At 36.6% G+C, this 60,948-nt stretch overlaps 2 protein-coding genes across 2 annotated transcripts; one reads left to right on the top strand and one right to left on the bottom strand.

Annotated features, from left to right (window-relative positions):
* Positions 1–972: 972 nt before the first annotated feature.
* On the bottom strand, positions 973–30,758 carry LOC132130665 (DNA repair protein RAD50-like). Its single transcript, XM_059542442.1, has 26 exons — positions 30,408–30,758; positions 27,872–28,026; positions 27,519–27,599; positions 26,829–26,971; positions 26,107–26,292; positions 24,313–24,517; positions 22,996–23,124; positions 22,331–22,496; positions 21,751–21,944; positions 21,448–21,654; positions 21,021–21,201; positions 17,858–18,017; positions 17,020–17,195; positions 16,321–16,558; positions 13,834–14,023; positions 12,042–12,168; positions 11,433–11,626; positions 9,579–9,689; positions 9,389–9,481; positions 9,159–9,272; positions 8,740–8,867; positions 8,278–8,502; positions 2,100–2,185; positions 1,846–1,988; positions 1,356–1,489; positions 973–1,214 (listed from the first exon to the last, which is right to left on the bottom strand). Exons 2-26 carry the CDS (start codon positions 27,998–28,000, stop codon positions 1,028–1,030), a joined length of 3,927 nt encoding a protein of 1,308 aa, XP_059398425.1. The 5' UTR covers positions 28,001–28,026; positions 30,408–30,758; the 3' UTR covers positions 973–1,027.
* A 15,270-nt stretch (positions 30,759–46,028) lies between these two features.
* Positions 46,029–50,630, top strand: LOC132130766 (D(1)-like dopamine receptor). The gene has a single exon (XM_059542562.1). It carries the CDS (start codon positions 46,249–46,251, stop codon positions 47,575–47,577), a length of 1,329 nt encoding a protein of 442 aa, XP_059398545.1. The 5' UTR covers positions 46,029–46,248; the 3' UTR covers positions 47,578–50,630.
* The last annotated feature ends 10,318 nt before the right edge of the window (positions 50,631–60,948 follow it).

Below are 60,948 nucleotides of genomic sequence, written 5' to 3'. Positions count from 1 at the left end.
AGGGCCAACAAGTGCTACGCATCTCTCGGGGAACTCCTTCAAGACTGTTGGAAGACCATTTCAGGTGACTACCTCTTGAAGCTCATCAAGAGAATGCCAAGAGTGTGCAAAGCAGTAATCAAAGCAAAAGGTGGCTACTTTGAAGAACCTAGAATATGACATATTTTCATTTGTTTCACACTTTTTTGTTATGTATATAATTCCATATATAATTCCACATGTGTTAATTCATACTTTTGATGCCTTCAGTGTGAATCTACAATTTTCATAGTCATGAAAATAAAGAAAACTCTTTGAATGAGAAGGTGTGTCCAAACTTTTGGTCTGTACTGTATTTATATATATATATATATATATATATATATATATACACACACATACATACATTATATCAACTAAATTTACAAGAAGGCCAAACTACACTTTTAGTAGGTAGGTACAGAAAGGCTGATAAGCCTTTTTTTCAGATGAAAAGTCAGCGGAGACCAGGACAACTAGATGAGCCCGAGTGACAGATCCACAGTCAAGATCTTGTCTTCTAGAAGAACAAGACCACAGGAAACAGATGATTCTTCTGCACAATCTGACTTTGCTGCAGCCTGGAATTGAACTGCTGGTTTCATCTGGTCAGAGGAGAACTGGCCCCCCAACTGAGCCTGGTTTCTCCCAAGGTTTTTTCTCCATTCTGTCACCGATGGAGTTTCGGTTCCTTGCCGCTGTCGCCTCCGGCTTGCTTAGTTGGGGACACTTCATTTACAGTGATATTGTTGACTATAAATAGTATCTTTTGATTGCAAAGATACTATTTAAACTGAATGTTTAGAATTTAGTTTAGAATTTAAACTAAGCTGAATGATGACATCACTAAATTCAATGATGAACTGCCTTTTTACATTATTGACACTATTTTCCTATTTAATGCTGTTCAGTTGCTTTGCTACAATCTGTATTGTTAAAAGCGCTATATAAATAAAGGTGACTTGACTTCTAGACTAACAGTCTTTCTTCTCTCATCTGATCTGATGCATCAGTGCAGGTAGGAGCTAAGAGTGTTGATGCTACACATTGTGATCTCTGAACACTGGTCCTGGTTCTTCCGGATCCTGTAGAAATACTCCACATAGTTGGATCGTCCTAGGAGCTCCACGAAATCCTCATCGTGGGTGATAACCAGAAGCTGGAAGTTACGCTGCTGAGAACGACTCTTAATTATCCTGCAGAGATACCAAAAGTGCATCTTCAGGTTAAATAGCAAATAAAAGTTTTGTTTTTTTATGTTCCCTTGTGCTGAAAATTGACTATGTTTTCTGTTTAAATAAAGTTAAAGTGTTGTTTTTGTTTTAATAAAGACTTACTCCACCAGTGCGTGTGCCAAAGACTCTATATTCTCTCTGTCTAGGTTGGTAGTGGGCTCATCCAGTGCCAGAATCCCACAGTTTAGACAGAACGTCTCAGCCAGAGCCAACCGTATGATGAGAGAGGCCAGAACCTGCAGACATGCAGTAAAGCCAAAGATTACATACATTTAATTGGATTTAATAAAACAGGACGGTTTTGCTTTTTTTTGCAGTAAAAAATTCTGATCTATTGACTGATAAAATCATCGGCCAGGTGCGCTTTGACTAACAGAAGTGTCAGCATCCTCCAAAATCTATTGGCAGCTTGATCAACACATAATGTCCATGGCATAGATAAAAGTTTTCATTAAATTTGCAAAACAATTACACTTAATGTACATAACCAGGGGTGATTCAGTAAGTGAAAAGAACTTTCCAATGGAGTGGTAAGTAAATATACTGTGCATTTTTATAGAGAAACCCAGGATACATGTATCGGCTTAATGACCTTTTGTCCAGCACTGCAACGTCCACGCATGTCAAAAGTAGTGTCTCCTTTGACCATTACCACTCTATAGTTATAGGTCCTTCTTTTCAGGCTAGCAGAGGCGTTTTCATCCACATCACAGCATATCTCCACATACTCGATGTCTGCGAGAGATCAGGAGACATCTAAACAATGCCATTTTTACAGACAAATATTTTTATTTAAAGAAATAATCAGCATGGGATAAATCAAGTCTAGAAGCAATCATGGCAGACCTTGTCCTCTGTACGTGCTCCGCCATAAATCTCTGATGATTTTATTAATCTCCTTCATCTCCATGCTGTGAAACTTCATTATCGTTCTATAATAATAATAAAAAAATAAAAAAAACAATAATAATAAAAAAGACTAGTACATATACATATAATATTGGTATCATATTGATTACAGACTTTTTATTATTATTATTAATTGGTATCGGTCAATTCTGGATATTTAGAGTAATTGTCACTCTCATTTGCTATATTTTTGCATTTAGATTACCTTTGCCATTATCTAACACCCCAAGTAAATCTCAACATAGGATTATTTTTTCAAACTGTAAATTATAATTAATTTAAATTAATCTGACTGATTTGAGTTTGTAGTATTTTATTATTAATAATAATTAATACAACTTATTATTAAGACAAAAACAGTATTGAACTTTGGTATGAATTTAGACTTTAGTTTGTTAATATTAGTTAATGCATTAAGCATCATGAACTAAAAGATATTTAAAGTATTTATAGCAATATACAGTATTTTAGTATTAATCTTGATGTTGTGTATATGTATACTAAAATGTATTAATACTTTTGGTTAATTTGTATGTATACTAATACATGTTAAACATCTTATTGATATCAGTGGAATTTTCATTTCAGTGCATAATACATACAGTAATAAAGCATTAAAACAGCAAATTATTAACAATAATGCAGTGTCAATAAAAACAATAAAATACTTATTAGAACTATTTAGAACTACATGTAAAACACTATTTGTACAGTAAGTCTTTAAAAAAAAACATTTTATTAGAACTTATATTAGACGAAATCTTGCACCTAAGCATGGTGTGTCCTATCAGATTGCCACACTTCCTCTAGTCTTTTGCACAAACAGCAATGATGGTATCATTATGAGAAGAACGGGTCAGCTGGTTTAATGTCAGACACAATAGTTCATCAGCAGAAAACTGCTTTACCAGGCTCTAATCAATCAAAAGCCCAGAAAGCAAAATATTTTTGACAGCTGCCCATGTACAGTGTCCATTTGAAGCACAGCTGTACAGAATTTGATTAGTGATGTGCATAAATCCCAATTCTCAGCCTTGGCAAATGTGTAATCAATCTTTGAAGTGGCGATACCTGGCAGGCAGTTACAGAGACTATGGCAGTTAGTTTGGCTTTGATGTACCAGTGGTCGACCAATATGGCTTTTCAAACGGTCAGGGCAGATACCTAAAAGATATTTTGCAATGCTTTAATATTCAAGATATAAAATCAAACTATTTCAGAAGGAAAGAATGTTTTCCGTGTGCATTCCCCCTAATGCCAGGGTCGGTGCCATAAGAGGGCCTGTGAGGACCAGAACCCCCCATCAGAGTAGTTTGCTATCCCTTCTGAATTCTCTTTTAATGCGGAAAACACAATTATACTTAAACATATTTTTGATCATATTTGCACTGATAGTATATGTAATGATAAAAGCTTCGTAATCTTCGGGAAGAAGGAGGCGGGAACCGGCGGACAATTAAATGAAACTTTAATAATCACAAAATAAACAAAACAGCGCACCAGCCCCTCACGGACGACTGGTGCGCTCAAATAAAACCCAAAACACAACTAAAAGCCCAGGCCTGGTCCTCTCTCGTCCTTCACTGTCGTCGCTCCAGTTTTATATCCTTCCGTCTCCTACATGGGACTCGAGACCGGCGGTGGGCCGCAGGTGCCACTGACTTGCCCAATCACTGCCGGCCTCACTCGTGTTCCCACGTCCCTCGGCCACGCCCCACTCGCCACAGTATAATTTTTGAAAAAATAAACATTTTCTTCTCTTTGATTTAGCAATGAGCAATTACATGACAGCACATGCCTAGGTTATTTCATTGACAATTGATCAGCTAGAATTTAACTCTTTTAATGGTGAGTTTTTTTAAGCATTTTACTGTATGCTAATATCATGCCAAGCTTATTTTAATAGGCTTAGTATTGTATTTTCTATAATGTTACATAACATTATTTAATAGTGACTGTGTGACTGTGCAACATTACTGTTGTTAAACCTGTTAGCATGCTCAAATCTAAGGCTTTGCCTTTTATGGCTTGTTGCTAGTTATGTGTTGTTGATAAAGTAACTACTCAGCATCTGAATGATTATCTGAAGAGTCAATGTGCAGTGTATTTCTGCATTTAAGTTCTGCTCCTGGTTTATGCGACACAGCAATGATGCTCAATAGAGATGTGCACGGTGTAATTCGGTGTGAATTTTTGAGCCTTTTGTGTTGCATACATAGGTCCATTTGTACATTAGTGGTCTCAAACTCAATTTCTGGAGGGCCACAGAGTACAGGTGCTGGTCATATAATTAGAATATCATCAAAAAGTTGATTTCACTAATTCCATTCAAAAAGTAAAACTTCTATATTATATTAATTCATTACACACAGACTGATATATTTCAAATGTTTATTTCTTTTAATTTTGATGATTATAACTGGCAACTAAGGAAAATCACAAATTCAGTATCTCAGAAAATGTGAATATTACTTAAGACCAATACAAAGAAAAGATTTTTAGAAATCTTGGCCAACTGAAAAGTATGAACATGAAAAGTTTGAGCATGTACAGCACTCAATACTTAGTTCTTAGGCTGCTTTTGCCTGAATTACTGCAGCAATGTGGCGTGGCATGGAGTTGATCAGTCTGTGGCACTGCTCAGGTGTTATGAGAGCCCAGGTTGCTCTAATAGTGGCCTTCAGCTCTTCTGCATTGTTGGGTCTGGCATATCGCATTTTCCTCTTCACAATACCCCATAGATTTTCTATGGGGTTAAGGTCAGGCAAGTTTGCTGGCCAATTAAGAACAGGGATTCCATGGTCCTTAAACCAGGTACTTGTAGCTTTGGCACTTTTTGCAGGTGCCAAGTCCTGTTGGAAAATGAAATCTGCATCTCCATAAAGTTGGTCAGCAGCAGGAAGCATGAAGTGCTCTGAAACTTCCTGGTATACGGCTGTGTTGACCTTGGACCTCAGAAAACACAGTGGACCAACACAAGCAGATGACATGGCACCGCAAACCATCACTGACTGTGGAAACTTTACACTGAACCTCAAGCAACGTGGATTGTGGGCCTCTCCTCTCTTCCTCCAGACTCTGGGACCCCAAATGCAATAATTACTTTCATCAGAGAACATGACTTTGGACCACTCAACAGCAGTCTTTGTCTTTAGACGCTTCTGACGCTGTCTGTTGTTCAAGAGTGGCTTGACACAAGGAATGCGACAGCTGAAACACATGTCTTGCATACATCTGTGCGTAGTGGTTCTTGAAGCACTGACTCCAACTGCAGTCCACTCTTTGTGAATCGCCCCACATTTTTGAATGGGTTTTGTTTCACAATCCTCTCCAGAGTGCGGTTATCCCTATTACTTGTACACTTTTTTCTACCACATCTTTTCCTTCCCTTCGCCTCTCTATTAATGTGCTTGGACACAGAGCTCTGTGGACAGCCAGCCTCTTTTGCAATGACCTTTTGTGTCTTGCCGTCCTTGCGCAAGGTGTCAATGGTCGTCTTTTGGACAACTGCCAAGTCAGCAGTCTTCTCCATGATTGTGTAGCCTACAGAACTAGACTGAGAGACCATTTAAAGGCTTTGCAGGTGTTTTGAGTTAATTAGCTGATTAGAGTGTGGCACCAGGTGTCTTCAATATTTAACCTTTTCACAATATTCTAATTCTCTGAGATAGTGAATTAGGGATTTCCTTAGTTGTCAGTTATAATCATCAAAATTAAAAGAAAAAACATTTGAAATATATCAGTCTCTGTGTAATGAATGAATATAATATACAAGTTTCACTTTTTGAATGGAATTAGTGAAATAAATCAACTTTTTGATGATATTCTAATTATATGACCAGCACCTGTATATCTGCAACCAGCTCCAACTAACACCAGCTTGGAAGGTTCTAGTGATCCTGAAAATCTTGATAAGCTGGATCAGGTGTGTTTAATCAGGTTTGGAGCAAAAACGTTTAGAGCTCTGGCCCTCAAGGAACTGAGTTTGAGAACACTGCTGTAAAGGGTTCATGAAATAAATTCATAGATAGATAAATAAATAAATAAATAATCCTTCTGTCAATTTCCAAAGATAATCAAGTGGCGTAAAGTATTTTGAATTTATCTTACCTGGTTGTCCTCATAAAAAGCCACATTAAATGTACTGTATGGTTAACTTAAGTGGAGATAAAATCACTTATTTTATGCAATATTTACAGAAAGTTTCCTAAGACGAATCTGGAAACAGAAATTGATTTTTATACAATGATAGGTCACATCAAGGGGTTTGCTTGAAGCCATGAGACAAACCCTGAAACCTTGTAAGAACATATTGTGGTTTTTAAGAGAGTTGTGCAAGTTGGCCTTTTTCTGGTGCAAATTGAAGTCCAAAACAGTCACTATACAAGAAATGCTGTTGATTTACTAATAATTTATTTACAATGGAACAATAATGAGTCATTAATATACAACTACAGCTACTGTGTCTCCAATACTTGTTAATAAATATTTGGAGTGAAATGACTGATCTTTAGTATACTGACAAGTGTGATGTATTAATGAGTCAAGAAAAAATCATACACACAATTTAAACATGAGAAATTGAAAATAAACGAGAATAAGTAAAGATAATGCCTTTGCACTGAAGATAACGGCAGAGTGACACCCACAGACCTGCTGATGTAACTTCTGTGAATGCAAGGGATGATATCGATCTAAACCACTGATGATGACTTGAGACTTCCCCTGTATATTCCTCCATGGGAAACCAGCAACATCATTTTGACCACCTTTTTTTTATAATAATGCTAACTGCTTTATCAATATTGATTAAATTGTGTAGTAGTGCAGAAGCCAGGATGTTCATGAAGGTTGATGTGAATTTGAGATTGTCACTTATTGAACTCGTTTACAAAACTGAAAAACCTGGGCAGTTGCTGTTGATTTTTTTTTTGTAAATGTAAACACATTTATAGTTTCCCTATGTCCTCAGTGGAAAAACAGCATTATAATTTTATCAGAACCAGTATAGTTCCACAAAAAACTGAATTTAGTTTCAATACTATTTCAACAATTGCGTTGTAAAAATGTCAAGAAGAAATGAAGAAATGAAGAAATTAAGATCCATTAAGTGGTATAGGACCGTGCAACATTTGTATGTGTTGATGGAAGCAATCTATTCCATCTATGTTTTGATCATTGTTCCGAGTCTGATCCGAGTCTTTTTCAAAAATTATTATTTTTTGTTCAAAATGTTGCTTTTTACATGAAACTTACCAACATTCAGGTGTTATTAAAATGGCATGAAGCTAGAACAAAACAAGTTTTTTTTTTTTTAAGCAGTCTCTGTTCTTTGTATTGCCATATCGCATGTTCACATGATCATACAACAAAATATTCTGAGTGCCATTAAAATCTTGTGGAAATGATACAAAATGCTGGCGGTGGCTGGCAACTTAAAAAAAAAAGAAAAAACACAAAACACTCTGGCGGGGAAAGAGTAAACAAACACCTAAAGACACTACTTTAACCTACCAATCAAAATAATTTCCTACTAATAAAAAGATGGCATTTTCTGTCTTTTACTTTTTTGCATCTTTATTTCTGGTCTAGCTTATAAAAGCTTTATTAAACATTTCAGTACTATGAGTATTGTTTGTGCCTGTATGAAAAAGTTGTTTATGTTTCTCAGATGTAAATCACTTTGATAAAAGCATCTGGTTAAAGATTTTTCAGTAATTTCAGTAAAAATAAATAATTATATATATATATATATATATATATATATATATATATATATATATATACACACATAGTGTAATATATTGTTTTATATTGTAAATATATTCTTCCTTATACTGTCATCACCTAAAGATGGCAAGATGACTGATTTTGTGGTTACAAAAGTTGCAATGGTAAGTATTTTATCATGTTTTTGGGGAATCCCTGTAATGAAGCCCACTGGTTAGTGATGATTCAAATGCATCATTAGGGCTAAAAAGTCTGAGTCAGACATGGCCTGTTGCTGATTGCTGCTAACTGTCTTCTGAACCACATCAAAACCAAACCCACACACTGACAAACCGCTACCTGAAACTACCTTCCAGGAAACCCCTGATAACAAAAATCTACTTACTGGTCTAGGGCTTTATAATAGATGTCCAGGTCCTTATTGGCCAACTCTGTTGTTCTCATCACAATAATTTTGTCTCTGTAGAGATCCTCTGCTCGGCAATACTGGTCCTCACTGAGCTCTTTACGAAAACGGAGGATCTCGTCCTCGTAGCCTTTCTGACGACCGAGAGCCACATTGCGGTTCTCTTTCAGGTCCTCCAACTTTTGCTCCACATCTTGCTTCACACTTGACAACAGAAGACATACTTTTCAAGATACACATTAATTTGATGTTCACCCTCACATTTACAAAAGGTCTATGCAAAGTAGTTAACATTAAAGTAATTAGGAAATGGATTCATGTAGGTTAGTTATTGTAACTAAAAAGCATACTTGGCACATTAAGTTGACCTTCTGAAAGTGGGTCAAACAATGCCAAGACTTCCAAACTTGCACTTGGTGCCTATTTTAAGTGATCTCATACTTGCACAGTTGCAGATTTTGCATGTTGCCTTTCTCTTTAAGTAAGTCTTCATGTTTCCTGGACACTTCTTTTAGCTCCTCCACGCGCTTCCGTAAGGTCAAGTTGTCCTGTAGCCAGCGCTCTTGAACCTGTTAAAAACCATGATTTAATAATCATATAACCACAAATAAAACAGCAAGCCATATGCTTTATTTTAGGAATAAAATGTATGCTTATTGTGATAAAATACGCATTCAGACAAGTGATCTCAGATGATTAATCAGGTGTAATTACATAATTTCAAATTAGCAGCCTACAGTCGCATCCAATTAATTAAGAAGTCAGAAGATTTAAAAAATGTCAGCATTCTGATGTTACAAGTGTTCAATATGCTCACAAAAGCAAACAAAAGCAAAAACACAGGAAGCTTTGCTTGGCACCTTCTGAGTGTCAATATCTTGTCGAATGTTGCCCATGTCTTTAATGATCTTGTCTCGCTGTTTTTCAGCCTCATGTAGTTGTTTGTCTACCTCTTGTAGCTCAATTTTTTTTTGCTAAAGAAGTCAAAAAATCAAAAAATAAAATACATGAAAATAAATGGTGGTGGGGGGAAATAAACAAACTTGCATACCACGAATGACAGCTAAAAAACGACAGAATTTTGTTGTACCTCTTTGTTGCTGTCTTTGCCGTCTTCTATGTACTTGGTAATCACTTTTTCAAGAAGGGTCAGATTTTTTACTTTTTCCTTGATTGCACTGATCTAAAAGAAGATTGACATCATCCTGATTTAAAGTAAATGTCCACAACATTTCATATAGTACATTGTGGTAAAACAGACAACATAAGTCCAACATAACCTTTTTCTGTCCTTCCTCCTGTTTCTGCGTCCTGTGCTCAGCAAGGTCCTGTTTTTCGTGCTGGAGCTTCTCCAGAGCAGCAGCTAGAGGAGACGCCTGCTCCTCTGCATCCTAACAAACAAACAAATCATGATGAAACAACAGAAACAATGATTGATGACAGTACTGGTCAAAAGGTTTTTTTTTTTTTTTTTATACTCACCAAGGCTGCATTTATTTGGTCAATAAATACAGCAAAAATACAGCTGTTGTGAAATTTTATTACAATTAATTGTGCGTTTTTGTTATTTTTTTCTTTCTAATTTTAAAATATAAAAACATTTAATTTATTAATGTGATGAAAAAAATATTTCAGCAACATTACTCCAGTCTTCAATGTCACATGATCCTTCATTCTAATATGCTGATTTCAAGAAACAAGAAATAGAAAGTTCAAAATATATATATATATAAATATATATATATATATTTTTTAACAGTGTAAATGTCTTTAATGCATTCTTGATGAATAAAGTATTATTGCTGACCAAAAACGTGTGAATGCTAGTTTATATGACAATTTTCATGAATTTTGTGAATTGAGGTTTAACTTTGTACAAATTAAGTAGTGTATAGTTTTAGTGCATTTATAGGTTACTGAACCTACTCACTTCTATGAAACTGCTGATCAACACTCAAGCGGTTAAATGAAGAATCGCTTATGTATTTATGTTACACTGGTTCCCAGAGTAGAAAATGAGATTTTATGTCAGTATATAACATACACCCTCCAGGGTGGCACTGATGTTGAATGGTGACGAAGCAGTGTTGTATGTGTGAACAGCATATTTTTTTTCATGATTCTGGTATAATTCTAGGCTAAATTGAAAGAATGTGTCCATAGAGTTATACCTTCATGACTGGCACAGTCAAGATCGCTTGTACAGCCACTCATAGCCTTTGGTGAAACTGTAAGTTGCAATATTTTGTTATTTATATATAAATCAAATTTTAAATTCAATTCAATTCAAACATTCAATCTATTTTAACCCATAAAGTACTCGCGCACTGTCTGAGAGGTGGTCTTAAATGCACTCTCAGTCAAAGCCGCCTCTCAAAATGCTCGCGACTCTCGAGAATCAGAACGAGTAATTACATATTTGATTAAAATCAATTTTCTATGTAGCCTAAGTAAATGTATCCAATGACTTGTTTGCATTATTTAGCCATTATTATTATTATTTTCTTTTTACGGCAATGTTTTTTTTGGTAACACTTTACAAAGCAACATTTTTTAAAGTCTCCTTTGTTAATGCATTAATTAACATTAACTAACAGAGAGCAATTATTATTATTATTATTATTATTAAGTTAAAAGTGAATCTAGTGTTCTTCAGCATTGCTGGTGCCATTCCATGAACCATTCCCCCACAGCAAACTGAACAGAACCAAACTGAACCATGGCTCCAAAACCGTGATGTGAACCAAATCGTGGGACTGGTATATCAGCACACCCCTAGTGCGCACCATCACTCCTCAGAATTCTCTAAGAAGGAAGATATCAGCAGAACTGAGGAGTACGTCAAGCAACGCATCACCTTGTCCTTGATACTCAGGGAAGCAAGGTCACATAAATAATAGGTTACTCAATGCTGCATCAGTAGCTGACACTGTGGGAACAGTATACTGCAATGCAATACAACCAGGTAACTGCTGGGCTTCTCAGACTGACGACACGAAAGACTGACTACCTGCTCATAACTGTCACTACTGGAGGGTGTTAATGTCTTCTACTGATGCAGTGTTGAGTGAACCTATGAAACTTTTCTCTTTATTTATAAAAAGGCACATTAAAGTGGAGTGGGCGTTCCTCACTTGAATGTCTCTGTGGAGTGTTTGGATCTCAGTGGTGAACACCAAACACTGCTCCTCCAACTGTTGACGTTTCTGCATATTACTGGAGATCTGGAGCTTTTCTCCACGAATATCATTTACGCTGCTCCTCAAGGCCTGGGTCTGATCCTGTTGGTCCTGGATCAGTTTCCTATTCAGCTCCATCTTACTGCAGGCTACACAGAAGGATCATCACATGGAAACACAGTAATAAACAGGGTCATATTGGCTTTAGAACTGATTTGACCAGTATCTGGGTATGTGACATGAAACACTTTGGGAAGTCCTGTGGTGTGAATGCTATATCTAAAATAATTTTCAATGCATTTTACCAATAGATATTTATATTAATAATGCATGCAGTTTTTATGACACTTATGAACTGAGGGCCTATCATTTGATCACAAAAGCAAATAACTATTTAAAAAAAAGTAGTGAAGGCAAAGGTGATTTAAAATATTTGATCAAATATATGCAGCCTTGGAGAGCATAAAAAAAAAAAAAAACTTACAGATCATAAACTTTTGAATGGTAGTCTACATTCACATGAGATTCACGGAAGTTTTATTCTACATAAACTGCTGAACCTACTTGTGTCCAGGCGGTGTTGGGTCTCTTGTTTCTCCTGGCTGACCTGCTGCATTGTACGGCTGAGGTCAACACCCTGCAACTTGGCTGCATTGTGAGCGATCTTCCTCTCTACATCCTTAAGGTCAAGCTACACATAATTGGAAACATTCTGATTACGCACAGGTGGAGAAAAATACCGCTTGTTAAAGGTCCTATGACATGAAAATTTCACTTTCTGAGGTTTTTTAACATTATAATGAGTTCCCCTAGCCTGTATATGGTCCCCAAGTTTCTAGAAATTTTAATCGGTGTAAATCGAGATTTTGCTTTCTTTCTCTGCCTTTGAGAAAATGGAAGCTCAAACAGGCTGATCTTGAATCTCCTCTTTGTGATGTTGCAAGGAGAATTGTTACCTCCCCTTTCTCTGCTTTGCCCGCCCAAATATTTACATATAATTCAGTCGCAATGTCAGCACAGGCGTTACAAACAGACTTTTATGATATGGATTCGACAGCACCGGCACAAACAGTGAGTAACAGTGTTCATTAATGCCTGATCTGTGATCAGCGATTTCTGATGTGTAGTTAATCATTTAAGTTCACACAGACTTTCTTTCTAAATCGTTTAATACTGTTTATGCATCAGTGAATCAAGCCAGTGACTAAACGATCAACACGTTGTTTCTCCTAGTATCATGAAACAAATCTGTTAATTAAATTGTTATTTAACTACAGAGAGCGATCAAAGAATGCTCCCTTTATTTTTTTGGAGCTGTCACACATCGCGAGTATATCTACACATTTGCCTAAACTGCCGTTACAATGAATGACGCTGTTATGCTGCACAACAAAATTCTTACTGTATTCATGCGGTGTATTCATGTGTTTGCTGTTAGTTGTGGTGAAAGCATTTTGTGAGAGAAAACGTGTTGCAATAATGACGAGATGACTGCATTCACACGATAAACAGACTCTGTCTACTCAATGCTCATCACTGCAGCCTTTCATGTGATGGGAAAAGATCGAAAAAATAATTATATAATCAACAAATCCACGATTCGTTAATCTCAACAGCTGTAATAGTAAATATTTATATATATATATATATATATATATATATATATATATATATATATATATATTTGAGAGGGGTCCACATGTAATACGCATTTCGAATGCAAAGATGTCAGCCAATCACAACAGTTGTCGTTTACTCGGAGTCTCACAGCAGACACGCCCCTTCAAACAGAGCATTCAAGCCAGAGGGCAAATATCAGGATATAAAAATGCCTTTTATTTCTAAATTTTAAATGTAAAAATCATACTAACAATATAAGTACACCTAAGGAAACATTAAAAAGCATTTAAAGAAAAGCAAATAATCCATGTCATGGGACCTTTAAGTTGTATTGTATTGAATACTGTTTCCAGGTATAAGTCTCTACTCCATTTGAAGTGAGATTACTACAGTATATTAACAGCCGTTTTTCTTTTTATAGCACACCTTAAAGCTAATCTTTTTTTTTTTAATTCAGGGTGCACACTATCGTTTAAAGTCAGTCAGGCACCAATATTTTGAGGATTCCTAAAACAAATTCTTCACTAAGCTACTGTAAGATTCATGAAGTCTCAAGATTAAGAAAAAATATACATTTGCAGTGCTGTGTATATTAAATACGAATCACAATACTGCATTATTCTGTGTGTTCTAGGTGTTAAATAAGTCTTTAAAGTACATGTTGTGTTGTACTGATGTAATGTGTGTGACTGGATTGTATTTTCTGTGTTTGGACTGATTGGAAATGAGCTCAGACCTGATAGCGATCCATGAGTAATAGATCCTGCAGACAGGCCTTGGCTGTTTCTTCCTCAGACATCATTGTGCAGAGCAGTGTCTCCTGCCCCTCAGTGGCGCCTTTCAGCTTCTCAATGTCTCGATTCACACCCTGGAGTTCATTTCTGAGCTCTGGCAGATCTTTCTCCTGGAGCTTCACTATAGACTGCCTGTCAGTACAGGAGATGGACATATTAGAAAATGATTCATCTATATCTTGAGCTGTTTTGTAATGAATCTGATGAATGGATGAAAAAGGTAAAAAGATAGAAGGGTAGACGGATGGACAAAATTATAAATAGGTGAATGGATGAAGAATAGATGGATGGGTGATAATGGATAACAGGACAAAAAGGTCAATGGATGGATGAGGAGTAAACTGATAAATAGTTGAAGGTAAGGGTGGATGGATGGATAAATAGGGGAACAGATTCATGGATGAAAAAATGGTTAAATAGGCAAATGGATCAGGATAAAACAAAGGGGTAAAACGGTAGACAGTGGATGTAGGGGTAAAAAGATGGATGGATGGACGAATGCATTTAGGGGAAATTAGGTGAATGGATGAATGGACGAATGAAGGGGTAAATAATTGAATGGATGGATGAGTGGATGGATGGATCAAGAGGTAAATGGATGGATGGGTGGATGGATAAATGGATGGATGGATGGGTGGATGGATGATGTGGTAAATGGGTAAATGGATGATGGATGGATGAAGTAAATAGGTGGACGGATGGATGGATGTAGGATGAATGGATGGATGAGGGGTAAGTAGGTGAACGGATGGATGGATGGATGAAGGAGTAAATATATGGATTGACAGATAACTTAAACAAAGGAGTTAAGAGGTGGACATATGGATGGAAAATGGATAGGTGATGACAGCAGTGTTAACTCAGTGGTAGAGTAACTCTCATTATTTGCATGTGCTTTTAAATGTTTCATTCCGCGTGTTGGTCTGACAATGTCAATGTCAATGTCACCTTTATTTATATAGCGCTTTAAACAAAATACATTGCGTCAAAGCAACTGAACAACATTCATTAGGAAAACAGTGTCAATAATGCAAAAATGATAGTTAAAGGCAGTTCATCATTGGATTCAGTTATGTCATCTCTGTTCAGTTAAATAGTGTCTGTGCATTTATTTGTTAAATAGTGACATGTGCAGGTTTTTCTGAGCGCCGCATACACATGAAGCAAGAGCACGCTAAAACCTGTCAAACAGCACCTGATTATTGAACTTAGTTATAGTTTGCGCTAAAACTGTCAAAATAAACTTTATAAATTACATGTAGACTCAGTTGGATATGTATAAAATGAAAGTAAACAGTTGAGAGAAAAACGTATACGTGCCAGTATATTAGATGCGTGCAGGTCTTAAAAAGACAGTATGCCTATTAAACATGCAGCCTACTGTCATTACTGTAAAGGGATAGATCAGCCTAAAATTTCATTTCTGTCATTATCTACTAACTTCCACGTTGTCCCAAACCTGTATTAATTTCTTTCTTGTGCTGAACACAAAAGAAACCCATATTGAAGAATGTGGGTAACCAAGCAGTTGCTGGTCCATAAAAAAATACTATGGAAGTCACTGTGGACCAGCAACTGTTTTGTTTTCCTTGTTCCTCAAAATAGCATTTATGTTCAGATGAAAGAAACTCATTCAGGTTTAAAACCACTTTTGAGTGAGTCAGTGGTGTTATAAAAATAAAACACTATGAAGAAATGAAAGACAGCTGACAGAATTTTTATTTTTGGCTGAACTCTTCCTTTAATGTTAATAAAACAACAAAACAGAGAAAGATCACTCACTGCTCTTGACTGAAGAAATTTAATACAGCTGCTTTAGGAATCAGCTTATATAGTGTTTTAATTTGTATAATTGTTCATTAAATTTCTTGAATGCTCCTGCTAAATACACCTATTGTACCTAAAAATAAAGCACTGTTTGTTTTAGTTGTATATTATGAGTAGTTGTAATGTGTATTTCTTTTATCTTTGTTACTTAAAAATAAGAACAAAGATTTTTATCTTTGTCCTAAATATCTGCCATTCTTTTTTTGTTACCTTGAAAGGCTTTTTCTTTATAATAGGGAAATGAGTTTGGCTGTAATGCTCAGACAACTTGCAAAATAGTAAAACCAACATGACAAAGAATTTTGATAAAATCATGAATCGTGACATTCCTAAAAACAAATGCAATATGATATTTTTCCATATCGCCCACCCCTAGCATGAACTGGTGTAGGATGGATTGATAAATATATTAAGTAAAATGGATGGATGGTTGAATGACTTAATAGGTGGACTAACAAATAGATGGCCAAAAAGAAGTAGGCTGTCTGGATGGAAGAAGTGAGATATAGGTGGATACAAAGGTAAAGTTAAGGATGGATGAATGGAGGATATTTGAATAGACAGATGAAAGAATGGACAGAAAGAAAGACATGAATTATTGCCTGATTGGCTTCAGTGCAGCCATTTCTTCACGCCTATGCTCCTTCCTCTTCAGGTCATGCTCAGTGTTCTTTAGTTTGTCCGAGATGAGCTGCAGCTTGGACTGCATGTTATTAATGACGTCCTGGAGCCCTGCCTCTGACGGGAACTCACGCTGACATACGGGACAACAGGGCTCGCCTTCCTCCGTCAGCTGACTGATGAACTGGCTGTAGATGGCTGTCTCCCCCACCAGCATGGCTGCTCAGAAAAAAAAAAACATCCAGGCCAGAGATTAAGACACTGAGAATCACATTAAGAACAACTGAGAAAACTGGAGATGTTCTGAATTTGCATACATACAGGGTAATGCAACTGCTACAGACTACTTAATCTCAGCTGTGTGGGTAACATTAACATCTACAACATTAAAGTCCTCAGCCTGCTACCACATATCTACAGTTAATGCTATACTTGGTAAAAATGGTATATTATAAATACTAATTTACCATAAAACAGGCCCACACTGAATCTTCATCTGCAAAATCCACAAACTTGAGTGAAAATCTAAAGCCATCATTCACGAAATGAGTCCCCTGGCTCTTGTGGTTCTGTGTAAGCTTTGGTAGGAAACTTTAATTAATTTAATTCTGCTTACTTATATTAAATATTTTGAGTGGGTCTAAAAAGTTCTGTAAGAGCTGAACACAAAACCTCCGTACCTCTCTGTTTGGAACACTTCTCCAACTCATCCTTCAGTTTGTTCAAGTCCGATTCAAAGTCCTGACTCCCACACACATTAAAAAGTCTCTCTTCATAACTAGCCAACTGCTCTTCCTTTTGTTTGATTTCTGCAGTAAAGTTTGTCTTCTTCTGTTCTCCAGATGCAAGCTCCTTACTGTGAAACAAAACCAAACATTTCTGCTCAAGTTGTCAAGCAATGCTAGTTTACATTTCATTTTTCATACTTTTCAAGCTTGAAACAGTGCAATGCAATCAAAGGACAACAAGTTTAAAACCTAAAAAAGATGCTATAATTGTGAATTAATTCAACACTGTTAAAGATACTGTAAGCTGGAGAAAAACTGTACATTATTGTATATAAACATGTATTTTACTGTTCTTTTCTTTTTAAACAGTTCATGTACACTATTACAAGCGCAACTCTTTAATATAAATTAGAGATGTTTGTCTAGACAGTCCTATTATGCCTGTCTGTGTAAGCTAAACGTCACCATTTGAATACTACATTGCGTGTTCCACTGCCCTAAAGATGAACTATTCTTCAGGAACCCGGAATCGAAACTGCGTATGTCTTGAAGATATTACTTAAGAATTTGGGTGGTTGTGCAAATGCAGTATTTTCTGTTATATCAAGGTCAGTGCTGGTGCATGTGTCCTTTATCATGTAGATGTTTTGATTCTGTTTCCTGCACAAAATATATTTCATCCTCACACTAAAAATCAGTGTTTATAGCATTCCCCAGCTTATTCAAATAAACGTCTACTATTATATACAAATGTTTTTAAAAAAAAAAATAGCTGAAAAGTGTGACAGACTTCGTTTTGCTGAGCAGTTCTCTGGTGGAGCTGATCTCTTTGGTTTTGGAGTAGATCCAGTCTTGTAGCTCTTTCTTGCTTGGGAAGTGTCCCAGCAGAGACACCAGCTCTTCACTATGTGTCGACTCGATTTTCTTCACTTGCTCCTCTTTTTCCATCTGGAATCCGAAAGCAGCGATAAACTATTCATTTTTTTGTTGTATAAAATTGTCACTTTCCCAGACCCATTCTGGCAAAAGAACTCATAATAAAGCTGCAATATATATATACAGGTCCTTCTCAAAAAATTAGCATATTGTGATAAAGTTCATTATTTTCCATAATGTAATGATAAAAATTAAACTTTCATATATTTTAGATTCATTGCACACCAACTGAAATATTTCAGGCCTTTTATTGTTTTAATACTGATGATTTTGGCATACAGCTCATGAAAACCCCAAATTCCTATCTAAAAGAATTGCATATTTCATCCGACCAATGAAAGAAAAGTGTTTTTAATACAAAGAAAGTCAACCTTCAAATAATTATGTTCAGTTATGCACTCAATACTTGGTCGGGAATCCTTTTGCAGAAATGACTGCTTCAATGCGGCGAGGCATGGAGGCAATCAGCCTGTGGCACTGCTGAGGTGTTATGGAGGCCCAGGATGCTTCGATAGCGGCCTTAAGCTCATCCAGAGTGTTGGGTCTTGCGTCTCTCAACTTTCTCTTCACAATATCCCACAGATTCTCTATGGGGTTCAGGTCAGGAGAGTTGGCAGGCCAATTGAGCACAGTAATACCATGGTCAGTAAACCATTTACCAGTGGTTTTGGCACTGTGAGCAGGTGCCAGGTCGTGCTGAAAAACGAAATCTTCATCTCCATAAAGCTTTTCAGCAGATGGAAGCAAGAAGTGCTCCAAAATCTCCTGATAACTAGCTGCATTGACCCTGCCCTTGAACACATAAAACACAGTGGACCAACACCAGCAGCTGACATGGCACCCCAGACCATCACTGACTGTGGGTACTTGACACTGGACTTCAGGCATTTTGGCATTTCCTTCTCCCCAGTCTTCCTCCAGACTCTGGCACCTTGATTTCCGAATGACATGCAAAATTTGCTTTCATCCGAAAAAAGTACTTTGGACCACTGAGCAACAGTCCAGTGCTGCTTCTCTGTAGCCCATTTCCTGCACACGCCTGTGCACGGTGGCTCTGGATGTTTCTACTCCAGACTCAGTCCACTGCTTCCGCAGGTCCCCCAACGTCTGGAATCGATCCTTCTCCACAAGCTTCCTCAGGGTCTCTTCTCGTTGTGCAGTGTTTTTTGCCACACTTTTTCCTTCCCACAGGCTTCCCACTGAGGTGCCTTGATACAGCACTCTGGGAACAGCCTATTCGTTCAGAAATTTCTTTCTGTGTCTTACCCTCTCGCTTGAGGGTGTCAATGATGGCCTTCTGGACAGCAGTCTTACCCATGAATGCGGTTTTGAGTAATGAACCAGGCTGGGAGTTTTTAAAAGCCTCAGGAATCTTTTGCAGGTGTTTAGAGTTAATTAGTTGATTCAGATGATTAGGTTAATAGCTCGTTTAGAGAACCTTTTCATGATATGCTAATTTTTTGAGATAGGAATTTTGGGTTTTCATGAGCTGTATGCCAAAATCATCAGTATTAAAACAATAAAAGGCCTGAAATATTTCAGCTGGTGTACAATGAATCTAAAATATATGAAAGTTTAATTTTTATCATTACATTATGGAAAATAATGAACTTTATCACAATATGCTAATTTTTTTGAGAAGGACCTGTATATATATATATATACAGTACAGACCAAAAGTTTGGACACACCTTCTCATTCAAAGAGTTTTCTTTATTTTCATGACTATGAATATTGTAGAGTCACACTGAAGGCATCAAGGGCTATTTGACCAAGAAGGAGAGTGATGGGGTGCTGCGCCAGATGACCTGGCCTCCACAGTCACCGGACCTGAACCCAATCGAGATGGTTTAGGGGTGAGCTGGACCGCAGACGGAAGGCAAAAGGGCCAACAAGTGCTAAGCATCTCTCGGGGAACTCCTTCAAGACTGTTGGAAGACCATTTCAGGTGACTACCTCTTGAAGCTCATCAAGAGAATGCCAAGAGTGTGCAAAGCAGTAATCAAAGCAAAAGCTGGCTACTTTGAAGAACCTACAATATGACATATTTTCAGTTGTTTCACACTTTTTTGTCATGTATATAATTCCATATATAATTCCACATGTGTTAATTCATAGTTTTGATGCCTTCAGTGTGAATCTACAATTTTCATAGTCATAATCAAAATTTGGTCTGTACTGTATATATAAGCAAATGTTTAGTATTTTTCAATAAACATTTCAAATAGTGGCATGCTAGACTGTTGTCACAGTGTGTTTTTACTGAATTCTCAACATTTAATAAAATAATACAGTATACAGAATATCTGTATAATGAGTAAAGTATACATATTGATAAATTAGTAGTAGTATCGAGGTATTCCATCCTGAACATATATATATAATCTATTTGCATTTATACTACATTCAGTTTCTTTTGAGTGTTTCAATGTAAAAAATATGAAAATAGGACTGAAAAATATAAACACTCTCACTTTACATTATAAACACTAGTATAAACATTTTCTGTAGGAATTATTTCATAGATTGCACAAACTACAGAAAGGCAAAAAACAATAATTTAAAAGAAATCAATTAAATTATATAGTCAATTTATAAATCATATCTAAATAAATCATTTTGATGGGTCAAGCTAATTATTTAAAGCAGGGGTGGCCAACATCGGTCCCGGAGAGCCACAATCCTGCAGAGCTGTGCTCCAACCCAAATCAAACACACCTGAACAATCTAATCAAGGCCTAAGTGTTACTAGAAAGTGATAAGCAGGACTGTGGCTCTCCAAGACCAACGCTGGCCACCACTGATATAAAGACATGTACTGACATCTAGGTGTTACAGTTATATACTGCAAGCAATGTGCTGACATATGTATGTGCAGGTCAGGTCTAATATTGCTGTTCAGATGTGCTACTGTCCAAAGACTTTTATTTAGTTTATGTTTGTTGCATTTGTTTTTGGCATAAAAGTGAGGATTGACCACTAATTTGACAAAAGAGTGATGGTGTGTGAGCTCATCTTGGTCTTTGTGAGCATCTCCATCTGTGTGCGTGCCACAGTGTGTGTGTTGAGCAATTCCATCTCCTGGTCTAACTTGCGCTGGGCCTGATCCAGTTTAGTTTTCTCCTTCTGTAGTTTAATGACCTCTGCCTTTAGACTGTCCACTGTACAGGCCTGCACAGCATTATCAAGCTCACGCTCCTATGGACACACACACTTTAAGAGACATATCTAAAAGCAATAAAGATGCCAATGATGTTAGTTTTGTTATATGCAGATTAGTCAGACATTTCCATTTGTTTTTCTCTCTATTTTTACAAATTTAATTTTAAATTCAGCTATTTTAGTTAAAGAATCAGTTGAGGAAACCAACAGAACATTGATACAAATACATTTGCATGCTCAAAGCAAGTCATGTGTGGACTAGTGCAGTAGCGCAAGCCTAACCGCTTTCTGAAGTTCAGTGTCTAGCTCTTGTAGTCTGCTTGAAGAGCCCTCCAGTCTTTGGAGGTCAGACTTGATGTTTTCCAGTTCCTGTTGTTTCTTGGCCTGTATGTCTGTCTTCAGCTCAATGGTTCTCTCTAGACCTGTCTTCTTATCTCGGAGATCATCGATGCTTTGCTGCTTCTGTGCCTCTTTCTCCTGCATATCATGCTGAAAACAAATTAAGAAATTCTTACCAATAAATGGCAGCATGTTACAATACTAATTTTGAACTTTAGTTATTATAAAGTTTTACTCAAACCATACCATAGTTTGTTTAAGGTCCTCCGTGTCCTGATCCAGTCTCTCTTTGACTTGTCTGTGGAAGCTCTCGAGCTGTCGCTCATTAAGAGGAGTCCGGTCATAACCCTCCAAATCCAGGGAAGATGCTAAACTCTTGACCTGGATGTCCCTCTTTTCAATGTTTTGTGTGTGGCTTTTTGCCTCCGACTGCAGACAGCCTTCAAACAAACAAAACATTTATGATGAACAACTGAAAAATAATAAACTTTGTATATGCTGCTAAAATGCCATATGAGCAAATTCACTTTGGTTGTTCTTTAATAAAAGATTTGCCATATTCAAGTGCTTGTGTGTTTGATGTGTGTAAAAAGTTGTTTTGCCATTCAATCAAAGGAGTAATTAACAGATAAATATTTGTTAGTAGCAACCCTAGTGTACTCATACATGAACCTAGCAAAATAATCATGGTTTTACCAGGCTGTGTTTCAAACTAAAAGGACATAATTTTCATCTAGTGACTCTTTTAAACATTACAATCCACGTTTGAGGGTATTTAGGAAACTGATGTCCACAATCACTGATGCATAAAGGGATATTGGACCACCTTGCTCAAATAGTAGTTTAGATTTAATGGGATTCATCCTCTGGCACTCTTGGCAAGCCTCTTCAAGCTTACGCTTGCACACCGTTAGTCTATGTTCCTTCTCCTTCACAGTCTTCTGGTGGTTCTGATACATGTCCTGCAGCTGATCATCTGTGCCCTGAAACACCTAAAACAGCACAATACAGAATCAGCGTTCCTCAATGAATGGACAAATGGTGTGGCGCAAGGCTTTGTCTTGGGCCTCTTGCTTTTCTAGATATACAAGCTCCTGTTAGGTGATATTTTTTAGTAAACATGGTTTTAGTTTAACATAATAATTCAATAATAGATCAATATCTCTCTTCTTTAGTACAATTGAAAGATTTTGAAGAAATCTTCAGATGGGAAAGTGGGTGAAATGAAATCAAGACCTGACTCTGACTGAAACTGAATTGAAAGATAAGCATGCAAAAGCAAATCCCTTGTTTCAACATCAAATAAAAAATCAACATCAAATAAAAAGCATCCATTACTGAACATCCTGTACATGTTTTCTATGCAAAACACTTCCTCTGCTTTCAAACGATCATTATCTGGCTTTTATGACTAATACTTATAGTAGTGAAACTTTCACAACTGATGAAGACTGTGCTTTTTTGGTTTTGTTTTTAATAAACTTTGGTTACCTGCTCCATCTTTTCCTCTAGTTCCCGGTTATCATCCTCCATCTGTTTCTTCCTGCTGTCCAGAGCTTTGATGTCATTGTCCAACTTCATCAATTTGCTGAGGCTGCTCTCTATGTTTTTCAATTCATTCTGAAAATATGGAGATGTTTTTGTTAACTATACATATTATAACTGCATAGGTCTGTGGGCTAAAATTCAACTGATGTGCAGTCACAGATATGTATTTTGACCATTTCAGCTCTGATTGTCGATTGTTTTATAATGTGTATAGCTTCCATTTGTACACTGAAGTCATGTTCTGTTTGGTTCCAAAGTTTCAAATAAATAATAATTATATTTAATTAATAAGTTAATAAATTAATTAAATGAGCTCTCTCTAATTTTTAATTTGTAATTAGGGTTGCAAGAAGGGCACATTTCTGGAAACTTTCCCAAAATGTACAAATTATTTTAGGAAAAAACAGAAATCATTAAGTGTTACTTTAAATCCATTAATGAGTTAATTAAAAAATATATACATTTTTGTCCAGCTAAAGATACTTTGATTTATGCCTCAACTATTGGTGCAACAGTTTACAGAAGTCAGGGTTTGATATGTATCTCGGTTTTGGGGTTGAGTTCGATACAACAGGAATTATTATTATTATTATATAAAAAAAAAAAAAACAGTAATACATACATGTAGCATGAGCAGTTGATTTTAATTGATTTAAAGGGAAAACAGAATGGTCTGACTTTAGATTTGTGAAATGATGCTACATAAGACACCTGCACAAAACAAAAACAGCAGACGGACTGAAAATGCTAATTTATTCTCTGACAGCAGGTGGCGCTTATGGAACAGCAGCAATAGTTTCCTTGGTTACCGCTGTAAACAAAACAACTGTGCTTATAAGCACTACTTTAATAATATGCATTATATAGAGTTAAGTGGAAAAGAAAATGGCATCAAAACATTTCTAAAGACCTTTCATAGATACATTCATATGAACCCCCACATATTTGTCTTCCTATATTTAGAGTGTCAAGAACAGTGAGCTTGATCTGCCTGGAACAACATTTTCTCCTCTTTACAGACTTCCAATAATTCAACACAGATAACATTTTGGGAAATTATTACAATGCAGTTTGTGTGCAATTCAGGAATAGAGAAAATGGGAAAAAAATGGTTCCGATTTACATCTGGTCAAACTGTGCATTTCTAGAGTTCTGATTTAAAAACATCAAATAAATAATAAACAGGTGGTTCTTCATGCTCTTGCTAGCCATCTGAAGTCCTCGTTCTTGTTTTGTATTGGTGTGTTCTTTGTGTCTCACCTCCAGTGAGTCCATCTGACTCTTGATGCGTTGGACACTCTCTTTAGAGGAAGACAGCTGAGCCTCTTTAGTGGACAGCAGCTCTCTAAACTCTTGCGCTTTTTCTTTGTTCTGTTTCAGGTACTTGAGCTCCGTCTGGCAGGTTTGGACAATGATGGCTTGCTTCATCCTCAGCTCCCGCAGTTTGTCCAACACTTTTATGTACCTTCAAGCAAAGGTTTTGGTTATTTTCAGCCATTCATCTGTGATGATACCTAAACATGCGTAAAAGACAACATGGGACAAGCCAGTGTTAAAGGAAATTAACTGATTAACTACAAATTTAGTTTAACAGGGTTTTAACATATAATACATTTCAGTTAGGCTGGTCATCAGTATATTTGTATGAATAATTACAAAGACATTATTAGTGGGGTTTCACAAATTAATTCAAGAATGAATCGTTTCATTCACATCCACTGTTTCAATCGTAAACATATATATATATATATATATATATATATATAATTTTTTTTTTTTTTTTTTTTTTTTCAGCTAAGCAAACATTTAGTATCTCTCCAATAACACATAAATAAACACTCATTTATCGCCACCTACTGGTGTAAGCCTACAGAATTAGAGCTATAGAGTCAAAGTTTTGTTGGCATGATTGTTGATCATTTACAAAACATACTATATATTGTGTAGATATTACAAGAACTAATTTTCCTAGATAAAATATATTTCGAGATAAAATCCTGCCTAGTTAATAAAAAAATAATAATTATTATTATTGAAACTAATAATGAGAGGATGTAAAATTAAAAACTAAAATATGATGCAAATTGTGGACCTTAAAAAAAAAAAACTTACTTAAAGGCAGGGTAGGTAAAAAAAATTATAAAAAACTTTTTTTCCAAATTTGTTTAAACTTTATTTATATATCAATACATAATTAAAATGTAAGTACTCTGAAAAAGAAAGTATAAAAATCGAGTGACTGTAGACCTCTCATGACTGTTTTAAAGACAGCTCATTATTTCCATTCACTCCACCCCCTCCCTTCTGGGCTCCTTCCAAAGCCTCTACTATGGCTCGCTAAGTAATGTTATGTTAGCTATATTACGCAGCTACGTGTGCTAATGACACATGCTTCATGAAAAAAATATGTATGATCAAAATACAAAAAGAAAGATTTACCTGTCCAGCAGAAATAAAGCCATCAAGGAGTCACTTTTCAGCCCCTTGAGTTCCCTCAGTTCTCGCCATCGCTGGAAAGCCACGCCGATTTTAACTCGCGTTTTATTTCTTTGTTTATCCAAAGACTTTTTGTTCATTGCCTTTTCTTGTACTGTTACTGTCTTCCTTTTTTTGCCTGGTTTGCCTTCACTAACTGCATAGGCTGGTACTGTGAATTTTGCTTGCTGTTTCTCTGCCATTGTTTTGGTATTCCTAGGATCCGTGCCTGTTGAATCAAACGTGCTGTTTCCTCAAATCAAACGTGCACGCGCAAGTGGGCAGGTCATGTGTGGCAAAAGGGTGGTTGCCATGGTTGCGAGAGAGTGACAGTCGCCTAAGCCAATCCTATGTTTCGTCCCGAAATGGAAATAATGAGCTGTGTTTAATACAGATTAAACGGTCTAGAGTCACTCGATTTTTATACTCTTTTTATCAGAGTACTTACATTTTAATTATGCATTGATATATATAGAAAGTTTAAACAAATTTGGAAGAAAGTTGTTTATACATGTATTACCTACCCTGCCTTTAAGGAATGAAGCTTCAGTGAGAAATCTGTTGTCCAGATAAACGTACCTTGTAGCTGAGAAAATCTCATCAAACTTCTGCTTGAGGGCCTTTCCTTCACTGAGAGGCCAGTTGGACTCTTCTTGGTGGCAGAAGATGACATGGTTAATAACAGCCTTGGAGACGCCCAGTGCTGAGATCATCTCACGGTCTATTTCAGCACATTTAAGTCTCGGGCTCACTTTCTCTCCACGCCTGACAGCAAGAGAGGTCAAGGCATATTAACATCAAACGTGGTCCTTCAAATAAGGACCATAATGTACACATTTCAAAGGCCAAGTAGGAGTCAAAATTGGTGGTGGGAAAAAAAATTTTGAAAAGAAAACTTTTGAAAGTAAATTCCGCACACATTAAATCGATCAGAATTAACAGTAAAACATTTTTTGTTACAAAATATTTTTATTCCAAATAATTATTATTTTTTCTTTGTATTCATTAAAGAATCCTGAAGAAAAAAAATTAATAAATGTGGAATTCTTGTCACATGAAATCTTGAGTGGAATTCGTGTGACACTGAAGACTGAAGTAATCTCTGTTGCAAATTCAGATGATTTGCCATCGCAGGAATAAATCATATTTTAAAATATACTCAAATTTAAAACAGCTGTGATAATATCTCACATTAAAACTGTTTAACTGTATTTTTTATCTAATAAATTAAGACTTTGTGAGTGTAAGAGATCATTTAGAAATATGTACAAAATCTTACAGACCCTGCATGTTCAACCTACTCAATGACACCACCATGTGATTTAAACTCAGCGTTCTTGCCCCTCTGTATGCTTTGCATAAACCTCTCGACTGCCACAGGACCGCCATTCACGTCTCTAAAATGGAGTCTGATCTTTGCTTTTACATCTGTCTCATGAACATCCTACAACAGACCAACATAAAAGAAAAAATGAAAAAAAAAGTGACGTGACATAGAGCCAAGTATGGTGACCCATACTCAAAATTCATGCTCTGCATTTTACCCAACCAAAGTGCACACACACAGCAGTGAACACACACCTGGTGCTGTTAACACTATAAAACAGTGTGAACCCTCCCAGCTCTAGCATGGACAATATGAATTAATGTTTGCAAGTTTGCAAAAGTTGAATAAAAGTCTGTTCACACAAAGGACAATAACTAAGTTATACAAAATTGTTCTGTTAAAATAATACACACCACACCACAACTACAACAATAACGGCATAGAGGAATGATATCATTAGAATAACCTTCAAATAAAAAAATAAAAAAATTCAACTGAAAAAAAAAACATTGACAGTCAATCAGAATCCATCCTACTTTAAAGAGCTTGAGCATTTAGAGTGGCTATTTATAATAAACAGATATTTATATAGTTATGGTGGAATGGGCCTTAAGATAAGCAAATTTGCAGTTTCTTTATCGCATTACTCCTGTCAAGCACCTACTTTTGGATCATGGACAAATTTTTCTTTGCTTCCTGGTGGAAAGTCTCCTGAAGTTATGTACTTGAGACACTCGATTATGGTCTGCAAAGTCATAAAAAGAAATGGTTCATATATTTGACATATTATTATTTGTAAGAGCTTAATTACATTACTTTTGTCATGGATAATTTAAATCTAAACACTATTAAAAAAAAATAATATATATATATATATATATATATTATACTGTATATATATATATATATATATATATCTCCAATTATCAGTTTTTTTTTTGTATTGCTTATGTAATACTTCAACATAAAAGCATTTTTTTTAACATTATATCAGTGTAATGACAGGAGTTTACAAACCGTTTTTCCAGCTCCATTAGGTCCCACAAGGACCGTCAGAGGTCTGAAGAAGGTGATCACTTGTTCGTCTTTATCCTCAACTCCAAAACTCCTTACTCCCAGGATATTCATCTTTTCAAGCTTAGACATTTTGGACCAGTGCTTTGACTTGTAGCCTTGAAATGATATACAATTAAGTGCAGTGAAAATCAGTGCACATAATAATATTATTAATAATAAAAACTTTACATTTTAAATAACAGTAACTAGAAGAAGCTATTGTCTATCTCCTACCATGCTAACAAAATCCAGTGAAGTTAAATATAGCTGCAAGCAGCAACTATGGGGCCAAGCACTTCAGAAGCAAGCATCAGACAAACTGCAGGAATGGCAGCCATTTTAGGATGATTGTAGTCAAAACGGCTGAAACCCCAAAAATACAACTCTAGTAACATGATTTATTGGCTTATAACGTTTGACCAATAAGGTGGCGCTGTTAACAAATCGATGTGGTTTGTTTTGTGTAAGTTGACAATGGCACACACAAAGAAAGCATTGCAGAGATACAGCCTCAAGTATCATTTTGGCATCATGCCTCAAATTCGTTGTTGTAGTATATGGAAACGGTTTGTCTACCAACACAAAATTCATACATTTTTGTCAGCATGGTCTGAAGATGATATGGTCTGAAAATCACACCAACGGTCATGGAGGAGTTCGAAAAAAGTAGGTTTTTAAAGAAAATCAGGAAAATTGGCTGACAATGACAACATTGGTATCACTGTTCTAAGCATGACCCATTGAATCTATTAATACCAGTCTCATTACAATAGGCAAAATTCACAGAAAGCTATTAGCATTTATTAGAAATTTCATTATAACTTTTGACCATAAGGTGAAACTGTCTCAAAACTTAAAAAGTATTTTCAGGGCATTGTCTCAATGGCACATAAAAAGTTGCATAATGGTTAAATACCATTGCATTCGTAAAATATAGTATTTTATATTATAAATATCTATTGTAGTCAATGGCAATTTCATGTTTTGTTCAATTATAGCGCCATCAAGAGGCACAATTAATAGAGTGTGCTCATTCATATGTACACTCACCTAAAGGATTATTAGGAACACCTGTTCAATTTCTCATGAATGCAATTATCTAATCAGCCAATCACATGGCAGTTGCTTCAATGCATTTAGGGGTGTGGTCCTGGTCAAGACAATCTCCTGAACACCACACTGAATGTCAGAATGGGAAAGAAAGAAATTTTACTATCAAGATTTTGGCAATTGTGAATTATCATAAAGCTGGCATACTAGGATTCTGAATTCTCTATGGTGGTTTCGTGTCGATTGGAGTAACATTTTCTAAGATATTGTCAAATGTTTTATAGGCATAAAAATGCTATGTTGCACAAACCAAAATGCAAGTGAGCACGCTGGTGCCTCCATGTCCTGAAGTGTCAACTTTTGGATGTAGCGCACATTTATTGAGTCTAATGTTTAAACATTGTTATATGCTTGAACTCTTTTAAAGCTATAGATTTTATTTTAGGCAAGTCGTGATGATTTGAGAAGGCTAAATTGATCAAACATGGGCTCGCTGTCTGCCGCTGGCATCTTGGTCGTTACTTAAAAAAAAAAAACTGAAAATTATATTTAACAAAAAAAAAAAAAAGAAAAAGGCTCCAAACATTTTTCTAAATTACCTTAAAAAAATTACACGAAATATAATCACTTTGCTATTACGTACAAAACTGAATATTTTTTAAAACCGCTATTTTAATAGCTGAAACAGTAGTATAAGCTGTTTAGGGACTGTTTAGCTGTTCAAATCAGACACTAGAGCATCCCTTCATTCAGACCCAGTGGAAGATCTGATAAGAATCAATGTAGAGGGGCCAAGTCTGATTGTGCTGCTAGAGAGAGTGTGGCCAGCTGGTTTAGCCAAGGTCAAAGATCAAGAAGGCCAAACCACAGGAGTTGGTCATCCGAGGGGCATGTGACTGCAATGGAGGATAGCCATGAGATGTTCAGTTTGAAGCCCTTAAAACACTTAATTTAGATTTTCTTTTTATTTCATTTATCTTGAGATGTTTTAAGTTTACCTTTAAGCTCAGTGAAGCACTTTAAGCACCAACACTTTTTCAGTAAGTTACCTTTCTTGTAGAATTGTGCTTCAAATAAAGAACTTTATGTTGACCAGATTGTTAGTTAATCATTTAGGCTACAAGTCAATTTTACCTTTATGGACAATGAACAGATTTTGTTTTTTAAAATGAACATTTAAAACTGCAGTGTTAAATGCGATCCGGTCGAAAATTTGGGTGCACCTAACTTTTGTGCTGGTGCACCGAAGAAAAAAAAGTAAGGTGGATCACTTCGGTGCTTGGCTCCTAATTAACGTTAGATAGTACAAAATAACTACTTAGACAAGTGGCATATGCAGGTTTATAATACATTCACATAATTATGCAGTTGTTCTAGAATGCTGCAGTTCTAGTAAAGGTGTAAAAAAAACATTAATATAGAATAGCATAGCGTTAAAATAAAATACCTCACACAGGATAAATAAAGCCGTAAAATCCACGTAAACAAAAGTTCCGGTTTGTTTTGATTGCACGCACTCATATGTTTCCCCTGTCGGCGCAGTGACGTGCTTCCGCATTCAACTCACTGTCACATAAAACTACAAATACCAAAATGCACAGTGGTGGTTTTCTTTTACAACGAATACGTTAAATACAAGTAATTCTATTTATAATTACATAATATTTCAAAAGAAACGATATTCACTTATTTGCTCGGAAACCACAGCTGTGATCATACAAGTGCAATTTAATTTAATTAACTTGTCTTGATTTTACTGAAATAATACAGCTGAATAATCAAAAATGGTATTTTGTAGTACTAGTCATATTACTGCTCATATTAAAACGGGATTTGTTGAAGTACTAGCTAAGCTCATGAAAACATTTTACATTTTTGTCATAAGATGCAACTTTTGAGGAAAACGCCTTGTCAATTCAGTATATTAAACATTAATACTACCAAATTTAGGTTTGTAAATATGGCCCTGAAAAACATTAAGCACGTGTGAAGTGGTCGGACTGTTTCACTCTTCAAGGATTTCAAAGGCTTGAGGTGGACCTGCAGACTTCCTCACACAATCGCTCAGATCTGCACAACCTTCCTTCTCATGCTGATTCTTGTCTGTAAGTACTTTAAAGCTGGATCTACGTGATTTAATTTAATCCTGACAATTTGAAGCCAGTGTAAAGTTTGACGCGTGTCTTTGTTGGTCCGTGGAGTCACATTTAAAATCACGGTGTCTTGTCAAAACGACAAAATGTCGTTAATTTGCGACAATTAATTTTTTTATCCAATTAAAATCAGCGTGATTTTGGCATAGTCTGCTGTTTATATTCACATTTATCTGGAGAGCAGATACCTCCATTGAAAGTTTATTGTCGCTGTTATAACACATCCGTCCACTGGGTGGGGATGTTTTGCTGCTGTTGGATAAGTGTAAGGCCGTTCAGTTTAGTTCTAGGTAGGTTGCAGTTTTTCTAAGTAGGTTTATAGAAAATGGAGATTATCAAATGGCACTTAATATGAAAAAGAAGAGGCACTATATATTTTATGGCATTTATTTATGGCAAAGCTTAATTTTCAGCAGCCATTAGCAAAAATGCATTTTAAATGGAACATAAATTCGAGTAATACACAATATTACTGTTTTTATTGTATTGCTTAATTTAATCAAATAAACTCAGCTTTGGTGAGCATAAGATACATATTTTAGATTTTCAAACACACACACACACACACACACACACATATATATATATATATATATATATATATATATATATATATATATATATATATATATATATATATATACATTTTTTTTTTTTATTAATACTATATGTTGTTTTTCTTTGTAGCATTGCAACAGATGGGTAAGGGGGATGACGCTATACGTGAGGCACTTTATCACCTTCGAGACCTCATGGATTATGCACATCTCTTAACATTTGTATGTACTATGCTTTATGAACATATTCATGAAATCTTATTTTCTGCATTTACACTATTAATAATCATTCATTTCTGCATCTTTCAAAGAACTTGAATGTGATATACATCCCGAATGTGCATATTGACAGCGGGGAGGTGAGTTTTGGGCACCTAAAAAAAAAGACATTTGTGTGTCGAGATCCCATATATTTGAGCAAGACAGGCCTGTTTTCTTGCAGATGTGCAGCTGTAAAGAGTTCATTGCTCAAGAGCTTCTGAAGACATTAGTTTCAGCAGAAATCACCGATCAAGAAACTGCTGTTGAACCACGCACAGCCCTTAGACTCTTACAGCACAATATCAGATTTCTCCTTCAGGATTCGGTAAGTGATTTCTCTCAGATGTGTTTTGGAAACTCGCCAAATGATATATTCAGGTATGTGGATTTCCATGGATTCACACTGTATTTTTTTTTCTTCTCTTTATGTTATTTTGCAAGATCGGAGAACACTGTCTAAAAGACAAAGTCATGGTTTGCAAGACTGATTTGAGGATCAATCAAGAGTTGTTCATTCGTCGATGTTTCACATTTTTCCAGGATTGGATGTCCAAATGCACAAGCAGCAGTGACTTTTGATGCATTCACTTTGGCTTCTATCAAGTTGATTGTATTAAGTAACAATTTAAATATCTATTACTTTTATAAAAGTCTTGACAGGATGGCCTAAAAGTTGAAATCTAATATTGATAAATGCTTTCAACCACGTTACTACTATTGCAATAAAAAATAATTTGTGACCATTTTTTTTTGTCATGCTGTCAATGCACTTTATTTATTTAGATAACTTAATGATAGTAAAGTTGGCAGGGGGACAGATTTAATATAGAATTCTTATAGAGATCCAGAGGAAGTACATCATGAAAGCAAGGTAACAGCTCCATTCAGCATTCATCAGTGTGTCAGTATGGTGACTTTTGTTTGTTAACCATTAAAAACAACAGGGTGCCTTTGCCTATGGTACAAGTAAATGCAATGTACAAAATATATAAAGGCATACAGTACCTTTAGCCGTGCAGCCAGCACATAAACAGTTCCTGGAAAAAAAAAAAAAAAAAAAAAGCGCAGGCATGTGAAGTGTGGTGCGTGGGCAGAAAGTTATTTTGAGGTGGGTTGGGAAGCAAATCAGCTGGATCCGTGGGGAATGGGATGGTTTCTAGCAGACACTTCACAGCTCTGTTACACAAAAGAGAGGCAGTGAGAGAGAAGGCAGCTCAGCACCCATTTAACAAGCTTCAGCTAAGACCGATGTTATCTTTCCCTGCCCTGACTCTACATGTGGAGATAGTCTGAAATCTAAAAAAAAAAAAAAACACTGAGAAAAGGCATTAGGGCATGTGATTAAAAACCCAGTTGATTGTGTCATTTAACAGTCATCTGGCTGTAAGATTCAATATCTACTGAAAACAAGCATTGTAGTCATTGGCAAGAAGAAAAGGTATAATACTGTATTTGTTAAATGTAAATGTATTTGTGCTCACCAATTCTGTATTTAGAAAAAAAAAATAAAAAATAGAGAAGAATCAATATTGTGAAATATTATTCCAAGTGTTATCTATTGTAATATAGTTTAATGTAGTCCTGTGATGGCATGCTGAATTTTCAGCATCATTACTTCAGTGTCACATGATCTCTCAGAAATGATTCTAATATGCTGATCAGGGATTATTATTATTATTATTATTATTTTTAGCAGTATTGAAAACAGTTTCAGTTTTTTAACATTAAATATCTTTTTAGGAATATCCTTGTTGTCACTTTTGATCAATGTAATGTATTCTTGCAGAATAGTATTAATCTTTTCTTTTTTTTTTTCCTCTCAAAACAGTACTGTGCTAAATGAAAAAACATTTGTCTTTGATCTCACAACCTTGACAGTAGATTCAATAGATATGTTTATGTCTCATGCACAGTGCAGTAACTCAAGGAATCTTGAGGGTGCAAAAAAATTTAATACTGAGAAAATTGAAGAAATACTGTGAAAAGTGAAAATTTAATACGGAGAAAGTTTTCCAAATGAATTCTTAACAATGCATATTACTAATCAAAAAATTAAGTTTTGATATATTTATGGTAGAAATTTACTAAATATATCCATGGAACATGATCTTTACTTAATATCCTAATGAGTTTTGGCATTGAAGAAAAATCGATAATTTTAAAAAGGCCTTACAGTGAAAAGCCAATAACATTTTAAAAGAGGCATCACAGTGCTTAATATGTCATCTGAATAGAAGTCCTGCCTTAAATTAAAGAACAGTGAATGAACCAATCATCTCCTTTTTCTAGAATGCACATGCTCATTAGCTCTACAGGTCTGAAAATAGAATTTATTTGCATGGTTTCCGTGTAATTAGAATGTAAACTTGACCAAAAGTCTGAAGATGCAACAAGATGTTACAACATTGAAACGATGAAGATTGCAGATTTTGAATGTTTAATTGTGACATCTGTAGCGTATTTCCTTTGGGACGATTTGAGATTTTGTGATTAACAACAGCCAACAGCATGGTCTAAATATTAGGTTGAAAGAGAAGAGAATCCCTCCGAAATCATCTTAGTTACTATTTCAGAGTGTAGATCTGATCTACTGTGAAACTCCCTGTTTTTTTTTTTTTTAAACTGATAATAAGGGCTTTTTCTTTGATTGAATTAATGATAAATTTAAAGAGGCAGGTCACATGTTCACGCTGACCTAATCTTGAAACTTTTTGACGTACAGTAAGACCCAGCTGCATCTAGCAAGGTGACCATTTCACTTGTTATCAGAACGATTGTGGTTTTTTCTTCATTCTGGTTAGAGATATATAGCAAAGCAAACTGAACCAGATTCTGCAGCCAGAGAGAGATCATTCAGGATGAATTGTATTCTGAAAGAAGGAAAGGACGAATGAAAGAGGTCAGTAGTGAAATTACAGTTACATTGGCTATATGACCCCATATTCAATGCACACTCTCCACTTGAATTCCTGCCAAATGCTCTTTGCCGTCACATGATATTTGTTGTCACATGATTCGGGGCTATTTTTAAGCATGTTCAAATGCATAGAGAAGATAGAGCAAACAGAACAACCTCCAGCCTAAAGGGCCAAAAATACATGTTGCATTTGCTATAGACAATCATTTGCGTCCTTGTCATATACAGTAGTAATACACATGTTTTAAAAAAGCAAATGATTTACTGTAAATCCTCAAAATGCTTGCTTTCAATTTTCATCATTCCCAGTTGTTTGGTTTCCTTGAAATCTTCTCAAGCAAAAACTTGTCAATTATCATCTGGAAATGCTTGGCGAAGCGAGAAATTAAACATAGTGCTCAATCTCGGAACAAGATTGATTCATTGGTGGCAGAGACGTACAGTATTAGCTGGCCAAGTGAAGGGAAGAAAATCAATATATTTCCAAGTTTTCAAAATAAAATATGTCTGGATCACGTTGGACCAATTGACCATCTTTTAAAAGTGTGAACTGGTGTAAATTGGATTGGTGGAAGTGTCAGTCAAAACATCAAAGTTGAAATGGCTGATGATTTAAACGGCAAGGTCACTTGTTCACCACACAGCCTTAAGTCAAATGCAGACCGGTTGCTGTTTGAAATGTGGCCCCTTTGGTCTATCCAATTTAGCAAACATTAAAATGGTAGAGAGGAGTTTGATTAAATTGCTCTCCCACCCTGTTTGCCTTTGGCCTGCTAATGGACCTGTCTGCATCACTTTGCTATTCTAATGACATATACTCTGAAAAAGTAGCTGCCTTTGAAAAGTCTTCTTGTTGTGGGTTGCCAGGAAAGTTGTAGCTTCTGTCACTCTCTATCTCTCGTTGCTGATAATTACTTCTGACAACTACATGCCAGTGTTTAGAACATCACCAGGCAGCAGTGTAATTATGACACCCTGGTCATAATGGAGTCCTGATCCTGAGGACATATTAAATGAACTCGGTGTCATTAGGGACACTCATTACTTTAGAAACTGTCTACTTTTGCCTCCTCGTAGTCCCCAGACTGATTAGAGAGCATGGGCTGTGAGACGAGACAGGGAAAGTCATTTAAAGTTGCTCTTCAATGCAAATAGCATGTCTAATCTTCTTTCCATTAGAATGTACTCATTTGAGTGTCGTGCATGTATCAGCCACATGGTGAACTGGACTATGACAGGGAATACGAATACCACCACTGTCTATCATTTTGACTTGAGCTCGCTAAAGTCTTGTACCAAACTTTGTACAAATTTGTGTGAGACTGTATTTGTGTGAGTGGTGCTTGTCAGTGCAGTGGTTAAATTTATAAATGTAATATTTATATAGTGTGGGTGTATATATATATATATATATATATATATATATATATACAGTACAGACCAAAAGTTTGGAAACATTACTATTTTTAATGTTTTTGAAAGAAGTTTCTTCTGCTCATCAAGCCTGCATTTATTTGATCAAAAATACAGAAAAAACAGTAATATTGTGAAATATTATTACAACTTAAAATAATAGTTTTCTATTTGAATATACTTTAAAAAAATAATTTATTCCTGTGATGCAAAGCTGAATTTTCAGCATCATTACTCCAGCCTTCAGTGTCACATGTAACATCCAGTCTATCACATGATCATTTAGAAATCATTCTAATATTCTGATTTATTATGAGTGTTGGAAACAGTTCTGCTGTCGAATATATTTGATGAATAAAAGGTTAAGAAGAACTGCATTTATTCAAAATAATAAAAAAAAATTCTAATAATATATATTCTAATAATATATTTTCTTTACTATCACTTTTTTATCAATTCAACACATCCTTGCTGAATAAAAGTATTGATTTTATTAAAAAAAAGAAAGAAAAAAAAAATTACTGACCCCAAATTACTGACCAGTAGTGTATATTGTTATTACAAAATATTTATATTTTAAAAACATAGCTTTTTTTTTTTTTTTTTTTTTTTTATTCATCAAAGTATCCTAAAAAAGTATCACATGTTCTGAAAAAATATGAAGCAGCAGAACTGTTTCCAACTTTGATAATGAATCATCATATTAGAATGATTTCTAAAGGATCATGTGATAATGATCCTAAAAATTCAGCTTTGCATCACAGAAATAAATTATAATTTAAAGTATAAGAAATTAAAAAAAAATAAAAAATTCTGTATTTTTGATCAAATAAATGCAGGCTTGATGAGCAGAAGAAACTTCTTTCAAAAACATAAAAAATAGTAATGTTTCCAAACTTTTGGTCTGTACTATATATATATATATATATATATATATATATATATATATATATATATATATATATATATATACAGTACAGACCAAAAGTTTGGACACACCTTCTCATTCAAAGAGTTTTCTTTATTTTCATGACTATGACATGATTATATATGGAATTATATACATAACAAAAAAGTATGAAACAAATGAAAATATGTCATATTGTAGGTTCTTCAAAGTAGCCACCTTTTGCTTTGATTACTGCTTTGCACACTCTTGGCATTCTCTTGATGAGCTTCAAGAGGTAGTCACCTGAAATGGTCTTCCAACAGTCTTGAAGGAGTTCCCCGAGAGATGCGTAGCACTTGTGGCCCTTTTGCCTTCCGTCTGCGGTCCAGCTCACCCCTAAACCATCTCGATTGGGTTCAGGTCCGGTGACTGTGGAGGCCAGGTCATCTGGGGCAGCACCCCATCACTCTCCTTCTTGGTCAAATAGCCCTTGATGCCTTCAGTGTGACTCTACAATTGTCATAGTCATGAAAATAAAGAAAACTCTTTGAATGAGAAGGTGTGTCCAAACTTTTGGTCTGTACTGTATATATATATATAGGTACACCTGTATATGTGTACACCTGTACACATATATATATATATATAGATGCAGGCAATTCCTGACATTATGCTCTTGAAATCCATCCAAGAGCCAGGAACGAAATGATGTCAAAAATATAATCATTAGAAGAGCTTAACAAGACCCTCCTGGTGACTCTGAGTAGCCGTTTTTAGGAACCGTTCTTTTTTTTTTTAAACTTACATTATAGTTTGTGTATCTCAGCTATATTTGACTTGAGCATTATATTCAGACAACAAAGCTATAGAAACGGACTGACTTATTTTAATTTATTTTGTGTGAACAGGAATATTGTCACATGCATCACTCTTATCTAATTCCTGGAGGCAACCTGAGCAAGTATGAATCAGATGTTGTTTGAAAATCATCATAGTTGAAGGATCCTGAAGCAAGATTTCAGGTATTGACGATGTAAAATGAAATATGTAATATGATCTGCACACAAAATAAATGTAAAAAACAAAATATATTTATTCATAGTTTATAATATGTTGTGTCTATATACATGTTTGAGATTTTCTATTTCAAATCATGAAAATATCTGATGCTTCGATCCTTGATCTGTTTATAATACTTTCCTTAAATTCACAGTAAAACCAGGCATAATTTGACAAAATATTTCTATGCCAAAACAATTGTTCTATGGAACTTTCTATTAATAGTTATAATATAAAAAAATTGATATTTTCAGTATAAATATCTAAACATTGAGATGCAACACATAACCCTCTTTTTGATTAATAATATTTACTATATGATATTACTTGATGCTAAATTAGTGCTGACCTTGTTTCTCAATTAGGTAGCCTATACCTTAATTATAAATATAATTACAGTTGTCAATTCTTTCTCAAATTGATGCTGCTGTTTTCAACTTTCTACTCATCTTAATAACAACTGTATATGTAATAGTATTTCACATTATTATATACTAATATTATATAATAAATTATATATTGTGTGTTTACAGAATGATATATGAATACATTTATTGACAAAGATACATTTCGCATTCGTTAACAGCTCAATTTGGAGTGGGATGATAGTCTAATTTGTAGCAGATTTAATTGAATCTTTCATTTGTAGCGGATTTAAATGGAAATATGTTTTATTATATTTAAGAGTTCAGAGTATAAAACAATAGCTTTAAATATGTTCCTGAATATATTGGCAAGTTTATCTTGCAAACAATGCCATTTTTCATAAATAAACAGCACTTGCAGTATACTGAACAAGTCAGATTTTCTTTATTTTTGGTCTAAGGAAAGTGCTAGGCGATATAAACATTATCTGTAAAAATGAAAATGTTGCCAGGGGATCACAGTGCCTTCCCAAGGTTAAAGCAAACATCCGTTAGCAGGCACTGAGGGGAGAATGAATAGCCCTCTCTAGGGAATCTATCCTCTTTAAAATGATGTGCTCAAGAATACCTCAAGAGAAAAGCGAATCAGGTTGCCTCATGGGCTTTTTATTTTTATTTTCTTGTCTTTTCGATTAGAGCTCCATTGTGAGCCCCAGGGAAAATCTTCAAAAGGCCATATACAAAGGTTTTCAGCTTGCATCCGAACCAAAAGCCCCATAAAATCACACTCACCAGTCATAACTATTAACGGGCATGAAACTCGCCATAGTAGTACCGAATGGTCGTTGTGATACAGCAGCTTTCAACTGGAGGTTCAGAATTCAGTGTTGAATCTCTGCACTCGTCTTATTCCCGCTAAAGGATTTGTGGTCCTTGATGTTCCAGGTGATAAGCTTGATCTTGCTTTTAGCAGTGGGTGGTAACATGCAATTAGACTCTTCGTATCTCAAAAATGCACTAGCTCTAGCCATCTTGGAAGAAATCTTGATGAGAGGAAACATCTGGGTGACACATATGAACCTTTTTTTTATTTAAATGAGATCTTTGCTGTTCTTGGTGTCTGAAAGTTTCATTAGACAAGCCAAGTGATTAGTGATCCGCCTGACAAGAAAAGCTTAAGTGTTTTGACTGTCAGTACAGCAGGTGCAAATAAAGAGGTTGAAATAAAATGGTAAAAAACTGAACTCAAGTGTGCCAATTACTGCTTTTAAACTTAATGAGAGCAATTGACTATTAAGCTGCAACCGTGCAAGAGTAAAGCTCTGGATATATCAACACTGCATTTAAAAAAATTATTTTCTCATCAGAATGTCTGTCTTTAAGTAAAAATATCTAAACATTGTTGAGATACTTTTGAAATGCAAAAACAAGTTAACCCTGTTTTCGATGAATAAGATTAAAAACTAACATGATGCTACATTAGTGCTGACCTAGTTTCTCAGTTAAATAGCCTACCTTAAATGATAAATATAATTATGAATATTTATCAGTTTTGTTTAAATGAATGCTGTTCTTCTGAACGTTCTATTCAGCAAATAACATAACATTATCAGATCTCTTCCTACATTAATTTAGTGCAAACACAATATAACTATCGATTTTCAACATTTAATCTCGTTATACAATCTGTATGAAAGCCTATTTTTGTGCAGGATTGTTAACGGAGTCCAACTTAGTTTCTTAAAGTGTTATTAAAACTCAATTGATTGAAATATTAAATGTACCTTAAAATGTAACTCGCTAGTCAAAATGTTTTAAAATCTTAATTTATTTGTGTGTAAAAAAAACTTGATAATACACAAACTTAAATATACTTAATAAATTAATAAAATAAACTTAATAATAGATGTACATTTTGACGACAAAAAAAAAAAAAGGAACTGTTGAGTGTTTTCTTTCTATTTTCTTAAGGTAGTATAATAGTTTTTACTGTATTTTTGATCAAATGAATACAACCTTGTTCAGTGTTGGGGAAAGTTACTTTTAAAAGTAATGCATTACAACATTGCATTACTTCCTAAAAAGTAACTAATTACGTTACTTAGGTACTTTTTATTGAAAGTAATGTGTTATGTTACTTTTGCATTAATTTTTAAATCTGGGCTGGGTTTGCTTGTTTGCTTTTAATATAACAAGTTCTAATTTTGGCAAATGTAAAAGCCCTTTCACACCAAAAGCCTCAGGCTGAAGGAAATGTAAATTCACATTTGTGCAGTAGACAGCAGCAGAAGAAAGTTTAAAAAAGAAGAAATGTTAGTTTATTTCATGTAATTTTTGCTTATTAGAGTGGTTGAGATGGATCATCGAAGCTCAGCAGCAAACTGGTTAATAAAACGCATAAAGGTTATTTGTATTATTTAACATATTTAATTATTACAGCTTGTAGAGTGTGATGAAATAATGCATGTTCAAAGTAACATCTGATTCCTGATTTCTCTCAACATTGGGACAGGAGAGCTTACAATCAATAATTGTGAAAAAAAGTAACTGGCATTACTTATTTGAAAAACTAACTCAGATATTCTCTTGTAAATTAAAAAAGTAATGTGTTACTTTACTAGTTACTTGAAAAAAGTAATCTGATTACATAACTCGTAATGCGCTACCCTCAACACTGAACTTGGTTAGCATATGAAATTTAACATAGAAATGCATAAAACGCATACAAATCTTACCAACCTCAAACTTTTGAATGATATTGTGTGTGTTTATCACTTTGAGTTTGAAGGAGAACATGTCTTTTTATGTATTTTCACACACACACACACACACACATATATATATATATATATTGTAAAGGAAACAGGTCAATTTAGCTCAAAGGGAATCATTTAAGATTTTAAAGGGAATTTGAACAGAATCACTGTTTCACGGCTGATCACTGAGACGCCCTGCGATTCACTGAACAAGCCGTTTAACATCAAATCTGCGCTGGATATTAATAACACATCTAACACATAAACGCATGCACTCACACATTCACACAAGTTGCAGGAAGATTGAAAGTTAGGGAAGGATGAGTTTAAGAGAATGGAAATGTGGAATCCCAAGTTTACAGCAATAGTTAAATTGCATAGACATGAACAACCATCAATCACTTAATTAACCCTTGCATTGAGTTCCTCAATGAGGTTAAAATTATATTAGATACACCAGCACAAATGTCTGAAGGTACATTGCCTGTGTAAAGTTGTCGCTGATTGGCTGGAAGTTCAGTAGTCGCTGAAGTGACGTCTTGAGAAGGCCGTGGTTGTTGGGCGTTGGCTGAAGATGCAGAGAGTTGTGTGTAACTGGCTGAAGTTGAACTCGACGTTACAAAACTTAACTCAGAACACGAAACTCTTAAACGGAAAAGAAAAGAAATAAAGTTTGACGAGACTATAGCTGGTGTTTCTTCTCATCGTGGCTAAGTAGCAACCAGCGTGCAGGCTGAAGCACGCTGGGACCACGCTCAAAGAACAGTGATGACAAACAGCATGGCTAAAAGCTAAAGCTAAGAAGCCAAGCTAAAAGCTAAAAGCAGACATGACTAATAGCAGAAGCATAGATACAGACTAAAAGCCTAGCTAGCTAGAGACTAAAAAGCTTACAACTAAAAGCAGATATTTTATGCTGTCCTGTGTATTTAAACTGGACTGTTGGCCACACCTCAAATGTTGTCTTGACCAATCAGATATTGTCTTGGCTCATAAATCATATGTTTATCTTACCAAGCATGTGGTCCGAATTTTCCCGCTCTTGTAGGGTATAATTTTGGACATGATTCTTATAACACAAATATGATACATTTGATAAATTTTTGATTGTCTGGACTAATTAAACAAATTTGACAAATCTCTTCTCCGAATTGAAATTGTCAATAATTGTTCTAGTGGTGTTAATGTTGAAAGCTGTTCTGTGAAAGCTTTGGTTGGTTGGTTATCTTGCTTGGGACTTGTGGCACAGAATGTTTTATGACTTCCTTAGGAATTCGGCTCATGTTTCAAACACAGCCCTGATCGACTCTTTAATTTGTCTGGTTCGAGTCATTTCGGCTACAATATATATATATATATATAAAACAGGAAATATAGATCTTCATCCCAGAACATGATCTAAAACAACAAACAAGAGAACAAAAAAAACAAAAACAAATTAGGAACAAGAAAATGTCTATACGCACACTATAGAAGGTTCTATATTAGCATGTATAGCTTCATAAAGAACCTTTAACATCCAAATAATTCAATTGCCTAAAAGGTTATCTAAAGTAGAAAAGGTTCTGTACAGTATTAAAATGTTCTTCTTCTTCTTCTTCAAAAAATACTCTGTTATACTCGATGAATCGACTGAACCCATCAATAGCTTTTTGTTTGTCTGTCCTCTCCTGGACATCTTTTTTAGTTCACTGAGCTTCTTGGAAAACACTTAGCTGTAAATAGCATGTGAAGATGCAGAAAGGCAGATTTTTTTCCAACCAAATAATGTCTTATCAGCTGAATTTTATATCATTAGCTCTCAGATGTACCTTATGTTACTCTTAGCAGCTGCAGACAAAGTTTTTCAGGAGATTATGGACTAATACTTAAAAACACTTCAGATAAAGTTCAATTTTCTACCTCGCTGTCCTTGCCAAGGCAAAACTAATCAAAGAACTTTACCTTTGGAAGGTATATTACAACTCTATCTAGGCTCCGATAACACTGACAAAGACATAAGGCTCATTTGTGCTGTGGCCTGAAACTGTCACTTGATTCTTGCTGACTTTTGTACTTGGGCTAAATGAACTTGAAAATCCTTCTAATTCAATGGCTATCAAATCCTTCTTTGAAACCAATGGAAAGCTTGACCCCCATGTAGTAAGAGTCAGGCAAGTCCAATGAGAAGGCTTGTGGTAAGCCCTAGGATTTATTTGCGGTCGCTGTCCAAGGTACTGTCATTAACCTAATGTTCTGGTGGATGAAGCACAACATCTGACTTGACTTAGAACTGAAGCTACTCTTTTCATTGACAAAATGTACCTAAAGTATCATAAATATATATATATATATATATATATATATATATATATATATATATATATATATATATATATATATATATATATTTGTACTTTATTTGTTTACTTTATTTTTGGGAAATGTACCATGTATGGTACTATTTTATTATTATTGGTTAAATATGCTTATCATTCGAGACCATGGTATATGCCAAAGTGCTGTGGTATTACCATCTGATAATATGACTGCTGTACTCTTCATGAATTTTTTTTAAATTATATTAAGTTCATTTAGATTTTTTTTTATTGAATTTGCTAATTTGAAAAATGATGAATATACAGTTTTGAAGATTTTCATATTGAAATACAGTGACGGGTGATTGCAGGGAACCAAGTTTCTATGCTGTCATACTGAGGTTCATTCACATCCCTAAATAATCTGTTCCAGCAGATGGCCTCATTGAACCATTTCATATGCATAAGCCTGCTAAACCATGTTTCTTAAAATAACCTGTTCTGCTCTGTTTTTAAGGTTATTTCATTGGAATTGCATTCCATGTTCTGAAAGCATATGATTGTGTTGTTCATTAAGCTGTATTGATGAATAGCTATTACAAAATAACTAACTAAATAATAAAAAAATAAAAATAATAAGGTGCATGTGTAATTATATTGCAACTAGGAGAAATGCAATGTTTATAATTAATATTTTAATAACTGATTTGTGAGGGGTTTTGATGTGGTCACCTCCTCCAAAGGTACTTGCGGATGGCAAGCCATGATAATGTTTACTTCTTCAGAATAACTACTATTGTGTTTTGGCTTTTAGATTTTTTCATTACTTATTAATCCATTATTGACTAGCATTTTTTTTCAATAGCAATTATTCATTAAATACTAGGGCTAAATTATTTTGCTACTTCTAGATAATAGTACCTACTTATGAGAAACTAATATCTATAATTGTCTATAATATCTATAATTTATTATTATTATTTGTCATGCATTATGACAAGTCAGAATGTTTACTTTTTGAATAGAATTATTTAAATAGTTAAAAGTAACTAAAAACTATCACTAGTTGTTACAAGTAAAACATGAATAAGTATGAGTAACAATTGGAATATGAAGTAAATATCTGATATGTGAACCACGGATCTTTGAAGAATTTAATGACAAAAAAAAGCAACAACAAAAAATGAATTAAATGAAAGAAAATTAAATTAAATCTTAAAAAAGTGACCAGTTGCAAAAGAACACACATTTTAGAATATTGCTTAATGAAAAAAAAAAAAAAAAGAAACAATTATATTATTGGATACTAATCACTATGGAATAAGTGCTGGTATTGAATAAATTGTTGCTAGTGAAATTAAATTGGAAAAATATCCTAGATACTATTTGATTTCTTACTAGTGTTTAAAAAGAAGTAGCCTACTAGTAACATAAAATTCGTTTGAAAGAATACTTGTTATAATGGCTTGCTATAACTCCAGACCTGTCAGAGCTTCTCACAGAAGTAAAACTCAAGGAAACTATTGCACTGACAAAAACATACCCAATGATGCCCAAGACTATTTGCATCAGACAGACGTGCAATTTTAACGGTGCAGAAAATAAAATCAATAGATCCTTTATTTATTTTTTTTAATTCATTGTAAAGTTGTCATTGCTCGAATGCTGGTAATGCATATGTGATGCTGCCCGACAGGATGAGAGAGTATGAGCTGTAATTCAACATGATGTGTATGGGACGAAAGCAGCCTTTCCTCACAGGACCGATGCAAACGCTTTAATTTCATTTATAAGGAAAACTTAAAGGAAGCAAGATGTTTTTCTTCACGCGCGAATGGATCGAGGACAAATCGGACGCCTGAAACATGAGAAGTGCGACAAATCGCGACTCTGGCTTTACTGTTGAGTCTAGTGCGTTTGCAGCTTATGATCAGTAGAGTCAAGATGCGCTGAACGCAACGCAAAGAGGAGTGAAATACTTTGTTTGTTGTCGGTTAAGTGTAGCCTTTTGGCAAAGCGCTTGAGAAAAGGAGAAATGTTGTTGGACAGAAACGATGTGTAATGCGCACCTCTTGCTGTTTGTCAAACGAACTGTCTGTCACCCGTTGTCTCTCTGGAACGGAGTCTGCATTGGGAACAACATGACACGGACGCACTTTTGCTGTCATTAACGGGGACAAATCAGACCACCGTGGCTGCAATCCGATCAATAGACTATCGATAAGCTCATATATAAGGCTAATCATCACGCCTGCCTATGTTTGCTTAACCTGTTTGGGAGAGTATGCTGTGGGACAATAAACAAACTGCTGACAAGGTATACTGAAAGCAGAAACGTCTTAATTATGTCTACAAATAAGATCAAGTGATTATTATGCTAAATGTATGTCTTTTTTCATATTATGTTCATTGGGAAGATCTATGGGAGTTCATGGATCTATTTTTGAGCTCCTCAAGAGATTTTTACATGGAAATTATGAAATGTGTTTTGCAAGATGACTGGTACAGTCAGCATAGCGTCAGGCAAACCAGATCAACTAGTTGCTCCGATTCCTGTGTAAGCACTCTCGGTTTGGCGTGGAGTTATGGGGTGACTGCTCATTCGACTTGATGAAAAAGCCATGGATGTGAACTACTCCACGGTCCTGGACAGCAGTGTGTCGCAGCGCAATTCATCAAAGCGAGTTCTGACTGGTTGTTTTCTCTCGCTCCTCATCCTGACCACGCTACTGGGCAACACTTTGGTCTGTGCTGCTGTTACAAAGTTTCGCCACCTGCGCTCAAAAGTCACCAACTTCTTTGTTATATCGCTGGCTATTTCTGACTTGCTGGTGGCCATTTTGGTGATGCCATGGAAAGCAGCCTCTGAGATTGTAGGGTTTTGGCCATTTGGCGCCTTCTGCGATGTTTGGGTGGCCTTTGACATCATGTGTTCCACAGCCTCCATCTTGAATCTGTGCGTCATCAGCGTGGACCGCTACTGGGCAATTTCTAGCCCGTTCCGCTACGAGCGCAAGATGACACCCAAGGTGGCATTCATCATGATAAGTGTGGCGTGGACGCTGTCCATCCTTATCTCCTTCATCCCTGTGCAGCTAAACTGGCACAAAGCCCAGGCAGAGCTGAACGGCACCTACGGCGAGCTTCCTCCAGACAACTGCGACTCCAGCCTTAATCGGACCTATGCCATCTCTTCTTCCCTGATCAGTTTTTACATTCCTGTGGCCATTATGTTGGTCACTTACACCCGCATCTATCGCATTGCCCAGAAGCAGATACGTCGAATCTCGGCACTAGAAAGAGCGGCTGAAAGTGCCAAGAACCGCCACAGTAGCATGGGTAACAATGCCAGTATGGAGTCTGAAAGTTCCTTCAAGATGTCCTTCAAGCGTGAAACCAAAGTCCTTAAGACCCTATCGGTCATCATGGGCGTTTTTGTATGCTGCTGGCTGCCCTTCTTTGTCTTGAACTGCATGGTTCCTTTCTGTAACCCTAACGAGAGCTCGGACTTCTTCTGCATCAGTTCCACCACCTTCGATGTCTTTGTGTGGTTTGGTTGGGCCAACTCCTCACTCAACCCCATCATCTATGCCTTCAATGCTGACTTCCGAAAGGCATTCTCCATCCTGCTGGGCTGCCATCGACTTTGTCCGGGCAGCAACGCAATAGAGATTGTGAGTATCAACAACAACGGTGGCCCTCCGTCTACTTCTCAGTATCAGCCTAAGGGCCACATCCCTAAGGAGGGCAATAACAGCAACTATGTAATCCCTCACAGTATCCTCTGCCAGGAGGAGGAGAACCAGAAGAGAGAGGATGACTCTGGTATTAAAACCTTTGAGAAACTGTCACCTTCCATGTCAGGCAATTTAGATAGCGATGCGGATGTCTCGCTGGAAAAGATAAACCCCATAACAAAAAATGGGCAGCACAAATCCATAACCTGCTGAGCACTTGGTGAGATCTGACCCCAAAAAATAATCCTTGTTTCTATACAATACGGAATCCAAAAAAGCTTCACTGAGGACCTTAAAAACATTTCTTGGACTAAATGAAACTTGCAGAAAACAAAAGAATGTTCCAATTGAAGGCACTTTATGCTGGATAACTATGTGCAAAATATTCAGAGGATTTATTATTGATGTTAACAGGTTAGTTGTCTCAAGACATAAATGGAAAGTAATGTGAATAAACCATGTATGCATATGTATACATGTTATGCATTTGAAATGTGTATACATGCGCACGCCCATGTGGTTGTTGTAGAACTGCTGTTGTTAATATAAGGACAAGAATATAAGAGTTAAAACACTAGTAAAATATCTTGTAGGTGAGTTTATGTAAACGGCTTACGAGTAGAGAAATTTGGCTGCGTCTACAGTTGACGATGAAATGTACATAGTGTTGTTTGTATTTTTTTCACCATTTATCAGAGTTGGCTAAGTCAGCATCTCCTTGCGCTGCTAGTTGTGAAATTGTATGTGCAAACCACCCTATAATGTAACCTGAGAGCAGTAGCTTTTCTCATCCTAGTCTTCTACCTGTGCATTGGTGTGATGTCAAAAGGAGGAGCAGTGTATTTTTCTGCTATCTGATTTATCAGCTGTGGAACTGGCCAAAATATTTGGATGTAATTTTGATGTCAAAGACCCCTTTCCTTACCCAACCCAACCGCTTTCCTCACCATCAACCCTTCACTGTCATAGCACAGGGAAAAAATGATCCTACTGGTAATCTCATCAGTCATTACCTACAATTCGATTGTCATTATTCTCATGCTTTTTAAAAGGCAAACATGTTTTATTTTAAACCCTGTGCGTAAGAGACCTGCCGGTGTACTTTTATCCATCACGGTGTATTTAAATGATAGAAGAAGCCTCATATGGATCCTAGTTCTGATTTTCCTTCTTTGATTCCATCCACTCTAAATGTAAAAACATAGTTTCAGGCACCATGGCTGCCTTTAAACAGTTTCTTTTGCCAACTATGTGGATGAACTTTGTTCTAGGACAGTGTGAAATACCGCTAATGGATAACAAAAAAATTTAATTACTGTATCTTATGCAACGCATCTGTCCGGCTACCCATAAACATGTTGTCCTTTCCAAAAACACCATAAGAAGCTCTGTGTAGGTCATTCTAGAGCCTCAAAGCATATCCAGGATGAAAACCATCTTGCATCATGCATATAGTTATTGTTTAGAATCCAGCCCCTGAACTGTCATGTCAGCTGTCAGAATCTGTGGTGTATGAACTGCCGTCCCAGTTTTAATAATTTGTTGAGCTGTTTTGTTGGGTTATGCAACTGCCCTTGATCTAAGTTAATTCCAGGGCCTACCATCCGGTCAGCGCTTCCCATAAACATCGGGTATTGACCGAACTGATACGCATGAGCTTGTTCTCAGAGTGCATTCGAAAAAAAAAAAAAAAACACAAGCAAGATGCGAACCACAACAAAATGACTACTGTAAATCAATCAAGGTAGCTTTTAGATCACTATGCCCCTTTAGAGCTGATCGTATAAACCCATTTACTTAACACTGTCTCTCATAACTCACATAGTTCATGTTGACTCTAAAGAGAAAGTCTCTCATATTTCGCCTTCAATTATACCCTGTGCCAAAATGCTGAGGACATCATGAACAGCGGCCTTTGCCAGCTTCCTTCTCACTTAGCCTAATGTTCTCCTTCTCTCTAAAAGCTTGACAGAATGAACTACAACCGCTCTGTATGTCTGACTCCAAACTAACTGAATGGAGTAAATATGTACGTGCGACTTGGATAGCTTGAAGAGAGAGACTAGATGAACAGAGACTTCAGTACACATATTTGTCTAAAATTGGACATCTGCTCCAGGGAATTTTCCAAAAGACTCTGTTTACTTATCTGCCTGTCATGGACCCGTTCTTCGCAATGCTGCTATGGAAATATACAATATACAAATAGCACTAATATTTAATATATATGCTAATATTTAAGATGGTTGGTTTCAGCAGCATTTAGTTAAGCAACATCAGATTTATTCCCTCAAATGAGGAGATTAGCATTTAAAATGGACTTCTGTGGCATTTTGAAAAGTCCCAGTTGATGCTTTTACTGCAAATGCTAAGGTATTCCCAGAAATGCTGGGGAATCACGGGTGGTCCCTAATTAGAAGTAAATAAAATAACAGTGCGTCAAGTGTCTTTTTTTTTTTTTTTTTTTTTTTAACCAAATATTACACGTTTATCTTTTGATTTTGCAGGTTTTGTTGTATGTACTTAGACAAACCAGTGATTTCAGGTTGAGAGCTGTTGTGTTCTGTTCCTTTCAGAGGAGGTTGAAAATGACAACTGGTGACAATGGCAAGAGCTTATGATACTGTGTGACAGTGGCAGCACAAACCCTGGATCATAACTTTATCAGCTGCATTGTACCACTATTCATTCCAAGGTGATACAACCTTAACCTCAGATGCTCAATGAATTAGCGCATTGTAACATTAACAGACCAACTGTTATAAGATGTTAAAATAGAAATGTGAAAACAAGTGCTTTTTATCTTTAAGTCCTTAATTATGAGTAGAGAAAACAAATGTATGTGGTGTTTTCATGTGGGTTTGTCATGCAGTTAAAGCGCTGTGCTGGTTTCCGTGATTCCATTGCGTAGGATGTGTTCCTGGATTAACATGTTTAGTTTTTCCTGGAACAACATTCTTGCCCTGTCGTTAACATGAACTACCCGCAAAACCAGACAGAAATGATTGGTTGATAATGTTTTTGAATCCCCAACCCCAGCAGTGAAGGAATATTCTGGGTTCAGTACAAGTTCAAACAACCACATAAAATAATTGTATTCATTTTAGAGTCATTTTAGGGTTTATGGTATTGTTGTGATGACAAAACAGTAAATTTTGATATAATTTTACTTATAAAAATTATAGATGTCCACTAAAATCATGCTTACATGCATATTGTGACTGTATTTACAGATTGGCCCCATTCATTTCAACTTCTATTCTTTCTTTTTGAAAGAAAAGATAATCAACATTATGCCACAAATGTTGTCGACTGAGCTTAACCTGTACTGAACCTGGAATATTCCTATTGCTAACCCTAACCTAAAAATTGAATTGGTTGAAAGGAATGTTGTTCACGGACCACTGAGGATGTCAATCTCGAAACATGTTCTACTTGGAAAAATCACGGTCACTGTACTGGTTCTTCAAGGTATACCCGGCAAATTTATTACAGTACCTAGTTTACAGTTTGTATAAAACAACCCCCCCCCCCTTTCTATTTGCTAAATAAAAGTGTATGTTGTTTTGTAATCTTGTTTGCTGTATATATTCCCTTGTTTTCACTATACAAGATTCCACGGAATCTGTTATGAGGTATGATACTGCCAATTATTTACTTAAAGGTTAACTCTTTGTGGAAAATCAATCGTTATTGAGTACACCATCAATGACACACTTTTGTCAGATAGAAGTGTGTCCTCAGTTGGGTAATTTACATAACTTTTTGTATTGAGAAGGAAAATTCAACTCCTTTGATTGATTACACTTTTAATAACCTTTGTCATTCTGTGGCCTGAAGGCATGTACGATGAGAGGTATGAGGAGTGATGTGACATGTCATAGGGCCCCTGTAGTAAACTGGAGTTAAGTGTTTTATCTGAGGGCAAAATAGTATGGTCAGAGGGGAGACTATAATATTTGTAACAAGGGCAAGAATTAGCTCTGACTCCCCTGCTGTTCCACCTGGATATGCATCAATGACATGATTTCATCCAAAAATCAATAAAAAACTAATTCTAACAGTACTTAAAACCTGTCCCAAACCTGAATGACTTGCTTTCTGACTTGCATTTTTGGGTAAACTATCCCTTTAATGCTTTTTGTCTTGATTCAACCACCCGTTTTTGAGCATTCTGTGATCAGATTCTCGTTATCGATTTAATTCAATGTTTAAAACAGGATGCCAGCAGAATTTGAACCATGAAGTGTTATTTTACCCTCAATGTTGGCAAAAAGGTTTCAGTCCATAATAATTATGCTGTATGCAGGAGTTTAGCTTTAGTTACAATATTTGTCGAAGGTCAAAATAAATGAGGAGAAGATGTGAATAAATATAACACCACAATCAAAACATTACATCCGGATGGGATTAGATTTCTCAGAGGATCACAGAGTTATCCAAAGAACAGTTGGTAATTTGCTTCATAATTTATACTGAGATTGTGTGAGAAAAACACAGATGTGTTCAACTCAGATGAGATTAATACAAAGTATTTTTACCAATTTACCTGACCTCTTCAGGGAAGATATCATATACCATATTTAGTACAACATTAGAGCAGAAGTGTATGTATAAATATTTATGTAAGTGTAAGTATTTATTTATTTTGCACAAACGAACAAAAAAAGTACTGGGCTCTATATATATATATCTATCTATCTATCTATCTATCTATCTATCTATCTATACAAGACATACTGTAATGCAGACACAGATAATTGTTGAGATTCTACAGCATGATGCTGTTACATCACAGTCATTTCATGCTCTCATTCACCATGATGTCACAGTATACAGCTGACATTTGTAGTTCTAAGTAATTGCAATACATTTAAATAGGTAAATAAATAATATAAAAATTACTGTGAAAGTATTGTAACTACAAGCCAAGGACGATACGCTGCATTCTCATTTTAAGTATAGGTAGATTGTGTAAAAGCACAAAACATGTGGACCAATGATGAATGAGTGCATTTTTGGCACTGATCTCATTGTACTGCAATTTTAGCAGGTTGTTCCGAATGCTTATTTCACATAGAACAGAACAGTGCCTTTTTCAAAACAGCTGATTGACTCAAAGTCAGTGCATACAGAGGTTGCCTGTAAGGCATTTTGGTTTGGCTCCTATTTTAATCCATAAAGTGTTGCAGTGCTGGCCATTCAAGTGTAAAATACTATATCATGTATAGTCAAAATGCATTGCTCTCCATTGATGCCAGTTTGAGAATATGATGAGTAATAATATCCACAGACTTAGCACACAGCCCTGAGGGCTCTCGACGGTAGATATCTGACCCAGTCTTTATTTCTGAGTGGACCCAACATACAAACTCATCAACATGCACCAGAGTTCACAAGGTCCTGTTTGGAAAAACACATAGTCAAGGTTAATGACAGGCCCGGGGCAATGCTCATTGTGGTGGAAAAGGGATGTTTATGAGCCGTTGTAATGTTCTTATGTAACTGGCAGTCGGGCCTCGATTTCACCACTGAATGCAGTTTCGGAAACAGCGCTTGTAGAGTGTTCACTAAAAATATCACTTATGCAAAGACACCAGCTCCCCTTCGCTTGCATTAGTAGGTAGATGTTGTTACTTCTATCCATGGCTGTTCACCGGGTGCCGAATAACTTGATTTAATTTTTCCAAGGACCCATGTGACAGCTGTAGCATTCCCATTATTTCCAATATGAGTCAGCAGGGAACTCAAACTCAAATAATATTGCTCTTGCCAGTTTTGAAGCTGTGGTGCCCTTGCTGAAAGGCAGTGAGATGACAGTGTGATGTGACTTTGACTGAGCAACACTCTGAAACCAATGCTTCACGGCTTCTCTAAGAACAGAGAACTTTTCCTTACTGCAGTTGCGTTCAGTGCAAATATAGTGCAATATAGTTGTCTCTGCTGCTGTGGAAAATTAAATATTAATGAATCAATTTGAAGACAACTCAAATATTTATTTGTTTACAGTTGTGACACTTCCTTTGTTGTTGAATTTTTTAGCTAAAATTCTGTGACTACTGTGAAATGTGCTTGGAAAGGATTCACCCCAATAGCTCACTGTAAAGCTTAGTGTGGTGTGCATCCAGAGTGTTTTATTTTTTCTTCTCTCAACTCTGTAGGCACTCTGACATTACAGTGCTAGACTGATTTTTAGTACAAGGCCATCCAGTTCTTGGGTTTGATGAGAGGGGATGTTTAAACACCTACTGGCAACACCAGCACAGTGGAGGAATTTAAAACACACTGCAAAATTCCAAGATTCTAAATTGTGCATAATGCTCAGACTGACAGGCATCATTATATCACTTAAGAAAATGGGGAAGAAATTTGTATTACATTTTGTATTACATTTTGGGGAATTGGTGGCTGATTCGTATGATCTGTTTATGCCCCAGGGTTAAATTTAATGGTGGCTCTTCATGGTTACATTTTGTTTCTAAAAATTTTACATTTCCGTAGGAAACACATTGTGCAAGTTCATGCAAAATCACCAACTCATAAACATTTTTCCATGAGATTGGGTTGGAATTTTTTTGGAAATCAGTCATCAGTCATTTCACTTACTAAATTCTAAAACCAATTCTAAATTCAAACCCAGGGCCCTATCATATACATGGTACAATGTAGCGCCAGTGTTTTTGCTAGTTTCAGCCCGACACAGTTGTCATTTTCACATCTTGCGCCACACTGTTTAAATAGCTAATGCATTTGTGCGCCCATGGGCATGCTGGTCAGAAAACGAGGTGTGTTCAGGCACATTGTTGGCAAGTTGCTATTTTGAAGCAACTGAAATAGACTGCGCCATTGACCAACAAAAATCTGGTCCAACATAAAGTCTGGCGCAGTATATATATATATATATATATATATACATACATATATATATACATATATATATATATACATACATATATATATATACATATATATAAATATACATACATACATACATACACACACATTTACATTTAGTCATTTAACAGCTATAACAAGTTAGTTAGCTTAATGCAGTACACGTAGCAAGTTATTTTTTAATCATACAATAAATAAACAGAATTATTTTTTTTTATTAAAAATAGAATGAGAAGATTGAACAGGAAAAGAATAGAGCCAGTCTCAGAATGTCATTATGGACCTGTTTTGCTCCTGATTCTGTTTCAGTGTTCCCTTATTTGGCTATGTTCCAGTTCTTGTTGTCTCATTATTAGTTGATTCCCCGCACCTGTCTGTCCCTTGTTAAATTTAGTATAAATGTGTAGTCAGCCTAATATTTGTTTGTCCAGTCTCGAACGTCTTCTTTGTGCTCTGTGTTCTACGACGCCAGTTTAAACATCTTGTGCAGAGTGCTGTCATCCGAAGATGGTCCTTGAGCAAATTTCACCACCTTTGTGAAGTAGACACGGATACCTGTTCAACGTCTGTCCCGAGGGGGATCTTGTCATTTCCACTCCGGACCCTGTGCCCTATCTCTTCGCTGCGCAGAGCGCATGCCTGAGCCCACCACTGACAGAGAGCCAGAGCCTCAAGAGCTGAGGATCGTCGTGGAGCCAGAGCTGCTGATGACGTCAGTCAAGTCACCTTTATTTATATAGCTCTTTACACAAAAAAGATAGCGTCAAAGCAACTGAACAACATGAATTAGGAACAGTATCAATAATGCAAAATGACAGTTAAAGGCAGCTCATCATTGAAATCAGTGATGTCATCATCTCAGTTCAGTTTAAATAGTATCTGTGCAATCATTTGCTATCAAGTCAACGATATCACTGTAAATAAAGTGAAGAATCATCTGTTTCCTGTGGTCTTGTCCCGGTGGTTGTCTGAGACAAGGTCTTTACAGGGGATCTGTATCTGGGGCTCTAGTTGTCCTGGTCTCCGCTGTCTTTCAGGGCGGTAGAGGTCCTCTCTAGGTGCTGATCCACCATCTGGGCTGGATACATACTGGATTCGGGTGACTGCAGTGACCCTCTGATCTGGATACAGACTGGATCTGGTGGCTACAGTGACCTCAGAATAAGAGAGAAACAGACAAATATTAGCGTAGATGCCATTCTTCTAATGATGTAGCAAGTACATCGGGTGTTATGGGAAGTGTTCCTGGTTCCAGTTTACCTAATTAATGCAGCCTAAAAATCCTTTAACGAATTTGGATATTAGAAGCGTATTAGTGTGTTGTGTAAGCCAGGTTAAAGAGATGGGTCTTTAATCTAGATTTAAACTGCAAGAGTGTCTCTACCCTTCCGAACAATGTTAGGTAGGTTATTTCAGAGTTTAGGTGCTAAATAGGAAAAGGATCTGCCACCCGTAGTTGATTTTGATATTCTAGGTATTATCAAATTGCCTGAGTTTTGAGAATGCAATGGACGTGGAGGATAATAATGTAACCAGAGCTTGTTCAAATACTGAGGTGCTAAACCATTCAGGGCTTTATAAGTAATAAGAACTTCCTGGTTCTAGTAAGAACTATTGCTGCTGCATTTTGGTTTGTTTACTAAGCATGCAGAACAACCACCCAATAAATCATTACAATAATCTAACCTTAGATTAGGTCATAAACACATGTATTAACATTTCTGCATTTGACATTGAGAGCATGGGCTGTAATTTAGAAATATATTTGAGATGGAAAAATGCAGTTTTACAAATGCTAGAAACGTGGCTTTCTAAGGAAAGATTGCTATCAAATAGCACACCTAGGTTCCTTACTGATGACGAAGAATTGACATAGCAGCCATCAAGTCTTAGACAGCGTTCTAGGTTAGTTTTAGGTCCTATAAGGTCAAGGTGTGCGAGCCGGCAACAATTCCTATCATGAAGGAGAAGGAGAAAGCCGAAGACGGTGTGAGTGCAGAGAGGAGCTCCGCCCCCTTCACTGCTGTTGAGGGTGAGCTGTGTATGGCGTGGTGACTATGCCACACTGAAGAGGAGAGGGCTCCCATTCCTAAATTCTGGCCTGAAAGCCCAGAGGCTCACAAATGCCCACCCTACCGACTGCTCCATCCTTCTCCGCTGTTGTCTGGCAGCCCCTCTACTCACCCTCAGCTGTGATCGGAGTATCCCCTTGACTCTGCCTCCAGCCTCTGGGTGCTGGACTCCGCCTCGACCCATCGGCTCTACCACGGCAACTAGTTTCCTCCTCTTCGCTGTTACCCAGCAGTCCACTAGCTCAGCCGAAGTATAGCTCTTCCTCAGGCTTCTGTCGCTCCGGCTCCACTGCGGCCTCCCGGATCCACACCTTCGCGATGGTTACCGGCACCATCTGCTCTGCCTAGGACCTCCGGATCCTCCCCATTGCTCTGGCTCATCGGCTGTCTGTCTCCACCTTGGGCTCCTCCACCACCTGCTCCGCAGCCGTTGGTCAGCCACCTGGAGTCAGCGGCCATTCCTCCTCCATGGCTTCTCCCTCCATCGACTCCACCGTGGGCTGCCGTTATATGAATGTGGCCTGGGTCCTGCTGTGTGCCTCCTGCTCTGGGCCCTCGCTGTCTCCTCCCTGGCTCCTCCATCCTTCGTCACCTCCCTGGACTCTGTCTGCCGGCCCCCTCCTGCATGCCTGTCCTCCTCCTGAGCCGTCTCTTAGTTCCCACCCATTCCCCCACTCTGTTCAATGGCGCAAGAACACACCTTCCAGAAAGGGGGGCGATATGTCAGGATTATGGACCTGTTTGCCCCTGTTTCTGTTTCATTCTTCACTTATTTGCTCATGTTCCTATTCTCATTGTCTCATTATTAGTTGATTCCCGCACCTGTCTGTCCCTTGTTAAGTTTAGAATAAATTTGTAATCAAATACATTTGTAATTTGTAACATGATCCCTTGTTGGGTCTTGAACATTTTCCTTGTGCTCTGTGTCTCCCTGTTGGATTATAAAAGACTCTCGTTTTGTGAAATCTCCACCTCTCCTCATCTCCTTGTTCCATTGGTCCAGTGAATCATGACTGCAAGCTACTGTTAGAGACCTTTTTTGCTTTTGTTAATTGCATAATAATAATAAAAAATAGATAAAATAGAAAAAGATTAGAGAAGCTAGTGTTAATCTTTTTTTTTTTAAAAAAAAGGAAAACAAGCTGTTAGTAAATAAGGAGGTCAAGTCTAAAAGCTGCTTTTTTGGAATTAGAATAGAGAGTGCTAGAGTTTTAGGCTCAAATAAAGATGGAAAAGATGATTCTGGCTAAGGACTCGATTGCTTTGGGGTGCATTTCCCCAAAGAATTAAAAAGAATTCTTTTCTGCAAGAATTAAAATTTTTGAAAAGAATCTTCTTAAAAATCATCATAAATAACATTAAATTTTGGACAGCCCCAGGCTTGTCTTAAATCCCAATCAGTAAGAATTATTTCATTAATTTATTGGGTTATTTGAAATGAATTGTTATATTTAAGGATTACAACAACAGCTACATATAATACATAATAGGACTAGGGAGTTTTCTAAAATGATAGTGATGACTGTTAATGTATACATGATTGGTCATGATTAACCTATGTGTGATGCTACAGTTTGCTGACTTCATAACTCTAATGCTGCGTTCACACCAAACGCGAATAGAGCGTCAGGTGCAAATGATTTCAATGTTAAGTCAATGTAAAGACGCGTTTACGCATGTCTGGAGGTCTCGCACCGTGAATGAGGAATTTAGCGCGGCATTCTCGAATTCGCCTCATTCGCGTGTCTAGTTCATGCGAATGACGCAAATTGAGCATTTGCTTTTCCATGTAAGTTTGCAACGCTGTTTATCAATGTTTGTTTGAACTATGGTTTCGGGAAACCCCGAATCGTTAAACAATGTTGGTAATGACAGAATGTCTCGGTTACGTATGGTAACCCTCGTTCCCTGAAGGAGGGAACGGAGACGTCATGTCGGTGATTGACAAAATTAGGGATATCGCTTCGATAGACCAATCTACTTCGAGTCTAAACTAAATGAGCCAATGCACATTGGCATGTGGTTATTGCATCCAGCTGCAACTGATCACAGCGTGAGTATAGTAAGGCAGCAGGTGCAATGCATACCAGGTTTTAGCTTAGAAGCTGAGCTGGGACCCGTGGATCAGTGGTGGTACAGCTACCGTGTCGACGGGACGTGACGTCTCCTTTCCCTCTTTCAGGGAACGAGGGTTACCATACGGAACCGAGACGTTCCCTGTCAGTCGGTCACTCTCAACCCAAATGGGATCCCTACCAATGTGTCATGGGTGCTGCCCCTTCCAGTGCCCTGTGCGAGCCACCTGCACCCCTATTAGGTGTAGGCCGGGGCTCGGAACAAGTAGTTCCACTAACCATTGTCAAAGGACTACCTCACTGGGTGAGAATGGATAACACTGGGAAAACATACCCGTTCCGCTTGGAACAGGGATGCTGCGGAGACCCCAACCTTCCCGAAGGATTTTTAAGAAAGCCGACGCTAACTGGGGTCTCTCAGTGCCACTACCCGTTTGAGGTGAGAACACAGGGGGATACCGGCTCTACACGAAGGCTATAGAACCTAGCGAACGTGTTAGGGGTCGCCCAGCCTGCAGCTCTACAAATATCTGTCAGTGAGGTGCCATGAGCCAGCGCACAGGAGGATGCAACACTTCTAGCTAAGTGAGCTCGCAACCTGAATGGGCAGGGCACACCCTGTGCCTGATAACAATCCAGTGGGCCATCCTCTGCTTAGAGATGGCATTCCCCTTCGGCATTCATCCATCATCTAGCCTGGATGGCTCAGGACACAGTGGAGGATTCCACTCGAGCCCTACCATCTTGGCGGCCTGGGAAAGCATATCTGCCATCTGGGTTCTCGTTTGTCGGCCACCAGAACAACCCCAGATCGTGGCAGCAGCAACTGGACTCCACCCCCCTGAAGGTAGCAGAACCTGGTTCGAAGCTCCGAGATGGTCATCTTCCTGCAGTGGGAACATGACTCATCCATGAAGGCCACCTCAGCGTGCTCGACGCCCAGACACATGAGGCAGCGATTATCACCATCACCTGTTGCCAGGTAATGACCGCACCCAGAAACGCACGGGTGAAACGGAATCCTTACAAGGACGATCCGTCGTCTTTACAAAGACGCACATGTGAAGCACTTTTAGAGAAATTTGCTCTTTAGGAAGTGCTCTTTTAGTGCTGAGGTGCACAGGGGAATTGGCCAATTGCAACACGACAGGGGGTAGTGCAGCCTGAAGTGCGCAAACCACTTGACATGGGAACGACCACTGCTGAAGCGTCATCTTTACAACACACAAAGCTTCTGAGAGTTTGCTGAACTTGTAGTTCACAGCAGACACAGTTGAGCAGAATGATACTAACGCTTGGCTCAGAAGCGAAAAGCTGGTATTCATTGCACCTGCTGCCTTATTATACTCACGCTGTGATCAGCGGCAGCTGGATGCAATAATCGCATCCTAATGTGCATTGGTTCGCTAGTTTACACTCAAAGTAGATTGGTCTATCAAAGCGATATCCCCAATTTCGTCTGTCACCGATGTGACGTCGAGAGTGACTGACTGAAAGGGAACTTTTCTTTTCTTTTCTTTTCTTTTTTTAAGTTTACATTTTACTTGCACTCTTGTATCTTTGGTAAGCAGATTCACTAGCTTTTAAAAAACACCATTAGAGGAAAAACATTAGGGGAAAATGGTTTGTTGTGGTGTACATTGTGAGTCTTCTCCATACAATAAATACTTAATTTTCTTACCTTTGGCAGATTATCATAGTTAAAAAATATTGCACATGGCAAATTACCCAAATAATATTTGTTCATATTAAACAACACCAAAATCTTCTGTATAAGTGTTCAGTAAGTGTTCAGTAAGTGAGTAAGTTTAGAGTAGACAAATTCTACATTTTATATATATTTAAATACATAATAAATTTGCGTAGACCTCAGTAGATTTTAACTGAGCAAACAATTAATTTGCTTTTGGAAAGCAATCAGCTTTGGGATTCTTGCACTCTGTCTTTGTTTTTAGTTTCCTGTGTTGTCTTTGCTTGCATCATATTAAAAAGATCTGAGCAGAGAACATTGTCCTGAAAACTTGTTGTTAGCATGCGATTAGAATTATGTTGATTTAGTTTCAGTTCAGTTTACTTCATTATTTTGCAAACACATGATGTAAAGGTGTTATGGGTTGTTACCAAGGTGTTGCTGTGTGGTTGTTAATATATCCTGGGTGATTGTTTGTTTACTTCCATGAAATTTACTATCTCCATTGAAATCAATGGATATGAAGCAGTCTCTGACATAGAGTGACCTCAAAGACGATGATATACTTAGCAAAATGGAATAATGAATTGGTCTGACATCATTGTGAACAAAATCAGGTCGGAACAAAAAGATTGTTTGGAGTTAGTTTCAAGGGTTTGAAATAGCTTTCAAAAAATCTAACTTTCTGGAGAACTACCATTTGTCTGTTCTCTTCTGTTCAGTCATCAAGGTCAGACACGAGTAAAAGCATGAACACAGAGGATAGCTACTTTACAGTGGAATCTTAAGTTGCAGTTCCAATCAAACAACACTGACAGTTGTCTTTTATGTTTAATACTGTAAAGCTGATTGC

Source organism: Carassius carassius, chromosome 47, assembly GCF_963082965.1.
Source record: "Carassius carassius chromosome 47, fCarCar2.1, whole genome shotgun sequence".
In the NCBI taxonomy this organism is placed as follows: Eukaryota; Metazoa; Chordata; class Actinopteri; order Cypriniformes; family Cyprinidae; genus Carassius; species Carassius carassius.
Note: the sequence above shows the minus strand (reverse complement) of the source record. Positions and strands in the feature narration are given on the sequence as shown.

What these genes read in the sequence shown, in the direction of transcription:
- LOC132130665 (XM_059542442.1), bottom strand. Translation starts at nt 28,000, where the DNA reads ATGTCTAAGCTTGAAAAGATGAATATCCTGGGAGTAAGGAGTTTTGGA. An exon ending in ACACTGAACTTCAGAAAGCG is followed by an intron (nt 21,202 to 21,447) that starts GTTAGGCTTGCG and finishes GTGTGTCCATAG; the next exon opens with GAGCGTGAGCTTGATAATGC. An exon ending in GCTGCACTGAAGCCAATCAG is followed by an intron (nt 14,024 to 16,320) that starts GCAATAATTCAT and finishes CTGTACTGACAG; the next exon opens with GCAGTCTATAGTGAAGCTCC.
- LOC132130766 (XM_059542562.1), top strand. Translation starts at nt 46,249, where the DNA reads ATGGATGTGAACTACTCCACGGTCCTGGACAGCAGTGTGTCGCAGCGC.